This window comes from Lepisosteus oculatus, unplaced genomic scaffold, assembly GCF_040954835.1.
Source record: "Lepisosteus oculatus isolate fLepOcu1 unplaced genomic scaffold, fLepOcu1.hap2 HAP2_SCAFFOLD_40, whole genome shotgun sequence".
NCBI lineage: Eukaryota > Metazoa > Chordata > Actinopteri > Semionotiformes > Lepisosteidae > Lepisosteus > Lepisosteus oculatus.
The window spans coordinates 213,446-285,315 of record NW_027167934.1 but is presented as its reverse complement, the minus strand read 5'-3'; the positions used below and the strand labels follow the sequence as shown (position 1 = coordinate 285,315).

Below are 71,870 nucleotides of genomic sequence, written 5' to 3'. Positions count from 1 at the left end.
TAAAACAGGTCTACAGGTCTGAAACCTGCTCCACGGAAAACAGTTCTGTTGCGCTTTTGATCAAAGGGAGATTCTCTGTTCTTACTTTTTGATGACATAACACCCAAAGGGGCTTCTTTGGAGCTGGATTCCAACCATCATCCTAAAGTTTCTTGGCGGTATCCTTTACAGTCCTCTGTTCGGTCGACAAGGAACAGAAGGGGGCAGCTTTCCTCACACATACAGTGCAATGTACTGTAGTGTTCCCCTTCATTGAATTCGCAGTTCTGCATCAGACCTCTAACTCGTTTCCTTAGCTTGGATTTAAGCCACGAAGCAGGCTTCTACTGTATAAACGTCTAGAGGAATCACAAACTATTTGAGAGGCCATCATCCCAGGGGGAACTGACAAAGTCTATCCCTAAACACCTAGCGCAGTCTCTCGAGAGACTGTCAAAAATCGCTTTCTCCGTTTGTGCTGCAAGTAAGTGAAAACGCAGTCTCAACCCAGAGCCACTTGGCAGCAGCGGCACGTAAATACTGTTACTGCCACTGCTCGATACCGACGTTAGCCTACTATACCATGTTCAGCCACCGCTAGAAAATGTAAGGCTCTAGTACTGGAGCAAACAAAAGGAGGGCCAACGTCGAACGGGCACACGTAGAGAACATCGAGGATGGGATTTGAACCCATGCGTGCAGAACACAATGGATTAGCAGTCCATCGCCTTAACCACTCAGCCACCTCATCAATGAAACTGGGCTGTCCAGACATGGGTTGGCGCGCTCCAGATGATCTTTTTCTTTTTTTTCCCTCGTACTCGAGGGTCCATTTCCTGTTCCACATGCGATTTCAACATTTTCCTTGGGAGATGTCAAGCCAGCAAGCCACTGCTGTGGTTCAATGGCCAGTGTGGAGTTCAGTGGCCCTGTTGTACACAGAAAGCACATTGAGCTCCTTGGACATGAAAAGTTCCAGATAAAAGCCATTTGTCATCCTTTCTCTTGGTGTCGATGTTGCTATTGTATGTAAAGGTGGCAACTTGCTCAGCGAGCAGGCGGAGCACACACCGAATGCAGATGTGTCTGAGTGGTGTGTCCAAGTGGCTGCAAAAGGACAACACTCCCAGAGCGCCGTGGCTTAGTTGGTTAAAGTGCTTGTCTCTTAAACAGGAAATGCTGGGTCCGAATCCCAGTGGTGCCTTCTTTGTTCTGTCTTCTTGAACAGAACTGGTCCTTACAGACAACCGCCTACGGCTAGACTTAATTAAATGCAAGTATTCATTTCCTGTCTTTAACGCGACTTGTTTTTCTTAAAATGGATGAAACTTGCAAAACATGAAATACAAACATTGCTAATCAGCGCTAGCGGCTGGCAAAAAAAAAGAAGTCAGCAATGTTTTTTTTCTTTAACCTTAACCCTGCTAATGGAGAAGAGTTAAACGACCGAGTCTATGCAGCTTAAACGGTGCTCACGTCGGGTTCTTAGCTGAAAGGGTGGTAAATCTCGCACACCCCAGTCCTTAATCTTTTAAAAGGATACAAAATTGAACCTAGTCGCCACATCACATACATCCTGTTCAACGATAAAAAGGTGACATCTATACTCGATCCAGAGTAAATCCCACGTTGAGGGCATATTTTTTTCCACTTTACCATGAGTCGGGCTCAGCTGCACAGAGGCGAGAGCAGAGCAATAAGGTCACGGGGACAGGGGAGTCACACGTTGGCGGTTTAAACACGTGGAAGAAAACTGAGGGATCCACAGCATGTGGACCCTCCGTGCGCCATCAGTCCACACGCCGGACTCTGAGTCCTGCCATCCAAGTTAAGATCTCGGCGGAACCTGAGGCGCAGTTCCTTCTTAAAACGTAATCTGGTGAGCATTTCTAGAATCGTACTTGTATAGATGCAGCCTTTAATGTGTTGCTAGGTTAAAATTGATGACTTCTTGAACTTCAGTAGGCAACTGCCCTCTTGATTTCGGATTTAATTTCTTTATTACAGGGGCGCTTTTATGAAGACAGAGTCATGTTCAGGTACTTTGCTTGATGGAGGAAGCATATTTCGGACTCTGTGATCTGCTCACCTGGAAAGGTCTGCTGTACTACTACAAGAGAGAAGTAGAGTCTGGAAGAATGGACAATTTTATGATGCTTTGGAAGATAATGTTTTTTTTTCTTTGAAATCGAAATGAATCAGAATATCAGTGCAAAAGACAAACTCTTGGTTTGGTTTAAAGAGATATGGTTTTAAAACAGACAAAATGTAGAAAACAGGTGTTTCTCACTTTTGGAAAAGAATGGACCGGGGGTAATATTTTACTAGTTGCAGTGCTGATCTCACTGGGTTACAGTCCTGCACTGTCACACCAGGGCCAGTGGCGCAATGGATAACGCGTCTGACTACGGATCAGGAGATTGCAGGTTCGACTCCTGCCTGGCTTGGGTCGTTTTTAAACGCATCGGGCTACTCCCTAAGTAGTCTGTGCTACTTACTGCGTTGTAATCGTACCCAGTAAGAGATTTCCTTCATGTAAATGAACTGCACCTGACAGCTTTAGAAAAACACCTGGGCTCAGTATGGTGTTGAGAGCTTAGCGTTGCTGTTCTAATTAGCACGCACTGCATCGGCTATGAGCCCGAACTTTTCAATTATTCCGATCAGTAAGTCAACACGTAGTCCACATGAAAGGTAGAAATATTCTCTTGTCTGTCTCTTGTTTGTATAGAACTGAATGTCCCTGACAATGTACTGTTAGTTTTAATTGAAGAACGGCATTTGTGTTCAAATATACCAGACAAGTTTATGTAACTGCTCATGCGACACTCAGTTGTAATTAGTCAAGAAATAAAGTCGAACAACAGCTGCGGGTTTGATTCTGAACGTATCAGATTGCAGCGCCTTTTACTTCCATTGACAAATGATAGAGATTCGAAGAGAGATCCTTCAGACCAGCAAGCAAACCCACGGTTATTTCGGTTTTCTATCTAGGCAACGTTGGTGTCTGCAATAGCATACATGAAAGCGTGATGCAATTTCTGTGGCTACATTTGTTGCACGTCATGCACAGTAAGAGTGTTTCTAACACCAAATAAAAAGTCAACAATTAGCGATCACGCCTTCTCCTCAGTTAACCCACTGAAACCCTTGCTGTTAACAGTTCTTTACTGCGTGCTTTACCAGCACCTACATATCGTGTCGGTTCTTTCAGCTTTATTCATTAGGTTTTCAAAGGCATAAGTAGAGCACCAGAGGTGCGAACGCAAGATGTGTGGTTATCTGAAGAATTGCTTTCCATGGCAGCGGGTCCAAGTGATTTCGCGTTGTTATAGTACCAGGAAAGGAGAAGCGGCACTTCGCCTCTGCCGCGCAGGCACAAGGCGACGTGCGGCAGACGCCGGAGTCGGCAGGTTTCGAACCTGCGCGGGGAAGCCCCAACGCATTTCGAGCCCATCGCCTTAACCACTCGACCACGACAAAAGCGAGCCCGCCGCCGCATTCCTCCTATAATCAAACACGGACTGCGAGGTGGCTGCGGAAACCTTTTTAAAGTTGCTCTCCGTTAAAAAAAATACCTTTCACAAGATTCGTGCCGGCAGACAGACACGCCTCAGAGGGTTTAAGGCTGGCTTCACGTTCAAATGATAAAGTCCCCCAGTCCGGATGTCAAAATGCAACTTTGGCAGACAGAAAAAACATCAACAAACCAAAAATGTGGACAAGGATTTTACAAGCTGCACCACACTGCACTTTCAAAAGCATTTACATTCGTGTTAGACGCAGGAATTGCCTTTGATTTGCACGCTTACGAACGCCATGGAAAACGAAACAAAACTAAAGCCCTCAGCTCCTGCACTTGATTATAATCCCATTACGTGTCGAAGCAGGAATTTACGTCATCCTACCACTGCAACACGGGGAATAGAGGGAAATGTGCAAGGTAAACTCTGGAGCAGTCTCTGAAACGGCTCAAAGGAAACACGTGATTGATTCCATGTGCATCTGGGGTTCATTTCTTATTTACATTTAATTCAAGGGAAAGGCTTGGGTCAGTTTCAGACGGCCTCCAACAGCGAGATTCAAGCGCCCCACCTTCAGCCCAATCTGCGCCGCCAGAACGCCAACGGCTCCTCTGGTCTCCGGGGTGCGGTTGTGACCCCGTAACCTAAAGTGTTGGTGGCAGACAAATGGAGACTAACAGGTGATGTCCTAGGACATGACTACATTGTGACACTCGGTGGGGATGGTGACCATTGCTTGGAAAAGAGTGCGAGGCCCCTTTAGAAAAACATTTTGTTAACAGGCATTCTGCCTCAGCCTAAACACCTATAGCTTGCAAAGCGCATACTATTAGACAGGCACCTCTGCAAGACCTTAAGAGTCTCTTAAACTAGTGATAGTAAGGTGTTCCCAATGGGCGATGTTTGGCTTTCAAATCATCTCTCTGTGGAAGCGCCGAGATGCAGCTGTTTAAGGCTTAGAAGCAGCTGACTGTTTCACTACCTAGCTGATTACTGTCAGTCAGGGAGCTCAGAGGTGAAAAGCCTGTCTGAGAGACAATTCGCCGTCGATCAGTTCAATATGTTCCGTACCAGCTCGGCGCACCTGAGATCATCTTGGTAGCCGTGTAGCTCAGATGAGTGAGAGCGTGTGTGTGTGTACCACCGTGATTGGATGCCGGTCCTTCTCAGGTCACAGTAAACCTTCTGCTGCCTAACTTTCCTAATTTTGGGGATCCCTTTGAAAAAGCAAAGGAAAAAAAAACTGGCTCTTCATCAGCGTGATCGACCCAACCCAGTGTGTCCCAGTGGCCTAATGGATAAGGCACTGGCCTCTTAAGCCAGGGATTGTGGGTTCGAGTGCTCCTGTCCCATTTTGAGCATACAAATGTCCTTGTGATTTGCAAAGCTGCAACCCCACCTTACTCAGTGAGCGTCTCTGCTTTTCTCTCACATACAGTTGGGAGAAAAACTTTTGTAAACAGCCCTTCGGAATGATGTGGATTTCTGCATGAATGGCTCCTAACATGTGATCTTATCTTTATCTAAGTCATAATAATTAATAAAGAGAGTCTGATTTCACAAACAACACACGCCCAACATTTGACATTGCTGTTTCTTTATTGACCAAATGGTTTAAACAATCAAGGTCATTGATGGAAAAAGTACGTGAACCCTTATATTAAGGAGCTAGTGGAACCTCCTTTATGACAAAAACCTCAATAACCACTTTCTGTAGCGGCTGGTCAGAATAGGAGGTATTTTGGCCTATTCCTCTATGAAAAACTGTTTCAGTTCATGTATATTTTTGGGATGTCTTGCGCTGAACGGCCTGCTTCAGATCACGCCACAGTACTTCAATGGGATTGGGGTCAGGACTCTTACTTGGCCATCCCAAAATACGGAATTTCTTCTGTTTCAGCCACTCTGTTGTTGATGTACTCCTTTGTTTTTGTCATGCTGCATGACCCAGCGTCTTTCGAGTTTTAGATCACAGGCAGACACCCTGACATTCTGCTGTAGAATTTCCTGATACATCTTGGAATTCATCGGTCCCTCGATGATTGCAAGCCGTACAGCCTCCGCTATGCTCCCCAGGTGGGATGAGGTTTTGGAGTTGGTATGCAGTGTTTTGTTATCTCCAAACATAACGCTGTGCACATTTACCAACAAGTTCAACTTTTGTCACGTCTGTCCACAGAACATTGTTCCAGGAGTTGCTGTGGAACATCCATGTGGTCTTTAGCAAACTTGAGAGGGGCAGTGGTGGTTTTTTTGGGGGGGAGAGCAGTGGTTTCCTCCATGGTGACCTCGCATGATCACCACTCCTGTTCAGATTTCTTCTTATGGTGGACTCATGAACACAGACGTAAGACAAAGTCAACCACCTGTTCGCTAGATCCCATCCCCACTCAGCTAGTCAAAGATTCCCTCGAAGGACTGGCAGGACCTATAATTAGTATGATGAATGCATCGCTTGCGTCAGGCGTTGTACCTGATCAATTTAAGGTAGCGGTTGTTAGACCACTCCTTAAGAAGTCAAATTTGGATCCACAAGTTCTTAACAACTACAGGCCTGTCTCAAAGGTCCCATTTCAATCTAAAAGTCTTGGGAGAATAGTTGTTGCCCAACGTCAATCGTATCTGGATTCAAATAATATACTTGAGAAATTTCAGTCTGGTTTCTGAAACTGCATTAACAAGAGTCGTAAATGATATTCTCTTAGCTACTGATGCGGGGAATGCAACAGTGCTTGTGCTTCTAGATCTTAGAGCTGCCTTTGACACGGTTGACCTCTCTGTTTTGTTACACAGGCTTGAGTTTGAGGTTGGCTTATCTGGAACCGTCCTTCAGTGGTTTACTTCACATTTTACTCATCGTTTTCATTATGTTCAAATATCTAATAATTGTACTGCTTCATCAATGTCACCAGTTCAATTTGGGGTACCAGAAGATCAGTGCTGGGACCAATATTGCTCTCTCTCTCTACATGCTGCTGCTAGGTAGGATAATATGAAAAAATAATATGAACTTTCATTCATATGCTGATGACACTCAAATAAACATTTTGTTTACACCAAACGACAACTCTTCTATTATCAGTTTAGTTAAATGCATTAAGGAAGGAAATACTTGGATGTGTGAAAACTTTTTGTTACTCAACTCTGAGAAAAATGAGGATCTGTTGATCGGAGGCAACAATACTGATAGGACTACTATAACTTCAGCACTTAACTCAGAGGATTTAAACATTTGCCTCAAAGAGACAGCACGTAACCTAGGCGGCATATTAGACACAAGGCTCTAAGCAACTTGCATTGTTAAGTGCCTTGGGACAACCTTGTTGTGAAAGGCGCTATATAGAAATACATTGATTTGAATTGAATTGACAATGTAAAATGTTGTGTGTGTTGTTTGTTAAACAAGACTGTCTTTATTTATCAAAAAATAAAAGGAATTTGCTAGGAATGCAAACGTTAGGTTGCGCTTCTTCATGCTGCATCGTCGGCATGAGTGGAGCTTTTTAAACGTCTGTACTTACTGTGCCCCATAAGAAATCGTTTGTCCCCGTTCAAAAGAGATTGTGCGATGTCCTGCAGTGTTCGCAAAGCAAACCTTTGACAGTTTGAAAAGAGGAATTTATTCTGCTTCCTGTGCGTGCAGTAGTTACAAAGTTGAACGTCTTTACACGATTTGCTGCAGTTTTCAGTGGGCGGGCTTTGTCAGATGGCTTGGAAAAACGCACTGTGTTTCGGCTCGGGAAACATCATGAGAAGTGTCCTGCATGTTTTCTGTGTATAGCTGTCTTTTAACGCATACAGAATTCATTCGAAATCATTGATTTCTCCAATTAACAAGGGTCCCTTAAAGGATGAGTCAAAGTAACGTCTAATCGGATTAGTTTCCTTAGAGCTGGTTCAGAGTTTGCTCAAGAGTTTACCTTTCACAGATGCGCAAAGAAGAATGTTGGGGGTGCACGCTTCAAGGTGCCTTACAGCTGTAGGGAGTGATTCGAGACGATTCGTGGCGTGTGCTCGTTCCCATATACCGTACGCCCCGGGGTGCAGTGCTAGGATGATGTACAATACCGCTTGGGCACGTAACGGCGTTATATGCAAGTGCGGGACGTGAGGGTTTTCGTTTGTTCATTTTGTTTTGCTCTGCTTTGCTTTGTTTCGTGGTCAAGAGGCGTAAGGTAAGTCGTAATCCAGGGAGAACACTGGTGGCAAACAGTCCGAGGTGAGAGGCGAGGTCCAAAGTCGAAAAGGCAGAAGGGGAGTCCAATATCCAGAATAAACGAGGTAATGGAAAAAACACCAGGTAGAGCTCTCAAGGAGTAGACTCAATACCAGCGGGAAGCTGGTAAAAATAGCACTGCGTACCGCACGGTGGAGTGTGTGCAGGTGGGTAAACTCGTGCGGCGGCGTTTGTTAATAATCACCCACTGCTGGTGCTGATTAGATCGCTTAAGAGTTGGTCTTAACTGCCTGGCGGTCATGACAAGCTCCTCTTTAAGCTGTGGTTTAGTTTTGCATTCATGTGTTTCTAGAGCAGTTATTTATGGGGGTGGGTGGGTCTTTCACAGAGGCTCAGGACAAATCCCCTGCATGAAAGTCTACTGTGTGCGTTCAAACAGGTCAAGAGCCAGGCAGGAGGACAATGGACAGAAGAAGCAACGAACTAAAAATAAAAGAACGAATATGAAAAAGCCACCATCTTTTTCTTTTTGACATTTTCCGACTTTCATGCAAGCCAGGACAAAGTTGCTCGTAGCTACTTGTGGATTCAAATACTCTATCGAGTGCTTTGATGAGTTTTTGCAATTTGATTGTCGTCCTGTCAGCCTGTTTCTGTTTTTTTTTTCAATCTAGTGATGGAAAGTAAGAGGGAAATGATGGAGCAATCAATAACCGCTCCGGAAAAATGGCAGAAAGAAATGGCCCGTCACTAAGGACATTTGTGAAGCAGAGGAGTGACATCACCACAAAGGCGACTTATTCTGCTGATCGTTTTGGTGAATAATGATTGAGGCGCGTTAAGAGAAAGGTAGCTGCGTCAGCATGCTTAGGCTGCAAAGGATAAAGCAAAGGTTTACTCCATGCTGAAAAGAGAAGAAAAAAAGCACAACGTTTCGGCTGTGGAGCCTTCTGCACCATCTTCTTTAGCGATGGTGATGATGTTTACATTGGAAAAACTGAGACACGCATACGGGAGGGGCTTGAACCACCAACTGTTCAGTTAACAGCCAAATGCACTAACCGATTGCACCACAGAGTCTGACGGTCTTTTGTGCTCCCTACATTTGCAGGTTTATGGTCAAAGAAAACAATCGTTTGCGCTTCTTGTAGCCAGCAATATTTTTTCATTGACAACCAAGAAATGGATTTCATCTTTCACAAAATGTATGGATTTCTTCAAAAACAAGTTATTCCAGAAAGGAAATGAATTCTTGCATTAAACTGAACAAAGCTGTACATGTTTGTCTGAAATGATACATTTGGCACAACCAGACACGGAGAGAGGCACAGCTGGTATTCAGACCCAGGATCGCCTGCTTACTAGGCAGGCACTTTAAGCCACTAGGGAGCACCGCACTTTTACAGACACTTGGACACATCTGCGCTCGGTGTGCACTTAACATAATCTCTGAGCCCGTGCCTCTTTCCCGTTTAATAGCAGAACTGACGCCAAGAGAAATGATGAGAAATGGCATTTATCGGGCACTTTTCATGTCCAAGGAGCTCAATGCCCTTGACACCTCCCCAAGGCGACAGAGCTGTGCATTCTTTGGCGACAACATTTTTTCTTTTGTTTAATTTCTATACTTATTGATAGAATAAAAACGATATGTCATGTACTGTAAGGGAAATGTCTCTTTTCATGGGGAAAGCTAGCACCAGCAAATGTTGTGTTTAGAAGAAGTGATTTAACATGACACGTGACCTAATTTACCGGAGCAAAAGCTCACCCAGCAAGCCCTGCTTTACTTCTACAGGAGAGAAGTACTGTAGAGTCTGCAAGATGTTCAGCTGGGTAGCTACGTCAGCATGCCTCGGCTGCAAAGGAACAAGTAATAGGTTAATTGCATGCTGAAAAGAGAAGAACGGAAACACAGCGTTTCAGCTGTGAGGTCTTCTCACACCTGAAGAAGCCTCACACCTGTAAAAGGCTCCATGGTTTTCTTTCTTCTCTTTTCAACATGGAATACACCTATTGTCTGCAAGATGTGACAATTTCATGGTGTTTTGGAAGAAAACCTTTTTTCTTTGAATTCAAAATCAATCGGAATTTCAGCACGACACAATACTTTTTCTGTTTTAAGGAGATGATATTTTAAACCTGATAAAAATAGTAGGAAACACAAGTTTCTTGCTGTGAAAATTTAGATGGAGAAGTGTACTACTAGTAGCAGTGTAGAGCTCTCTGTGGTGGAGTGCAAGCGCATGTTCTATGGGCCAGTGGCGTAATGGATAACGCGCCTGACTTTGGATCAGAAGATTGTAGGTCTGAGTCCTGCCTGGCTCGTGAGGCTTTTAAACCTCTCAGGTTCCTCGGTAACAGGTTGCCGTCATGTATATGAACTATAGAAAAGCATTTGCCACAACCCGTAAATTAGCACGCAAGTGCGGGCTAGTTAACACAGAACTGTATGGAGATCATCTCCAGCTCCGAGCTCAATTGCAATGAAAAAAAATGCAGAACAGAACTGGAGAGCAGCTGAATTTGTGCTCAGTAGGGTGGGGAGGACTCAGCATTACTATTGTTCTAATTGGCATGAACTGCAGGGGATCTGAATCAGAACATGTCAGTTAGTTCGATCATTGCGTCAATATGTAGGCCACGTTAATACAGAATTATTACTTTGTCTGTCTCGTCTTTGTATATAGCTGAATGTCCCTGACAATTTCATGTTAGTTTTTAAGAACGACATTGGTGCTAATATATACATATATAGCATATAAGGAACACGTAAAAGTTTAGTCCATACTGAAAAGATAAGAAAATCGCCACAACGTTTCATCTTGGAATAAATCTTTACTTGTTGTTTTGCAGCCTACCCATTCTGACCTTACTCCTCCCTTGAAATTCCCTAACAGATAAGGGTACGTAACGGCTCATGCGATGCTCAGTTGCAATTTGTCCCAAAACAAACAAGAACAGCAGCTGAGGGTTTGAGTTTGAACATGCACTGTATTAAAGCAGCTTTTATTTCCATTGATAAATGCTAGATATTCCTACAGAGATTCTCCAGGTGAGTAAGCGATTCCTGTTTCTGTTTCTATTTCTGTTTCATATATATATACAGTATATATATATATGTTACATGTGTCTCTGCAATAGTATAAATGTGTTATACACTATCAGGGGCTGCTTTTTTGTGCACCTCATCTACAACAAGGGGTTTTTTTTTTCATTTATGTTTGTGGACCTTCACCATTTGAGGAAGTGAGTTAGATAAGAAAGTTACAGGTATGGTGAGCAATGACTGACAAAGGCACGTACTGCGTATTCCTTACAGAAGAGTAAGCAATTTGTTCTAAAAAACACTGGCTAAAGTCCAACATCGTTAGCAATCTTATTACTTAAATAGAATTAACATCAATAAACTGTAAGGTGCTGGTACATGCGAGTAGATTTGATCTTCTATTAAACAAAAATGCAATTACAGCTCTAAAAAGGTCAACCTAGACTTCTGTAACAGATCTGTTCAGGTCATCGCTGTTCCTCTGACCTTGTGAGTCTTTGGAATTTTAAAAGTGTATTTTGCTTGCCTTTCATGTGGTCTGTGTACAAGTCACTGTGGCATATGCGGTCCTACACAGCCTTGCTATAGACGTGACGAGCCTCCGCTATGTTGCAATGGAGAACAGGTTCAGTATGGAGCTGCCGAGAAAATTCAGCTGGAAAGCTCGTTGCAGAAAAGCATCGTTATCTGCGTCCAGCTGCAAAGCGTTACTCGTGGGTGCTGAAGAATCGATTTCCAAGGCAGTGGGTCTAGGCGATTTAGAGTGTTAAAGGTCCCAGCGAAAACAAAACAGCGCTGGTCCTTTTTCATGCACGCACGAGAGCAAATGCAAAGGACACCGTAGTCGGCAGGATTTGAACCTCGCAGGGAGACCCAAACAGATTTCAAGTTTGTTGCCTTAACCACTCGGCCACGATTACGGTAAATACGCCAGCTGTTGGCTTCTTGCTACAATCGAACAGGGAGTGCTAGGCGGCGGCGGTGGCGGCGGCAACTTTTTTCAAGTTCGCTCTCCGTTTAAGAAACCTTTTACGCCATACGTGTAAGCAGACACACACCTCAGAGTACTTAAGGGTGGCTTCAAGTTGGAATGATAAAGTCTCCCCGTTCGGACATGAAAATAGAACTTTCTTAGACAGAAAGAAATCAACAACGGAGACATGTGGACGACGATTTCAGTCACTGCACTTTGAATAGCATTTTTACTCGAGTTACAGGAGATGCACGAATGGCCCTTGACCTACGCTCTTACGAATGCCTTGGAACATTCAAAGAGAACAGCCCTCAAGTCCTGCGGTTTATTATAATGTTGTTGCGTGTCGAGGCAGTATTTGACTCCGTCCTACCGTTGAGACACGGGGCGTACTGTAAATGAACTGCACCTGACAGCTTTAGAAAAACACCTCGGCTCAGTACGGTGCTGAGAGCTCAGCGTTGCTGTTGTTCTAATTAGCACGCACTGCATCGGCTATGACCCGAACTTTTCAATTATTCCGATCAGTAAGTCAACACGTAGTCCACATGAAAGGTAGAAATATTCTCTTGTCTGTCTCTTGTTTTTATAGAACTGAATGTCCCTGACAATGTACTGTTAGTTTTAATTGAAGAACGGCATCTGTGTACAAATATACCAGACAAGTTTACGTAACTGCTCATGCAACACTCAGTTGTAATTAGTCAAGAAATAAAGTCGAACAACAGCTGCGAATTTGATTCTGAACGTATGAGATTGCAGCGCCTTTTGCTTCCATTGACAAATGATAGAGATTCGAAGAGAGATCCTTCAGACCAGCAAGCAAACCCACGGCTATTTCGGTTTTCTATCTAGGCAACGTTGGTGTCTGCAATAGCAGACATGAAAGCGTGATGCAATTTCTGTGGCTACATTTGTTGCACGTCATGCACAGTAAGAGTGTTTCTAACACCAAATAAAAAGTCAACAATTAGCGATCACGCCTTCTCCTCAGTTAACCCACTGAAACCCTTGCTGTTAACAGTTCTTTACTGCGTGCTTTACGAGCACCTACATATTGTGTCGGTTCTTTCAGCTTTATTCATTAGGTTTTCAAAGGCATAACCAGAGGTGCGAACACAAAGTGTGTGGTTACCTGAAGAATTGATTTCCATGGCAGCGGGGACAAGCGATTTAGCGTTTTTATAGCACGAGGAAAGGAATAGGGGCACTACGCCTTTTCAGCGCAGGCACAAAGCGACGTGCGGCAGACGCCGTAGTCGGCAGGATTCGAACCTGCGCGGGGAGTCCCCAATGGATTTCGAGTCCATCGCCTTAACCACTCGGCCACGACTACAGCGAGCTCGCCGCTGCCGCATTCCTCCTATAATCTAACACGGAGTGCGAGGTGGCTGCGGAAACTTTTTCAAAGTCGCTCTCCGTTAAAAAAAAAAAATACCTTTCACAAAATACGTGCCGGCAGACAGACACGCCTCAGAGGGTTTAAGGCTGGCTTCACGTTCAAATGATAAAGTCTCCCCGTCCAGAAGTCAAAATGCAACTTTGGCAGACAGAAAAAACATCAACAAACCACAAATTTGGACAAGGATTTTACAAGCTGCACCACATTGCACTTTCAAAAGCATTTACATTCGTGTTAGACGCAAGAATTGCCTTTGATTTGCGCGCTTACGAACGCCATGGAAAACGAAACAAAACTAAAGCCCTCAGCTCTTGCACTTGATTATAATGCCGTTACGTGTCGAAGCAGTAATTTACGTCATCCCACCACTGCAACACGGGGAATAGAGGGAAATGAGCACAAGGTGAGATATTTTTAATCTGTAAGGCTTCTGTAGTTTCTTTTTGAAATCATTGTTACAACATATTATGTAAAAGCATGTTGAAAAGAATCTACCTGCATTCCAGCGGCCCTGAGCAAGAGGCCGCTGTCCAGGAGGAAGAGATGCCAGAGGCTGCTCTAGAAACTGAAACAGAAGCGGATAAGGAAGGGGAAGATGTGAGCTCTGAAGAACTCTATCAGCAGTAAGACTTTTTATTTTTCAGATGTATCTATTTTTTACTAAAATTCTATTTGTCTTATAGGTATAAAATGTTTAAACCGGTGTTTTATATCCTTACAGGCCCTGAGTAGTTAAAAAGTATCAGCAGGCCGGAAGAGAGTGGCCCAAGCTGGACTCTATAGAAAGCACTCCCTGGATGCTCCTCTCCTGATTGGATTCAAACAGTACCTTACCAAGGATCTGGGAGTGGCAAATTATTCTCAGGAGGTATTTATTTTTTAAAGGCATTTAAAATTAAGCAATGGTATCTTCATTGTAAATGTTTTTGTTTCTTAGCTTAAAATTCACCCATGTGAAATGATGTCAGCCATAAACATCATGACTCTATATTTCCTACCTGAATCTATTCTACTTAAATTATTACATTATACACAATTTGAGTTAATTTTAAAAAGTAAAAGGTAATGAAAGGAATGCATTTTCATAAGAAAGATAATACCGATATGCATGTGATAATCTTCCTTATATCATGTAGTGCGTCATTTGGACACTTTGTGGGCTTGAAATACAAAGAAAATCATGTTCTATGGTACAAGATAAATACAAAACTTAAGCTTTTATTTTAATTAGATTTGTTTATAAAAGCATAAGCAATCATTTATTACATCACTTCTTGAATTAAATCTTTTGACAAGAGGTAAGACTTCTATTTTACATTTAAACCCATGTTTAGCTGTGTTTTTTAGATTTAACTGAACCAATTTCTGTGTGTGATAATGTCCTTGAATTCTGACAACATCACACTAAATTACATGATATAAAACAGCTAATGTTTCTAGAGATAAAGTTTCTGGGATGCTTCTAATTACTTTTTATTACCAGGGACAGTTTAATTCACCTTGTACAGTACTGAAAGACCAAGATGCTTTTTTTAAAAGTTATTTAACATTTTATAGAACTTTGTCTACTATGGCAACATGATGAGCTTGGTGAAACTTGGAAAAATACTGCTTGGCCACTTATCTTAATATAAAGATAGGATAAAGGTTTATCTTTTGCACCTACCTGACCCCCAGGGAAGGCCAATGCTTTCTAAGTTGATGGTTCCCTACAGTAGACTGTACCTTATCTTCAAAGGTAATGTATATTGACCCAAATCAGTTTTGGAATCCAATCTACTAACAAGATGAAGCACATCCTTTTTTCAGGATTTTAGCATCATACGTTTGGTATATTTACTCCCTAATGCTGAAAGAAATGATCATAGAACATTTGGACACTTTGTGGGCTTGAAATACAAAGCAAATCATGTTCTATGGTACAAGATAAATACAAAACTTAAGCTTTTATTTTAATTAGATTTGTTTATAAAGCATAAGCAATCATTTATTACATTAATATATGTGAAAATAACATTTTAGCATCATACGTTTAGTATATTTAGTCCCTAATGCTGAAAGAAATGATCATAGAACATGACATCTAACCTTACCTGTGGCGTCTTTAATCCCTATTGCTCAATGCACGGTGAAAGCATTGCATACATGTGTCTGACAATGAGGAATGGGCCCCTGAGACAGTCATTTGCATGTTTCACAAACGATCGTATATTACTAGAGATTCTGTTTGGGATTCAGATGTGCATTCGGACAGCAATCCCTTTCAAGAAATGATATGTTCTGGATGAGGTCAAAGGTGATGGAACACTGTATTTAGGATGTGTTTGCAGTGATTGTGTGTCTCCTGCTTCAACGCAGTGATATATAGATGTGCTCCTGTAATTTATTGGTACATGCCCAGGGAAGTAAGCAGTCTGAGGATTTATTTCCAGACGGCATAGAGCAGTGAAGCAGTGAAGTAGTGCAACACACTGGATCATTATATTATTAGAATCTATTCTACTTAAATTATTACATTATACACAATTCGAGTTCATTTTAAAAAGTAAAAGGTAATGAAAGGAATGCATTTTCATAAGAAAGATAATACCGATATGCATGTGATAATCTTCCTTATATCATGTAGTGCGTCATTTGGACACTTTGTGGGCTTGAAATACAAAGAAAATCATGTTCTATGGTACAAGATAAATACAAAACTTAAGCTTTTATTTTAATTAGGTTTGTTTATAAAGCATAAGCAATCATTTATTACATTAATATATGTGAAAATAACATTTTAGCATCATATTATTACATACAGGTCTCTAGCTTCAACACAGTGAGATATATATATGCTCAGTGATTTATTGGTACATGCCCAGGGCAATAATCAGAATGAGGATTTATTTTCAGACGGGCTATAGGTAGTGTTGTGAAATACTTCAACACACTGGATCGCAGATTTAGACCCCCTGCACTCTTACTCCTTAAAAACCAAAGAAATGAAGATATGTAGCAATCACATTGTAACAGGGGTGACAGTGACTTAATGCTTATACTAGTGGACTTCTGGTACCTTTAGGGTACGGTGTTCCCTGAAGGGATCTCAAACCCCGCATTTCAGATGCCTAGCTGTATCGCTGATGTGTTGCACCTCAGAATCACTTTTAAACCTTACCTCTGGTATCTTTAATCCCTATTGCTCAACGCATGGTGAAAGTATTGCATAAATGTGTCTGAAAATGAGCAATGGGCACCTGAGAGTCATTTTCCTGTTCCACATGCAATTTCAACATTTTCCTTGGGAGACATCAAGCCCGCAAGCCACTGCTGTGGTTCAGTGGCCAGTGTGGAGTTCAGTGGCCCTGTTGTACACAGAAAGCACATTGAGTTCCTTGGACATGAAAAGTTCCAGATAAAAGCCATTTCTCATCCTTTCTCTTGGTGTCGATGTTGCTATTGTATGTAAAGGTGGCAACTTGCTCAGCGAGCAGGCGGAGCACACACCGAATGCAGATGTGTCTGAGTGGTGTGTCCAAGTGGCTGCAAAAGGACAGCACTCCCGGGGCGCCGTGGCTTAGTTGGTTAAAGCGCCTGTCTAGTAAACAGGAGATCCTGGGTCCGAATACCAGAGGTGCCTTTTTTTGTTCTGTCTTCTTATTATTCCGATCAGTAAGTCAACACGTAGTCCACATGAAAGGTAGAAATATTCTCTTGTCTGTCTCTTGTTTGTATAGAACAATACAAAACTGTATTGACAATACAAAATACAAAACTGACAAATGATAGAGATTCGAAGAGAGATCCTTCAGACCAGCAAGCAAACCCACGGCTATTTCGGTTTTCTATCTAGGCAACGTTGGTGTCTGCAATAGCATACATGAAAGCGTGATGCAATTTCTGTGGCTACATTTGTTGCACGTCATGCACAGTAAGAGTGTTTCTAACACCAAATAAAAAGTCAACAATTAGCGATCACGCCTTCTCCTCAGTTAACCCACTGAAACCCTTGCTGTTAACAGTTCTTTACTGCGTGCTTTACCAGCACCTACATATCGTGTCGGTTCTTTCAGCTTTATTCATTAGGTTTTCAAAGGCATAAGCAGAGCACCAGAGGTGCGAAGGCAAAGTGTGTGGTTATCTGAAGAATTGATGTCCATGGCAGCGGGTCCAAGCGATTTCGCGTTGTTATAGTACCAGGAAAGGAGAAGCGGCACTTCGCCTCTGCCGCGCAGGCACAAGGCGACATGCGGCAGACGGCAGAGTCGGCAGGTTTCGAACCTGCGCGGGGAGTCCCCAACGCATTTCGAGCCCATCGCCTTAACCACTCGACCACGACAAAAGCGAGCCCGCCGCTGCTGCCGCCGCCGCATTCCTCCTATAATCAAACACGGACTGCGAGGTGGTTGCGGATACCTTTTTAAAGTTGCTCTCCGTTAAAAAAAAAATACCTTTCACAAGATACGTGCCGGCAGACAGACACGCCTCAGAGGGTTAGGCTGGCTTCACGTTCAAATGATAAAGTCCCCCAGTCCGGATGTCAAAATGCAACGTTGTCAGACAGAACAAACATCAACAAACCACAAATGTGGACAAGGATTTTACAAGCTGCACCACACTGCACTTTCAAAAGCATTTACGTTCGTGTTAGACGCAGGACTTGCCTTTGATTTGCGCGCTTACGAACGCCATGGAAAACGAAACAAAACTAAAGCCCTCAGCTTCTGCACGTGATTATAATGCCGTTACGTGTCGAAGCAGTAATTTACGTCATCCTACCACTGCAACACGGGGAATAGAGAGAAATGAGCACACGCTACGAATCGTCTCAATCACTCCCTAGAGTCGTAAGGCGCATTGAAGGGTGCACCCCCATCATTAATCGTTGCGCCTCTGTGAAAGGAAAGCTCTTGGGCAGTCTGTGAAACAGCTCGGATGAAACACTTGATTGCTTCCATGTGCATCTGGAGCCCACCCAGTGGGCAAAAGACGTATAATATACGTCTATTAAACGCATACCTTATACGTCTAAATGTGGTCTACAATTCGTCTAGAATGAAATTCTAATATACGTCTAAAGTTATACGTCAATTATACGTCTATGTTTAGACGTTCATTATACATAAATGGTTGGAGTTCTATTATACGGATAAATTTAGAGGACTATTATACATATATGGTTGGAGTTCCGGATAACTTTAGAGGTCTATTATACGGATAACTTTAGAGGACTATTATACGTATATGGTTAGAGTTCTATTATACGTATAACTTTAGAGGTCTATTATACGTATATGGTTAGAGGTCTATTATACGTATAACTTTAGAGGTCTATTATACGTATATGGTTAGAGGTCTGTTATACGTATATGGTTAGAGGTCTATTATACGGATAACTTTAGAGGTCTATTATACGTATATGGGTAGAGGTCTATTATACATCAAAGATAGATTTTATAGGTGTAGAAACAAGTAAACCAAGCCAATGATTAGATTTAGAAATGTATTCTGAAAATACACATTCACACCTGAAACATATGTATTTCAAATTATACATTGTATACAATCAATCAACAATCAACATATGGGCAATAATCATAAAAAACACAACTAGTCTTAAACTTCAGCTACAAATTCTGGTAACATGGCAATATACAGTATAGTAATGACAAACACAAAACTAATTACATTAACACACTAACTCAAAACCACATTTTGATTCAAATATACATTTTAAAATGTACAACTTCTATATTTCCAAGAAAATAAAATATTACAATGGAAGTTAAGATGATTTTTTTCCACTATTTGCAAACCCTGTCTAATTGTCCTAACAGTTAGAACCAAAAACCTATTATTTTCAGTGTCCAGATCTCCTGGCCCCCTGCCTTTCATATGCATTCTTCAAGTAACACATTGCATGCTCCTTTATTTCTTTTTCTGTTGATGTAGGGTGGGACTTCAGCACCGCAGCTAGGAGAAAATTATATAATATTACTTCCCAAATAAATGATGATTAATATCTTCTTTAGTATAATTTAAAAAGTGAACGGTTTACTAAGCTCAAAACTGAAATAAATGTATAAAATTTGGCTTGCATCATAGCAGTTGAGCAATAAAGTCTGTCCTAATTAAAGAGTACCCAAAGTTTGAAAGTACAACATAGAATAAGAATAGAGAAACGGCAAAACGATTTTGTGTCATCTTCCCCATTCACACTATTTTATGTGCCATTTTTTGCTTATTCACGTACTATTTTAATCAAAATAATATTAAGAAAGATCTGTATGTATTCAGATAGTATTATTATTGTTCATACTTACTCGTCAAAAGAGGATTGCTGAGATATTTGCGGATATACTTCTACGTTTGAAAAACGTGTCCAAAATTGTGACCAACGAATACTAGCAATGCATTGTGGTATATAACCGGAAAATATGCTGGGTTCGATATTTTCTCAACGTATGCGTTTATTAATGTTGTCGATATTATGGTTGAAATATAACATTGATAATACATCGCGGCTATGTGCCCCCTGCTATGAGCTGATGTGCAATTTTAACGCATGTAGTTAGTAAGGATCGGTCACTGTTGTATGGTATTATATATAATGACATTATGGAATAGGATGGGGACAGGCCTGGCATCACGGGGGGAGATGGGAATGTTGCCCCTTCAGTTTTGGGCAAAAAGATTTACCTAACTTAATTTGCGCCCTAAAAAAATAGTTGTACTTTGTCAATGGTCAGACAACACTAAATGACAGGAACAGTCACTCAGTCTGTTTGATGGGCAGGAGGGCTATCCGTCCAGGAACTGCACATATCAGTGTCGTTATTGAGTGTCAACATTACGATCCTGTTTGCTCAGGTGGACCGATTCCTTGCAGTAGTTTATCATTATACTTAAAATCGTTATATAACTAGGACTAGTTATAGCAGTCTGTGCTTTCTGTTGGTTTTACAACATTTTTTCTTAACGATTCAGAACGTCCATGTAGCTGCAAAAATGAACGCTTATGGTACTTTTCGCTCCAGGCAATACTCTCCAGTGAGAGTGACGAAAAATGTGAAACTGAACTTCATCGCAAATACCAGATTGCTAGTCGATATCTTCTATCATGAAGCACTAATCAATGGCATAGCTGCGAGATTTCATTTGGGTAGCTGCACCGTACAGCTCCGTTTCAACCGAAATATCACCCCCGCTCAGAATTTCAGAAGCCCCCCTACAGATTTTTCCCCGGGCACCGCGCACTGATGGGGGACGGGGTTTCCAGGAAATGGTATCAACTTTTCTCAAGAAAATAAAAATAGAAACTCTATAGGCACTCAAACATTTTACTGTTTTTTTTTCAGGCAGGTGGCAAGACCCCTCCGCAAAACCCTTGTATGCCAAGCTGTGGGCATTGATTCGTCGAATATACGTATATTCACGGCGAAAATACGGCTATACGTATATATACGTCGCCTCGACGTATAATCAACGTCGAATTGCAACCGTAAAATCGACGACATTAATCAACAATTAATAAATGCATATATAACGTCGAAAACACATCTAACACTAGGAGTATACGGCACTCTGCACAGTGTACGAAGTAAATTATTTTCGCAGTAATTAATTTACACGTGTATAATAAATATAGTAAATATTGTAACGCAACGGGGGCTCAGGCGGGCGCCCTTGCCGCATCTGGTCGGCCCAAAGTATAGGTGGCTCGAACCCGGGACTTCCGCGTCTCTCTGCAGCGACCTAGCCCCGTGAGCTAAAGAGAGATCTCTCTACAGCCCAGTAGCTGTGGTCCTGCTATCACAGGGAAGGGCGGTGACGTCACCCGCTCTGGTACGCCGGCTCTTACACAGTGCCTGTCGGCCGTAAGCGTTACAATATAATTAATTACTGCGAAAATAATTTACTTCGTACACTGTGCAGAGTGCCGTATACTCCTAGTGTTAGATGTGTTTTCGACGTTATATATGCGTTTATTAATGTTTATTTCACAGCGTCGTGCACCTTTTCATTGCTCTCGCTTTCAGAGCCTCCGCACGGCACACGACTCGACATCAGGAAGCACATTGAAGTGAAAGCAGGGAGCGCTGCGACATGCACTGTGCAGATCCCGCCACACTAAGAGGTATATAAGCGTCAAAGGCAAGTCATTCCGAGTTGGTCGTTTGTGTTTTCCGTTCAGACGCGAAATGCTGAAATGATCTCTCGTCTCCTCGGTTGTCATTTCTGCTCCGTAAAGGAATCACAGCACGAGTCGGCTTCCAGCACGGTGGGTCGGGACACAATGCCGGGGGTCGGAGAGCGATGTCTTCCTCGTTAGTATAGGACCTGTCACCTGTCCCCACCTGTCACGCGGGAGACCGGGGTACATCAGGACGCGCATTGAAGTGAAAGCAGGATGCGCTGCGACATGCACTGTGCAGATCCCGCCACACTAAGAGGTGAGTGGGTCTGTTCGATCACAGCGCTAGGCGAATCCCCAATCCCCTTTTGTGCGTGGCGACAGAAGAAGTCTGGTCTGTTTCCGCCCGGTTACGATCCGGGGACCTTTCGCGTGTGAGGCGAACGTGATAACCACTACACTACGGAAACTGTGGTCAGATGTTCCCAGCGGCCCAGCGCTGAGCTTCGCCAATGCGATTCAGCTGCTTCCATTGCCTTTATTGGGGTGCGCTGATGGACCGTGCTCTCTCTCCAGAGACCAGCACGCCTGTCATGGACGGAGCAGGAAAGACGGCGCCACATTCTACAGCCCTCTCCACGCAATCGACGAAATCAGGCTACTGAAGTGGAGAAAATCGCCTCTCCAGAAAGTGCAAATATCATCTTGGAGAGTATAAATCCTATTGCCGGAGGTCAGCCCTGTCTACCAGAGTGACCCTCCCACCTCCTGCAGCGATGGTCAGCTCGTCTCACACGCGAGAAGTTTCGGCTGGAAACAAGCGCCCCCTCTTCTCGCACGTTTTGCACGTTGAGTAGTTTTAATGCGGCTCCTTCGTACACAGTGCTGATCTTTTGGAAAGCAGGAGGCAAAATTGACACGTTCCTATACCGGGAGTCGAAACCGGGCCGCTTGGGTGAAAACCAGGAATCCTAACCGCTAGACCATATGGGAGTGCACAACCCTGCTGTTCCGGGCATCATGCAAGCAAACTACATAAATATGAGAAAACACGCAAGAGAGTTGTCACTCAGAGTGTCGAAGGGTCGATGTATACTGGGGCTCAGTTGAAATGCAACGTCAGGACTTTCCCGAATTATGTCACACGAAGAGAGCACAGCCGTTTCCGCCCTGCCACGTGTGTATTGATAACTCGCCGTGATCGTATAGTGGTCAGTACTTTGCGTTGTGGCCGCAACAACCCCGGTTCGAATCTGGGTCACGGCAGAATAGGGGCGTCTGCTTTTACTACTTGCACGAATGAAGGCAAAAAAAAGACAATTGATGTGAACGAACGGCGCTTTACAGAGGAGTACTGCCTGACTGGATCGTTGATGAACGACAGAGGCCACTCCGACCTCTTCTCGGGTTTCTTCAATGACTTACTAAGGATCTTCTTCACATTCGCCCATGCAGGGGAAGCCAGTTACACCAAAGCAAACGCAGGAAAGTGCAATTCAAGCAGAGACCAGGAGGGACTTGTTTACACCGAGAGTGGTCGGAGAATGGAACAATGCGCCCAGCCCTGTTGCTGGAGCCGATTCTTGATGAGATCTTGGGCTCACTAAGAAGCCCCCGCTGGATGCTAATCTTTCTGTTGTTCTTGCAGGTCCTGCGCTGCTTTTGAGCCGACAGAGCTCGTCCTGGTCTGTCGGCACAGCCCAATTGCAAATGATCAGCTCCGCGTACAGAAGGAACGTGCGTTTGGTACAAGAGTGCATGAAGGCACCGGAAATACATTGGGAACAAATGACCGGTCGCTCAATACCTCTGTGAAGTACAGGAGCGTGCAAAACGAGGCTGTTTCCGCCCGGTCTCGAACCGGGGACATTTCGCGTTTCAGGCGAACGTGATAGCCGCTACACTACGGAAACCTGCAGGGACAGCTGCTGGTGTCTCGCTTGCGTTTCGGGCTGAGAAAGGGAAGCGTCACTTTAGGCAGGGGGCGCTGGAGAGAGGAACAAAGGGCGCGATAAAACAAAACACCGAAACCCGGGATCTTTAGATCTTCAGTCTAACGCTCTCCCAGCTGAGCTATTTCGGCGGTGCACAGAGCCCACAGCCACCTGCTCCAGCCTTCCTGTGTTGCGGCATGAGCGCACCAAGAGTAGCGGGAGAGTGTTGCAGGAACGTCACTCAGAAGGAAAGCCACCCAGGTGCGCCCACTGAGCTCTGTCCAGCACATCTTCCTCGCATGGACTCCTGCCTGCGACGGGCAGGAAACAATTAGCAAGAACAGAACAACACCCCATGGGTGTCTCATGACCACACCTTAGGTTGTGACACGTGCAGGTGTGAGGGGTTGCCGGGCTACTTTGGAGCAGAGCTTGGGCGGAGGGGGGGCGGGAAAGCAGACAAAGAGGTGACACCTCAAGGTCTGTACGATCACAGCTCTCCGCAGCCCCAGGCTTCCGCTCGATAAGCTGCTGGACACACCCGCCCCTCCTCACACAGACCGTGGAAAAGCCCCCGAGTGGGAGGGCTCTCTCTTCCTCCCAGGAGCTCTTGGACACGACGCACAGACAGGGTGCGGGGAGCCGCCGCCTGCAAACACGGCTCCAGGCAGGACTCCACTCCGTAGGAGCCGCAGAGCAGAGGAGATGGGGGCAGCTTAGCTCCTGTGCAGAGACCTGAGCTGCTGTTGCTGCAGATGCTGTCTTTTCTGCACTCGGGGTAGGAGTGAATGTTGAGTTGCCCTTAGAAATGAAGCAGAGTACTTCAACGGCACGGGTGTGTGTGTGTGCGTGCGCCCTGGTGATTCTGGGAGACAGATCGAACCTGGGCTAAAAGAGAGGAGGCTTAGCCCTCTTCCATTTGCTACTTCAAAGTTGTACAACCCATTTGTATCCGCTAGGCGGCGTAGTCGTCGTGCACAAAGAACGCTTTGAAAAGCGTCCAAAGCAAGTCATTCCGAGTTGGTCGTTTGTGTTTTCCGTTCAGACGCGAAATGCTGAAATGATCTCTCGGCTCCTCGGTTGTCATTTCTGCTCCGTAAAGGAATCACAGCACGCGTCGCCTTCCAGCACGCTGGGTCGGGACACGATGCCGGGGGTCGAAGCATGCGATGTCTTCCTTGTTAGTATAGTGGCAAGTATCCCTGCCTGTCACGTGGGAGACCGGGGTTCGATTCCCCGACGGGGAGTAGCTTTTCTTTTACTTCCTTAGAGAAAGGACTGCCTTTCACTTCTCTGTTTTCTAACACAGCGTCGTGCACCTTTTCATTGCTCTCGCTTTCAGAGCCTCTGCACGGCACACGACTCGACATCAGGAAGCACATTGAAGTGAAAGCAGGGAGCGCTGCGACATGCACTGTGCAGATCCCGCCACACTAAGAGGTGAGTGGGTCTGTTCGATGCACAAAGAACGCTTTGATAAGCGTCAAAGGCAAATCATTCCGAGTTGGTCGTTTGTGTTTTCCGTTCAGACGCGAAATGCTGAAATGATCTCTCGGCTCCTCGGTTGTCATTTCTGGTCCGTAAAGGAATCACAGCACGAGTCGGCTTCCAGCACGGTGGGTCGGGACACGATGCCGGGGGTCGGAGAGAGCGATGTCTTCCTCGTTAGTATAGGACCTGTCACGTGGACCTGTCACCTGTCCCCACCTGTCACGCGGGAGACCGGGGTACATCAGGACGCGCATTGAAGTGAAAGCAGGATGCGCTGCGACATGCACTGCGCAGATCCCGCCACACTAGGAGGTGAGTGGGTCTGTTCGATCACAGCGCTAGGCGAATCCCAAATCCCCTTTTGTGCGGGCGAACATGATAACCACTACACTACGGAAACGGTGGTAAGACATGCCCAGCGGCCCAGTGCTGAGCTTCGCCAATGCGATTCAGCTGCTTCCAGTGCCTTTATTGGAGTGCGCTGATGGACCGTGCTCTCTCTCCAGAGACCAGCACGCCTGTCATGGACGGAGCAGGAAAGGCGGCGCCACATTCTACAGCCCTCTCCACGCAATCGACGAAATCGGGCTACTGACGTGGAGAAAATCACCTCTCCAGAAAGTGCAAATATCATCTTGGAGAGTATAAATCCTATTGCCGAAGGTCAGCGCTGTCTACCAGAGTAACCCTCCCACTTCCTGCAGCGATGGTCAGCTCGTCTCACACGCGAGAAGTTTCGGCTGGAAACAAGCGCCCCCTCTTCTCGCACGTTTTGCACGTTGGAGTACTTTTAATGCGGCTCCTTCGTACACGGTGCTGATCTTTTGGAAAGCAGGAGGCAAAACTGACACGTTCCCATACCGGGAGTCGAACCAGGGCCACGTGGGTGAAAACCAGGAATCCTAACCACTAGACCATATGGCAGCGAACAACCTGTGCTGTTCCCGGCATCATGCAAGCAAACTACATAAATATGAGAAAACGCAAGAGAGTTGTCACTCAGAGTGTCGAAGGGTCGATGTATACTGGGACTCAGTTGAAATGCAACGTCAGGACTTTTCCGAATTATGTCACACGAAGAGAGCACAGCCTTTTCCGCCCTGCCACGTGTGTATCGGTAACTCGCCGTGATCGTATAGTGGTCAGTACTTTGCGTTGTGGCCGCAACAACCCCGGTTCGAATCCGGGTCACAGCAGAATAGGGTCATCCGCTTTTACTACTTGCACGAATGAAGGCAAAAAAAAGCCAATCGATGTGAACGAACGGCGCTTTACAGAGGAGTACTGCCTGACTGGATCGTTGATGAACGACAGAGGCCACTCCGACCTCTTCTCGGGTTTCTTCAATGACTTACTAAGGATCTTCTTCACATTCGCCCATGCAGGGGAAGCCAGTTACACCAAAGCAAACGCAGGAAAGTGCAATTCAAGCAGAGACCAGGAGGGACTTGTTTACACCGAGAGTGGTCGGAGAATGGAACAATGCGCCCAGCCCTGTTGCTGGAGCCGATTCTTGATGAGATCTTGGGCTCACTAAGAAGCCCCCGCTGGATGCTAATCTTTCTGTTGTTCTTGCAGGTCCTGCGCTGCTTTTGAGCCGACAGAGCTCGTCCTGGTCTGTCGGCACAGCCCAATTGCAAATGATCAGCTCCGCGTACAGAAGGAACGTGCGTTTGGTACAAGAGTGCATGAAGGCACCGGAAATACATTGGGAACAAATGACCGGTCGCTCAATACCTCTGTGAAGTACAGGAGCGTGCAAAACGAGGCTGTTTCCACCCGGTCTCGAACCGGGGACATTTCGCGTGTCAGGCGAACGTGATAGCCGCTACACTACGGAAACCTGCAGGGACAGCTGCTGGTGTCTCGCTTGCGTTTCGGGCTGAGAAAGGGAAGCGTCACTTTAGGCAGGGGGCGCTGGAGAGAGGAACAAAGGGTGCGATGAAACAAAATGCAGAAACCCGGGATCGAGCCAGGGACCTTTAGAACATACTCTCACGAATCGTTAGAATACGTGCGTTTGATCATCAATTGCGTAACAACTACATTCGTTCGACTTGAGCCATCAAGCTCATAGTTTTCAAATCTTGAAAGCTGTCATTGAGCACATCATAGTGTGCAGTACGCCCCGTAACTTGCGCACTTCAACAGAAAGAAGAGCAGACAGCTCCATAAATATGCGAGGCGCAGAGAGTGCAAGGCGAGCCGCACACGTTTCGGTGGCTGAGAGAGGGCAGTTTTTGCTTCTGCATTTCCCAAGTAAGGACGCATGACAACAAGCGATCGCGGTGCTCATTTACGACATAGTGGTGATGAGTTTTCAGTACGTGTTCTTTTGAACGAGCAATGAGGTTGCTGCCTTGGACAGCTGACTGCACGCTCTCATTGTGCCACGTGATGAGTATTCACCAGGCTCGTTCAGTCATTAGTCACATTCCATCGTTTGCCATAACCAGATGCTGCAAGGTGATGTGGATATCAGTTCCCAGTCTTGTGGACGAGGACAAAAAGAGCACACAAGAGCTCATCCGCGAGTTGATCCCAGGACCTCCCACACCCTAAGCGAGAATCATACCCCTAAACCAATGAGCCACGGCAGCACTTTCCATTTTATTCTGTCAGCGAGCTTGAGGACGGGGAGAGGCGTCATTCACTCGTCCAGTCAGACCTTCATCAATAAGTCAAGAAAGCCGCAATTACACGACTGCCTTGCAGACGAAGGGCAGTGAACTGCACCCGGTAAGAGGGGAACAAGCGGCACTAGGCGACACTGAGGCATGAGCCCCAGTGAGGGGGGTTAGCTTGCATGGTACAGCGCTCGCTTTGCATGCGAGAGGTAGCGGGATCATTTCCCACGTCCTCCAGGTGTGTGCTTAGAGCTTGATGTGCCGAAAGGTGTCCTTTAGCCTGTGGTCACGCCTTGCATGGAGAGCGTCATGCAGCTGTCAATCATTTCGCAGCCACGCCCCCTCTTCATCTTCTCTCTGCCTTAAGCGTCTCCGCCACTCTCTCTTGACATTTCATGTCAGCATGTCAGAAGTCCGAGTGACGTTTTTAATGGCTGAGTGAGGGCACGATGCTGAAGCAGAGAGGCCACTTCAGCCAGAGAGACTTGTGCTAGGTGAGATCTGAAAAACGGACTCGCAACAGAAACAGACCAAAAAAGTATCGGTGAGATCAAAAGGCAAATGCAACATCCAGCAGAGGGCGTCTAAAGATTAGGGAACGGGCGACTGAAATCCATATGAGGCAAACTTTCCGGCTGTGTACTGCAGCTGGCCTCGTTGGCGTAGTTGGTAGCGTGTCAGTCTCTTCATCTGAAGGTCCTGAGTTTGATCCTCACACGGGGCAGGGCTGCTTCCTCTCTTGCTCTTTTCAAACACTTGCGGCAACTGTTCGCTCATACCAAGTCTGGAATGCGTGACCTTTACACGGGGGAGAAGCAACGCCGCATCCCTTTTCTAAAGAACATTCACATTCAGAAATAAGTCAAGAAATTTGACATTACTTTAGCTCGCGCTGCTGTCAGCCTGCCCATGTTGCCAAAGAAAGATTCACTCGGCGTCAACATGACAGAACAGCGATCACTTGAAAACACTGTTCCACACTCCGTAAGCAAGAACTTCAGTGTTTGCAGTCACCCGATATGCCGATAGTCAAAGGAGCACAAAACACGAAGCGTCAAAAGACAAGATGAGTTGATGGAAAGAGCGTTGAATTGATGAGCACAATAGTTCAGCTCGTACAATAGGCAACGAAGGTCCCGGCGTCATCATCGCACTTGAAAGGACTGCCTTGCAGACTAAGGGCAGTGGGAGGTTGCTGTTTTGAGATGGAGGCATTGGGATGGTGGGCCGAGATCTATTCTTCTTAAGGAATTCTTCATCGTGAAAGATCGGTCCACAGGTCATCCAAAGAACTTACACATTTTTGGGACTCAGGGAATCACGTGCTTCCGGAAGGGAGTGAACTGCTCAAACACATGACATGCCCCCTTGATCTCACATGCACAATTCTGCTGCAACATGCACAGCTACCGTCCAAATTTTTGGGACTCAGGGAATCACGTGCTTCCGGAAGGGAGTGAAGTGCTCAAACACATGACATGCCCCCTTGATCTCACATGCACAATTCTGCTGCAACATGCACAGCTACCGTCCACACCAGGCAGTGGGGCTTCAGCAGAATTTGCTACGCCACCTGCAATTACATATCCAGCTGCACACATATACATGGCCCCTCTGTCCTTTTCAGGATCTCAAAAAAAAGCATAGCGTGGTTTTCCTGCAACCTGATTGACCGCATCTCCCTCAGAATGTGCCCCGTTGCATTCATTGTCTTATGTTTGCTCAAACTGCATATGTGTGATTGCATATTTTTGGGTATTTTCATATGTCAATATTTAATTCACTGACATTCCTGTATGCTTGGAAGAAAGGTAGATTGGATTTGGCACAGGACGCCTGCCCATATTTGTTGATCATTGTTGGGCTGGAAAAACAATGATAAAAAGTGTATGAAAAAAGCTCTCTCCAATATTTCCCTTCTCTTCGCCATGGTTACACTGCCTGTTCTTTCCGTCTTTTGTCCTTCTACAAAGATTCCAGGGCTCTTTTTCCACCATAATATCAGAAGCCAAAAAATAACCATCTAATGTGTAAACAGCATTTGTAATGTTGGTAGCTGGAAGAGGTTAAGTATGTTTGCAAGACCTAGTTGATTACACCACAGACTTACTTTGTTGTTGTCAGTTTTTTTTTCTCTTTTAAAGGCTGTAGGTGGGGTGTGATGGACTGTACCACTATCATAGAAGATTTTTTCAGGACACATCGCAGTTCCATAGTAGAATTGATCAATAGTAAAATTCCATAGGACATTATTTACCAACATATTACCCAGTGTGAGACTCTGCCAGTAAACCTCAGAGCATTGAGTTCTCCACTGATAAAGATGGCTGTCTGAAGTCATGAAATCCACTGCTGGGATGCCTGAGAGCCAGTAATTGAATCTTGGCTGGAATTAGGCTTTCTATTAGTGTTGATCTTTGGGAATTATGTGGTAAAAAGGGAAAACTCCTTTACTTTAGTCACTTTGAATGTTCAAATGTACAGAACCTGCAAAACTAAGCAATGAAAAAAATCCATCACCACTCTCATGATAGCATAACTCATAGTCTCTGCTGTTGTGTAACAATACACACTTTCAATTTTCTTATCGCCTGTCTCCAGAGAGAATGTTGTTAGTGCTGATGACCTTGAATTAGACCTTGTTGACTCTGTAAAACAATCTTCCTCTGCTTAGATTTTCACTCAGATTGATTTTGTTCTCAGATTATTCCTGGCAGGACTGAGTTTCTAGGAAATGAAAAGTGAAAGAAAAAGTACAGAAGATCAGCCCTTGAATATACAACATTGTGCAGTGAGATTGTTAAATGTATTAGCTGCTATCCTGTGCTAGAGCCTATCGTGGTAAGCAGTGGATGACAGGATCTAGCACAGATACTAATGAAACACTGTTAATGAAAGATAAAACACTTGAGTCTTATTTTAGTTTTCCATTTCCCTTTCATTTGTGATGTACTGTACAACAGGCCACAGAACATGCACAAAAACAGATATGCACACATTCACACCAGGCAATGACAGTCTGCCCAGTCAGAATCTGAGCTGAGGTATCAGAATTCTGAATTCCCTGAATTCTGTCATGGATCATCCACAATAAGGGCAATATTTGAACACGAGGATCCCCAGGAGAGAGCCTAGTAACATAAATCTTGGAGCAAAAGCAGATGATTAACTTCATAGTTTGTGTGGTTGAGCCAAAGTTGAGCATGAGGATATGTGAGTCACCATTCTTAGAAATGGATCCAACTTCAGACAGGCGTCAAAAGTAAGAGTATACAGTGCTGGGGCAATGACACTTCAATGATCAGAAGGATAACAAGAGTTTTAATGCATTGAAATTGATTTTCTGGTGATGCACACTGTCATGGAACTATTAATTTTTTAAGGATCACTTACTGACGTCAGACAGCTGCCAATTCTCCAGACTGGAAGGATGAACAGTTTATCCCCCTAGGTACCATATTTCCATATTTCGAAGCATTGGAATAATACATGTCATACAGCAACATAAAAACAGGAAGACAAGTATCACAGCCCCTATAATCGGTGTTAGTAACTTAAAAGAAAAACATTCCCCCTGGCCCAAACAGTGATTCTAACCAGGAGAGAAAAGCCGGTGTATCTTTTATGCCTCTCTCTTTATTCACCTTGTCTTTTAGTTCTTTCAAATGCTGAATAGCGAGCGTAAGATTTCCGTAATCATAGTCATTAGCTGAAATATATGTACAACAGGAGTCTCCTACTAAAGCACAGACTCCTCCAGATGCTGCATTTTGAAGGTCCAGCACGAACCTGTTCTGAAGTGCCATTAATCGAACTCCCCTTAATTCTTGTTTGATAGCGTCTAAGCCTTCTAACGTGATATTAATAAAAGAGTACATTTCATAAAAAGTCGCATGGGTGAGGCTGTAGAATGAGGCATTAAAGCACATATATAACAAGATGCATTAAATTTCTTTAACTTTACAGTATGATTTATAAATTTATACCACAAATTACTCATATCCCCCTCATTATCAGTTTCATTCAGCCAGTTTGTATACAAAGAGGCTTCGTGTTTAGATTCTTCCTCTTTTGGGGTGGTGACAGGCTTCTACATAAAAAGGAAAAAGGCTGTGCACATCAGTCCCAAGCAGGTTATCCCCATCTGTCCTTGTGGAGACATCACTCCTGCGCTTTGCTCAGTTCGTTTGTGACCTTTTTACAGTGGGAAGCATGAATCCAGGGCACCATTTCTGTGACCTTCACAGCAGTGGCAGTGGTCAGCAGCACCTGGTACAGCCCCCTCCACCTGAGTGAACACCATTTCTTTTTCCTGAAGTCTTTCACCAGAATCCAGTCTCCTTATTCACTCATTAGTTCTTACAGCACAGGTAAATCCCTGTGGGCTGGAGCCCAGCATAATCTTAGGCTTTTTTGGTCAACATTGGTCAACAGATTGGTCAACAACTGGGTAATAACTCTTAGAAAAATCTACACATTGTTCCCCTGCCTCAGCTGTGACGTTTTGCAGAACAATTCTAGCTGACGTTGTAAAATTTCTCTTTGTTCTGTTCCTGCAAAACATCTTATTATGAACAAACAAACCACAATAATCATTTGCATCTAGGGGAATCACTCCCAAGGGTAACCCCCCTTAAAACTATATTGTTCTACCCATCAGGTTCTGCCACTAGATAAGAGAACCTTTCCCATGAAATCATTTTTTGACCTTCATGATCCTTTCAGGGCGTACAATTAGCACAGAAGCAGCAGCTTTAGTCCACATGTTTTTCAAACAGGATATTAACGATATGATCATAACGAATAATACCAGACCCACAAATATGTATTGAACCAGAGACCCTCTCCATGTTCCTAGCACAGACTGTAGCCATGCACCAATACCCCAATCATCTGGATTATAATTATGATATATATTTTTCTTCATCATAGATGTGCTTTGCTAAGTCCTAGCAACCTACAATACTACAATAAAGAATTAGCAAATTCAACAATCCATTCGTCCAGCTAAATTCGTCCCTCCAGGAAGTTTCATTGATTGGCCCGTGATGATATCAAACAGGCTGTTACACAGTTCTGTTTGATCCAGCCCGCATCCCATGGCGTTCCTTCAGTCTGATGTCTAGTCGATCTTTCAGAGATCTGTTCCTTCATTCCACTGTTCCAGCAGACTGAGGATGATCTCAGTCCATCTCACTCCGAACAATGCAGCCACAGCCTGACATACCTTCCCCGTGAAGTGTGTTCCTTGATCATAATACAAGGGGCAGGGCAGTGCCCACCGAGGGCTTATCTCTGTTATCAAGTGTTTGGTAGACACAGAGGCAGTGGCAGCAACCCACTGGGAAAACAGATTATAAGAGCCCAGGTTTCCCTTTACAATTTTCAATTTCCCAGGTTTGAAAGGTTCCTCAGGAGCAGGCCTTTTGAGCTGTTGCACCCGCACCTGAACTAAGTTGAGTTCCTTTGATAAACATTACATCCAGATACCACATAAGTGGTTACTGCTTCAAACCCGGTTCTCACCCAGTTTTGGGTAACCGGCACACCATTTGACTCCCACCTGGGTGTCCAACAGAGTGCATTTGTCGGGCTATAAAGGGCATTAGGCTGTGAGGGCATGCAGGGCGTCTGGTGTGCTGTCAGCTCCACACCCCATCATCCTGCAGCCCCATAATCTTTTCTAACAGCAGAGAATGTCCATTTCTCTGCTTCACAGAGGTCTCAGACTACTGTTCTACAAGTATTGCTCACCTGACAGTTGCATCTGCAAAGTTGTTCCCTCGAGTTACTGGAAACATTTCTTTATTATGTGATTTACACATTACCACAGCTACTTCAGTCAGTAGCTGCAAAGCTTCTAATAGTTCAGAGATAAACCCAGCATTCTTAACTGGAGTCCCTGCCGTGTTGAGAAAATCCCTATTCCTCCACCACCATCCAAAATTGTGGCATGCACCAAATGTATATATAGAGTCTATATACATATGCAGCCATTCAAAACAAGCGGGGTATGCTGCGGTATAACACGGTGGGAGTGTCGCAGTATACCGCATCATACCGGACGCAAATTAGATTATGTTAATAGTATCCGGAATCACCTTGTAAAATCGCCAGGTGGAGCTAATAAAGGTTAACCTCTCCTGTACAGCATTTGAGCTGTCACCAGAAAACGTCAGTTTTGAATCCTGATCACTGCTGAGGGACAATCTTTATTCAATTAAGAATTTAAGGTGTATACTCTTTAGACTTTTAAATTTAAACAGTGTATTACAGCATGTTAATCATTAAACATTAAAAAGGCGGTATATTTTATAAAAGCAAGATTGTTCTGTTGGACAAAAGTACACAACCTACCACCTTTATCATAAATATTTTAATTATGCAGGAATATTTTATGCATCAAAGTCTTTACTGAAGATATTACTAAGAGTATTAATAATGAATGACCTTGGACAAGCTGTAAGCTCAAAGTATTACCCTGGTCCACATTCTTTGTAACCGTCTTTGTAAACGAAAAGAGTTTATTTTTTCATTGACAAAAAGTAACACCACAGCATTTAGTTGATCCGATCACGCATTCATTTCCAATCATACAATGTAAATCTTGAGAATCTCCAATTCACCATGCCTTTCACATGCTCATAAACGATTTTAATTTAGGAATATAAACATATTAATGTATGTAAACTGTACTGTATATTGCTGGTCTTGGTAGTTTAAAGAAAAAAATACACACCAGTATTCCATTTCTCCCTAAACATTTTAAGCATCAAAGTCTTACATGTTGTTATTTGGGAAACATTTTTACGTGCTCCTTCTGACCATATTAGGATTATATACTTTGTGAAAAGTGATAGTATTTTAACCTTTTCTGTGAATTCGCTTGTTATCTAACAAATGCATACTTTTAGAATTTGATTAACAGGGAATATAATATGGAATTGCGTATCTAAACAACTTAATAATGATATAATTATATTAATGTACTGTCTGGCGGAATAAACTGAAGAGGTTAGTTAATGCGACACGGAATTATTAAGAATTATCACCTCTTTTTACACTTGAGAACAAATGAGAACATTCCACTCAGTGGGATGTTATCTCAAGCACCTGCTAATTCGTTTTACACCACTGGACGACAGGAGAATGTGACTGTACTGTATCTGTACAGAATGTATCTTTCAATCAATACAGTAATTGATTAAAATCGCAATCGTGTGTTTAATTAAATGCCTTTTTTGATTCACAATCTGAAAATGAAAACCGCGGTAAAGTCACCTTGAATTTAAAAAAACGATTTTGTCACGCCTGTAGCATTTTCACGAAACCTCCTAAAGTTATGAGAACACTTGCTTAAGTGTTAACTTTTGAGCTGACACAGTTTTGGAAAATGTTTCCTTCACGCTGCACTGTACAACATAGGCAGCCAAGAGTCTCCAAAACAAAACAGAATTGACAGATAGGAGAAAATTCCCACTCGTCCTGAAGTTCCCAAAATCCAGCACTGAGCGTAAACAAAGTGTCTAAGTAGCGTGGGAATGCTAACCCTAACCCTAGCTGGAGTTTGAGCAATCCAGCACTGAGCGTAAAAAGATGAGTCAAAGTAACGTCTAATCGGATTAGTTTCCTTAGAGCTGGTTCAGAGTTTGCTCAAGAGTTTACCCAGTGGGCATTGATTCGTCGAATATACGTATATTCACGGCGAAAATACGGCTATACGTATATATACGTCGCCTCGACGTATAATCAACGTCGAATTGCAACCGTAAAATCGACGACATAAATAAACGCATATATAACGTCGAAAACACATCTAACACAGTGCCTGAGGCTTTTTACTGTATGTATCGTGTGTGCCGCAACTAGGAGTATACGGCTCTCTGCACAGTGTACGAAGTAAATTATTTTCGCAGTAATTAATTTACACGTGTATAATAAATATAGTAAATATAATAAATTAATTACTGCAAAAATAATTTTCTTCGTAAATCCTTCAATCCAGATGATTGGGGCATTGGTGCATGGCTACAGTCTGTGCTAGGAACATGGAGAGGGTCTCTGGTTCAATACATATTTGTGGGTCTGGTATTATTCGTTATGATCATATCGTTAATATCCTGTTTGAAAAACATGTGGACTAAAGCTGCTGCTTCTGTGCTAATTGTACGCCCTGAAGGGATCATGAAGGTCAAAAAATGATTTCATGGGAAAGGTTCTCTTATCTAGTGGCAGAACCTGATGGGTAGAACAATATAGTTTTAAGGGGGGTTACCCTTGGGAGTGATTCCCCTAGATGCAAATGATTATTGTGGTTTGTTTGTTCATAATAAGATGTTTTGCAGGAACGGAACAAAGAGAAATTTTACAACTTCAGCTAGAATTGTTCTGCAAAATGTCACAGCTGAGGCAGGGGAACAATGTGTAGATTTTTCTAAGAGTTATTACCCAGTTGTTGACCGATCTGTTGACCAATGTTGACCAAAATAGCCTAGGATTATGCTGGGCTCCAGCCCACAGGGATTTACCTGTGCTGTAAGAACTAATGAGTGAATAAGGAGACTGGATTCTGGTGAAAGACTTCAGGAAAAAGAAATGGTGTTCACTCAGGTGGAGGGGGCTGTACCAGGTGCTGCTGACCACTGCCACTGCTGTGAAGGTCACAGAAATGGTGCCCTGGATTCATGCTTCCCACTGTAAAAAGGTCACAAACGAACTGAGCAAAGCGCAGGAGTGATGTCTCCACAAGGACAGATGGGGATAACCTGCTTGGGACTGATGTGCACAGCCTTTTTCCTTTTTATGTAGAAGCCTGTCACCACCCCAAAAGAGGAAGAATCTAAACACGAAGCCTCTTTGTATACAAACTGGCTGAATGAAACTGATAATGAGGGGGATATGAGTAATTTGTGGTATAAATTTATAAATCATACTGTAAAGTTAAAGAAATTTAATGCATCTTGTTATATATGTGCTTTAATGCCTCATTCTACAGCCTCACCCATGCGACTTTTTATGAAATGTACTCTTTTATTAATATCACGTTAGAAGGCTTAGACGCTATCAAACAAGAATTAAGGGGAGTTCGATTAATGGCACTTCAGAACAGGTTCGTGCTGGACCTTCAAAATGCAGCATCTGGAGGAGTCTGTGCTTTAGTAGGAGACTCCTGTTGTACATATATTTCAGCTAATGACTATGATTACGGAAATCTTACGCTCGCTATTCAGCATTTGAAAGAACTAAAAGACAAGGTGAATAAAGAGAGAGGCATAAAAGATACACCGGCTTTTCTCTCCTGGTTAGAATCACTGTTTGGGCCAGGGGGAATGTTTTTCTTTTAAGTTACTAACACCGATTATAGGGGCTGTGATACTTGTCTTCCTGTTTTTATGTTGCTGTATGACATGTATTATTCCAATGCTTCGAAATATGGAAATATGGTACCTAGGGGGATAAACTGTTCATCCTTCCAGTCTGGAGAATTGGCAGCTGTCTGACGTCAGTAAGTGATCCTTAAAAAATTAATAGTTCCATGACAGTGTGCATCACCAGAAAATCAATTTCAATGCATTAAAACTCTTGTTATCCTTCTGATCATTGAAGTGTCATTGCCCCAGCACTGTATACTCTTACTTTTGACGCCTGTCTGAAGTTGGATCCATTTCTAAGAATGGTGACTCACATATCCTCATGCTCAACTTTGGCTCAACCACACAAACTATGAAGTTAATCATCTGCTTTTGCTCCAAGATTTATGTTACTAGGCTCTCTCCTGGGGATCCTCGTGTTCAAATATTGCCCTTATTGTGGATGATCCATGACAGAATTCAGGGAATTCAGAATTCTGATACCTCAGCTCAGATTCTGACTGGGCAGACTGTCATTGCCTGGTGTGAATGTGTGCATATCTGTTTTTGTGCATGTTCTGTGGCCTGTTGTACAGTACATCACAAATGAAAGGGAAATGGAAAACTAAAATAAGACTCAAGTGTTTTATCTTTCATTAACAGTGTTTCATTAGTATCTGTGCTAGATCCTGTCATCCACTGCTTACCACGACAGGCTCTAGCACAGGATAGCAGCTAATACATTTAACAATCTCACTGCACAATGTTGTATATTCAAGGGCTGATCTTCTGTACTTTTTCTTTCACTTTTCATTTCCTAGAAACTCAGTCCTGCCAGGAATAATCTGAGAACAAAATCAATCTGAGTGAAAATCTAAGCAGAGGAAGATTGTTTTACAGAGTCAACAAGGTCTAATTCAAGGTCATCAGCACTAACAACATTCTCTCTGGAGACAGGCGATAAGAAAATTGAAAGTGTGTATTGTTACACAACAGCAGAGACTATGAGTTATGCTATCATGAGAGTGGTGATGGATTTTTTTCATTGCTTAGTTTTGCAGGTTCTGTACATTTGAACATTCAAAGTGACTAAAGTAAAGGAGTTTTCCCTTTTTACCACATAATTCCCAAAGATCAACACTAATAGAAAGCCTAATTCCAGCCAAGATTCAATTAATGTCTCTCAGGCATCCCAGCAGTGGATTTCATGACTTCAGACAGCCATCTTTATCAGTGGAGAACTCAATGCTCTGAGGTTTACTGGCAGAGTCTCACACTGGGTAATATGTTGGTAAATAATGTCCTATGGAATTCTACTATTGATAAATTCTACTATGGAACTGCGATGTGTCCTGAAAAAATCTTCTATGATAGTGGTACAGTCCATCACACCCCACCTACAGCCTTTAAAAGAGAAAAAAAAAATTCTGATATTATGGTGGAAAAAGAGGGGATTCAGTGGCTGACGAGATTGCTAAACAATATTGCAAAGGAAGAGAGAATTCCAGAAGAATGGACAAAAAGCAGTATGGTTACCATCTACAAGGAGAAAGGAGACCCAATGGAGTGTAAAAACTATAGAGGAATAAAACTTCTGGAACATGGATTGAAAATCCTGGAAAAAATTCTGGACAAGAGACTCAGGAAGATAATCAGGATCCACAACTCACAATTTGGATTCTCAGTGGGGAAAAGCACAACAGATGCCATTTTTGTGATGAGACAGTTACGGGAGAAGACACTAGAGAAAGGGAAAAAGCTGTATGTGGCCTTTCTGGACTTGGAGAAGGCATATGACCGTGTGCCCAGAGAGGTGGTTTATTGGTGCTTGAGGAAGAAAGGAGTACCAGAAAGCATGGTGAAGTTAGTTCAAGCAACCTATAGAGATGCAACTACGAAGATGATAACACAACAGGGAGAGACAAAAGAGTTTGAAATCACAGTTGGAGTACACCAAGGATCAGCACTAAGTCCTTTCCTTTTCATAAACATTATTGACACACTGACAGAGGAGGTAAGAACAGAAGTGCCTTGGGAACTCATCTTTGCTGATGATGTGGCACTGATGGCAGACTCAGAAGTAGAACTACAGGAGAAAGTGTTCAAATGGCAGAGGAGTCTGGAAAAAGGTGGACTGAAAATGAATGCAGAAAAATCTGAAATAATGGTAATGGAGAGAAGAGGAGATACTATGACCAATGTTGAGGAGACAAATGGAGGAAAACTGAAACAAGTTGATGACTTTAAATACCTTGGATCAAAACTGGTAAAGGGAGGAGAAACACTGGAGGCAGTAAAACAAAGAGTGAAAGCTGGATGGAACAAGTGGAGAGAGATAACTGGAATAATCTGTGACAGGAAAATTCCCAGAAAGTTAAAGTGCAAAATGTACAAGACTGTGATTAGACCTGTACTACTATATGGAGCTGAATGCTTGGCAGTTGGAAAGAGGGAAGAGAACTTGATGAGAAGAACTGAAATGAGGATGTTGAGATGGATTCTGCAGATTTCAATGAAGGATAAGATCAGAAATGAAGAAATCCGTAGACGATGTAGGGTGGTGAATGTGGTTGAGAAGATGCGAGAGGCGAGGTTACGGTGGTATGGACATATCATGAGGAGGGACGTTGAGGAAGTAACAAAGAGCGTAATGGAATTTGAGGTGGAAGGTAACAGAGGAAGAGGCAGGCCTAGAAAAAGATGGATAGATTGTGTGAGAAAAGATATGGAGGTATGTGAAGTGAGTGAGGAAGATGTGCTCGACAGAGACAAATGGAGAAGAGCAACCAAAGCAGCTGACCCCAGGACAGTCTGGGACTAAGGCTGTGAAAAAGAAGAAGAAGAAGATGGTGGAAAAAGAGCCCTGGAATCTTTGTAGAAGGACAAAAGACGGAAAGAACGGGCAGTGTAACCATGGCGAAGAGACGGGAAATATTGGAGAGAGCTTTTTTCATACACTTTTTATGACTGTTTTTGTGGCTGTTTTTCCAGCCCAACAATGATCAACAAATATGGGCAGGCGTCCTGTTCCAAATCCAATCTACCTTTCTTCCAAGCATACAGGAATGTCAGTGAATTAAATATTGACATATGAAAATACCCAAAAATATGCAATCACACATATGCAGTTTGAGCAAACATAAGACAATACCCAAGTACCACAAACTACCAGGCATCATTAGCAGTTCAGGTGGGGAGCTGTGTCAGCATGCGTAGGCTGCAAAGGAACAAGTAATAGGTCTATTCCATGCTTAAAAGAGAAGAAAGAAAACACAACATTTCAGCCGTGGAGCCCTCACACCTGAAGAAGGCTCCACGGCCGAAACGTTGTGTTTTCTTTCTTCTCTTTTCATCTAGTGTCATTAGCCAGTTCCTGTCAAAATAAAATAGAAATGGATAACATTCTAGAGAGAGTTTGAAATACCAAGGTACAATTTAAACCATATTTCTTCCACTACAACCACAATATTTTGGAGAGATCGCTGAGCCTAACTGTTTTGGCATGTCCGTTAGCCTCCATCCTGCTTCAGCAATGAATGCAACGGGGCACATTCTGAGGGAGATGCGGTCAATCGGGTTGCAGGAAAACCACGCTATGCTTTTTTTTGAGATCCTGAAAAGGACAGAGGGGCCATGTATATGTGTGCAGCTGGATATGTAATTGCAGGTAGCGTAGCAAGTTCTGCTGAAGCCCCACTGCCTGGTGTGGACGGTAGCTGTGCATGTTGCAGCAGAATTGTGCATGTGAGATCAAGGGGGCATGTCATGTGTTTGAGCACTTCACTCCCTTCCGGAAGCACGTGATTCCCTGAGTCCCAAAAATTTGTAAGTTCTTTGGATGACCTGTGGACCGATCTTTCACGATGAAGAATTCCTTAAGAAGAATAGATCTCGGCCCACCATCCCAATGCCTCCATCTCAAAACAGCAACCTCCCACTGCCCTTAGTCTGCAAGGCAGTCCTTTCAAGTGCGATGATGACGCCGGGACCTTCGTTGCCTATTGTACGAGCTGAACTTTTGTGCTCATCAATTCAACGCTCTTTCCATCAACTCATCTTGTCTTTTGACGCTTCGTGTTTTGTGCTCCTTTGACTATCGGCATATCGGGTGACTGCAAACACTGAAGTTCTTGCTTACGGAGTGTGGAACAGTGTTTTCAAGTGATTGCTGTTCTGTCATGTTGACGCCGAATGAATCTTTCTTTGGCAACATGGGCAGGCTGACAGCAGTGCGAGCTAAAGTAATGGCAAATTTCTTGACTTATTTCTGAATGTGAATGTTCTTTAGAAAAGGGATGCGGCGTTGCTTCTCCCCCGTGTAAAGGTCACGCATTCCAGACGTGGTTATGAGCGAACAGTTGCCGCAAGTGTTTGAAAAGAGCAAGAGAGGAAGCAGCCCTGCCCCGTGTGAGGATCAAACTCAGGACCTTCAGACGATGAGACTGACGCGCTACCAACTACGCCTACGAGGCCAGCTGCAGTACACAGCCGGAAAGTTTGCCTCATATGGATTTCAGTCGCCCGTTCCCTAATCTTTAGACGCCCTCTGCTGGATGTTGCATTTGCCTTTTGATCTCACCGATACTTTTTTGGTCTGTTTCTGTTGCGAGTCCGTTTTTCAGATCTCACCTAGCACAAGTCTCTCTGGCTGAAGTGGCCTCTCTGCTTCAGCATCGTGCCCTCACTCAGCCATTAAAAACGTCACTCGGACTTCTGACATGCTGACATGAAATGTCAAGAGAGAGTGGCGGAGACGCTTAAGGCAGAGAGAAGATGAAGAGGGGGCGTGGCTGCGAAATGATTGACAGCTGCATGACGCTCTCCATAGAAGGCGTGACCACAGGCTAAAGGACACCTTTCGGCACATCAAGCTCTAAGCACACACCTGGAGGACGTGGGAAATGATCCCGCTACCTCTCGCGTGCAAAGAGAGCGCTGTACCATGCAAGCTAACCCCCCTCACTGGGGCTCATGCCTCAGTGTCGCCTAGTGCCGCTTGTTCCCCTCTTACCGGGTGCAGTTCACTGCCCTTCGTCTGCAAGGCAGTCGTGTAATTGCGGCTTTCTTGACTTATTGATGAAGGTCTGACTGGACGAGCGAATGATGCCTCTCCCCCGTCCTCAAGCTCGTTGACAGAATAAAATGGCAAGTGCCGCCGTGGCTCATTGGTTTAGGGATATGATTCTCGCTTAGGGTGTGGGAGGTCCTGGGTTCAACTCGCGGATGAGCCCTTGTGTGCTCTTTTTGTCCTCGTCCACAAGACTGGGAACTGATATCCACATCACCTTGCAGCATCTGCTTATGGCAAACGATGGAATGTGACTAATGACTGAACGAGCCTGGTGAATACTCATCACGTGGCACAATGAGAGCGTGCAGTCAGCTGTCCAAGGCAGCAACCTCATTGCTCGTTCAAAAGAACACGTACTGAAAACTCATCACCACTATGTCGTAAATGAGCACCGCGATCGCTTGTTGTCAGGCGTCCTTACTTGGGAAATGCAGAAGCAAAAACTGCCCTCTCTCAGCCACCGAAACGTGTGCGGCTCGCCTTGCACTCTCTGCGCCTCGCATATTTATGGAGCTGTCTGCTCTTCTTTCTGTTGAAGTACGCAAGTTACGGGGCGTACTGCACACTATGATGTGCTCAATGACAGCTTTCAAGATTTGAAAACTATGAGCTTGATGGCTCAAGTCGAACGAATGTGGTTGTTATGCAATTGATGATCAAACGCACGTATTCTAACGATTCGTGAGAGTATGTTCTAAAGGTCCCTGGCTCGATCCCGGGTTTCGGCATTTTGTTTCATCGAGCCCTTTGTTCCTCTCTCCAGCGCCCCCTGCCTAAAGTGACGCTTCCCTTTCTCAGCCCGAAACGCAAATGAGACACCAGCAGCGGTCCCTGCAGGTTTCCGTAGTGTAGCGGCTATCACGTTCGCCTAACACGCAAAAGGTCCCCGGTTCGAGACCGGGCGGAAACAGCCTTGTTTTGCACGCTCCTGTACTTCACAGAGGTATTGAGCGACCGGTCATTTGTTCCCAATGTATTTCCGCTGCCTTAATGCACTCTTGTACCAAACGCACGTTCCTTCTGTATGCGGAGCCGATCATTTGCAATTGGGCTGTGCCGACAGATCAGGACGAGCTCTGTCGGCTCAAAAGCAGCGCAGGACCTGCAAGAACAACAGAAAGATTAGCATCCAGCGGGGGCTTCTTAGTGAGCCCAAGATCTCATCAAGAATCGGCTCCAGCAACAGGGCTGGGCGCATTGTTCCATTCTCCGACCACTCTCGGTGTAAACAAGTCCCTCCTGGTCTCTGCTTGAATTGCACTTTCCTGCGTTTGCTTTGGTGTAACTGGCTTCCCCTGCATGGGCGAATGTGAAGAATATCCTTAGTAAGTCATTGAAGAAACCCGAGAAGAGGTCGGAGTGGTCTCTGTCGTTCATCAACGATCCAGTCAGGCAGTACTCCTCTGTAAAGCACCGTTCGTTCACATCAATTGGCTTTTTTTTGCCTTCATTCGTGCAAGTAGTAAAAGCAGACGCCCCTATTCTGCCGTGACCCGGATTCGAACCAGGGTTGTTGCGGCCACAACGCAAAGTACTGACCACTATACGATCACGGCGAGTTACCGATACACACGTGGCAGGGCGGAAACGGCTGTGCTCTCTTCGTGTGACATAATTCGGGAAAGTCCTGACGTTGCATTTCAACTGAGCCCCAGTATACATCGACCCTTCGACACTCTGAGTGACAACTCTCTTGTGTGTTTTCTCATATTTATGTAGTTTGCTTGCATGATGCCCTGAACAGCAGGGTTGTGCACTCCCATATGGTCTAGCGGTTAGGATTCCTGGTTTTCACCCAGGCGGCCCGGGTTCGACTCCTGGTATGGGAACGTGTCAATTTTGCCTCCTGCTTTCCAAAAGATCAGCACTGTGTATGAAGGAGCCGCATTAAAACTACTCAACGTGCAAAACGTGCGAGAAGAGGGGGCGCTTGTTTCCAGCCGAAACTTCTCGCGTGTGAGACGAGCTGACCATCGCTGCAGGAGGTGGGAGGGTCACTCTGGTAGACAGGGCTGACCTTCGGCAATAGGATTTATACTCTCCAAGATGATATTTGCACTTTCTGGAGAGGCGATTTTCTCCACTTCAGTAGCCCGATTTCGTCGATTGCTTGGAGAGGGCTGTAGAATGTGACGCCGCCTTTCCTGCTCCGTCCATGACAGGCGTGCTGGTCTCTGGAGAGAGAGCACGGTCCATCAGCGCACTCCAATAAAGGCACTGGAAGCAGCTGAATCGCATTAGTGAAGCTCAGCGCTGGGCCGCTGGGCACATCTTACCACAGTTTCCGTAGTGTAGTGGTTATCACGTTCGCCTCACACGCGAAAGGTCCCCGGTTCGAATCCGGGCGGAAACAGACCAGACTTTTTCTGTCGCCACGCACAAAAGGGGATTGGGGATTCGCCTAGCGCTGTGATCGAACAGACCCACTCACCTCTTAGTGTGGCGGGATCTGCACAGTGCATGTCGCAGCGCATCCTGCTTTAACTTCAATGCGCGTCCTGATGTACCCCGGTCTCCCGCGTGACAGGTCCTATACTAACGAGGAAGACATCGCTCTCTCCGACCCCCGGCATTGCGTCCTGACCCACCGTGCTGGAAGCCGACGCGTGCTGTGATTCCTTTACGGACCAGAAATGACAACCGAGGAGCCGAGAGATCATTTCAGCATTTCGCGTCTGAACGGAAAACACAAACGACCAACTCGGAATGACTTGCCTTTGACGCTTATCAAAGCGTTCTTTGTGCATCGAACAGACCCACTCACCTCTTAGTGTGGCGGGATCTGCACAGTGCATGTCGCAGCGCTCCCTGCTTTCACTTCAATGTGCTTCCTGATGTCGAGTCGTGTGCCGTGCGGAGGCTCTGAAAGCGAGAGCAATGAAAAGGTGCACGACGCTGTGAAAGAAAACAGAGAAGTGAAAGGCAGTTCTTTCTCTAAGGAGGTAAAAGAAAAGCTACTCCCCGTCGGAGAAATCGAACCCCGGTCTCCTGCATGACAGGCGGGGATACTTGCCACTATACTAACGAGGAAGACAGCGCACGCTCCGACCCCCGGCATCGTGTCCCGACCCAGCGTGCTGGAAGGCGACGCGTGCTGTGATTCCATTACGGAGCAGAAATGACAACCGAGGAGCCGAGAGATCATTTCAGCTTTTCGCGTCTGAACGGAAAACACAAACGACCAACTCGGAATGACTTGCCTTTGACGCTTTTCAAAGCGTTCTTTGTGCACGACGACTGCGCCGCCTAGCAGATACAAATGGGTTGTACAACTTTGAAGTAGCAAATGGAAGAGGGCTAAGCCCCCTCTCTTTTAGCCCAGGTTCGATCTGTCTCCCAGACTCACCAGGCGCACGCACACACACACACCCGTGCCGTTGAAGTGCTCTGCTTCATTTCTAAGGGCAACTCAACATTCACTCCTACCCCGAGTGCAGAAAAGACAGCGTCTGCAGCAACAGCAGCTCAGGTCTCTGCCCATCTCCTCTTTTCTGCGGCTCCTGCGGAGTGGAGTCCTGCCTGGAGCTGTGTTTGCAGGCGGCGGCTCCCCGCGCCCTGTCTGTGCGTCGTGAAATTAATTAATAACGTTAATAAATTTATAAAGTAAATTTATAAAGTTATAAATTAGAAATTAATAACGATATAATTATATTCATGTACCGCAACACAAGAATAGTACACACTGTACATTGTCTGTCGATAATGTTTCTGTAGTGCTTTTTCAGCATTCAGCATGTGACTGTGCTGTTGGCGCTGTGGGTTAGGTTCCTGACTTCCATGTCACACGGTCTATGATTGAATCCCATAGAACTATGACTTCATTATTTAACAAACATTTCTTTGAAAAAATGAAACGTTTCCCTTGGTCAGAGATTAAAAAAAACCTCACTTTTTTGAGGTTTTACTGTGCAGAGTGAGGTTTTACCTCACTTTTTTTGAGCAGAAGGTTTACTGTGACCTGAGAAGGGCCGGCATCCAATCACGGTGGTACACACACACGCTCTCACTCATATGAGCTACACGGCTACCAAGATGATCTCGGGTGCGCCGAGCTGGTACGGAACATATTGAACTGATCGACGGCGAATTGTCTCTCAGACAGGCTTTTCACCTCTGAGCTCCCTGACTGACAGTGATCAGCTAGGTAGTGAAACAGTCACCTGCTTCTAAGCCTTAAACAGCTGCATCTCGGCGCTTCCACGGAGAGATGATTTGAAAGCCGAACATCGCCCATTGGGAACACCTTACTATCACTAGTTTAAGAGACTCTTAAGGTCTTGCAGAGGTGCCTGTCTAATAGCATGCGCTTTGCAAGCTATAGGTGTTTAGGCTGAGGCAGAATGCCTGTTAACAAAATGTTTTTCTAAAGGTGTGTCTAAGTGGCTGCAAAAGGACAACACTCCTGGGGCGCCGTGGCTCAGCTCCTGCACTTGATTATAATGCCGTTACATGTCGAAGCAGTAATTTACGTCATCCTACCACTGCAACACGGGGAATAGAGAGAAATGAGCACACGCTACGAATCGTCTCAATCACTCCCTAGAGTCGTAAGGCGCATTGAAGGGTGCACCCACATCATTAATCGTTGCGCCTCTGTGAAAGGAAAGCTCTTGGGCAGTCTTTGAAACAGCTCGGATGAAACACTTGATTGCTTCCATGTGCATCTGGAGCCCACTTCTTATTTTCACTTCACGCCGCCCAAAGCATTTCTAAAACAGGAGATTCGCGTTTGGGAATGCGCCCTGCCCTACAAATAAAACAGGTCTACGGGTCTGAAACCTGCTCCACAGAAAACAGCTCTGTTGCGCTTTTGATCAAAGGGAGATTCACTGTTCTTACTTTTTGATGACATAACACCCAAAGGGGCTTCTTTGGAGCTGGATTCCAACCAGCATCCTTAAGTTTCTTGGCGGTATCCTTTACAGTCCTCTGTTCGGTCGACAAGGGACTGAAGGGGGCAGCTTTCCTCACACATACAGTGCAATGTACTGTAGTGTTCCCCTTCATTGAATTCGCAGTTCTGCATCAGACCTCTAACTCGTTTCCTTAGCTTGGATTTAAGCCACGAAGCAGGCTTCTACTGTATAAACGTCTAGAGGAATCACAAACTATTTGAGAGGCCACCATCCCAGGGGGAACTGACAAAGTCTATCCCTAAACACCTAGCGCAGTCTCTCGAGAGACTGTCAAAAATCGCTTTCTCTGTTTGCGTTGCAAGTAAGTGAAAACGCGGTCTCAAACCAGAGCTACTTGGCAGCAGCGGCACGTAAATACCATTACTGTTACTGCTCGATACCGACGTTAGCCTACTATACCATGTTCAGCCACCGCTAGAAAATGTACAGCTCTAGAACCGGAGCAAACGACAGGATGGCCAATGCCAAACGGGCACACGTGTCAGATATGGAGAGCGACGAGGATGGGATTTGAACCCATGCGTGCAGAGCACAATGGATTAGCAGTCCATCGCCTTAACCACTCGGCCACCTCATCGACAGAAGTGGGCTGTCCGGACATGGGTTGGCGCGCTCCAGATGATCTTTTTCTTTTTTTTCCCTCGTACTCGAGGGTCATTTTCCTGTTCCACATGCGATTTCAACATTTTCCTTGGGAGATGTCAAGCCAGCAAGCCACTGCTGTGATTCAATGGCCAGTGTGGAGATCAGTGGCCCTGTTGTACACAGAAAGCACATCGAGCTCCTTGGACATGAAAAGTTCCAGATAAAAGCCATTTGTCACCCTTTCTCTTGGTGTTGATGTTGCTATTGTATGTAAAGGTGGCAACTTGCTCAGCGAGCAGGCGGAGCACACACCGAATGCAGATGTGTCTGAGTGGTGTGTCCAAGTGGCTGCAAAAGGACAGCGCTCCTGGGGCGCCGTGGCTTAGTTGCTTAAAGCGCCTGCCTAGTAAACAGGAGACCCTGGCTCTGAATCCCAGCGGTGCCTTTTTTGTTCTGTCTTTTCGAACAGAACTGGTCATTATGGACAACCGCCTACGGCTAGACTTAATTAAATGCAAGCATTCATTTCCTGTCTTGAACGACTTGTTTTTCTTAAAATGGATGCAACTTGCAAAACATGAAATACAAACCTTGCTAATCAGCGCTCGCGGCTGGCAAAAAAAAAAAAGAGGTCAGCAATGTTTTTTTCTTTAACCTTAACCCTGCTAATGGAGAAGAGTTAAACGACCGAGTCTATGCAGCTTAAACGGTCCGCACGTCGGGTTCTTAGCTGAAAGGGTGGTAAATCACACTCACCCCAATCCTTAATCTTTTAAAGAGGATACAAAATTGAACCTAGTCGCCACATCACATACATCCTGTTCAACGATAAATAGGTAACATCTGTAGTGTGCTCTCTGAAGGCACTAGTTCTGTAGGATTTGGGATTTACTGAGACAATTATTCATTGTAGCAGTAAATCACAAAGTTGATTCTTTTGATGGCTTTAGAATCCAACCATGCGACATAACTCAAACAACGCACACACACAGGTACTAATACACGAGGATACATTTATTAATACATAGAATATGCATGTAAACCTAACAGATCTTATCGAGAGGGTTATCAGAATACAAAAGGTATATATTCAGTCAGTTACAAAGAGTTACATATATCAAGAGGACATACGTTCAGTATATCATTCATTTAGACCGTTTCGTAAATGAACTTGGTTATAACTTCTACACTAGATACTCAAAACAAGTACATAACTCTTAGGAATTAAATTGATATCAACTGGTTGGGATAACAATTGAATTCTCGAGCTGTCATGCAGTGAAGTTGAATACTCATCCAATCTCTGGGGATTCAGATCTCCTGCGGGCACAAAGAAGCAGTTGCAGGCTTGTTGCTGTCTAATCCGCGCTCTCTGGCTCTATGCCAGGCTTTGCTGTTCAGCTTGCGACGGTGCTCTGGTGATGTTGACCTTGGGGTTGTAGACCACTTGGATGAGGCTCTCTCTTGGAATCTTGCAGACCTTTAGGCGCCAATGGATGACCATTGATCATGATAGCCAGGCTTAGCTAAGTGCATCCCCATTTGGGAGCTGTACCTTATCAAAAGAAAACATCTTTAAATCAGTCTGCATGAATAGCTTCTCTGTGACTGCACCACAGAGATGAAGAGGGAGATGGGGCCTCATTTGGGAAAGCACAGCAACACTTAATTCTGTCTTATTAATAAGCCTCGCCGCTACAGTACGTACAGTTATAATTCAATCTGAATTAAAAACTACATGTCCCAGTTACCATGGTGGTGCTTGTGATCATTGCGTTTAACCAACGAAACAGGGCGAAAAAATCAGTCACATGACTTTGTGGCTGAGTTTAGAAAGCTTAACGTATCAGCAAGACAGCAAAGACATTTTTCCAAGAAAGTTTAGCCTTTGTCACTAATGAAACCGCTAAATAAAGACATAAATATGGAAATTGACAATTAATTGACTTTTATATTTCTAAATATCACAACATGTTCGAATCCAAGTCATTTTTAATAACAATGGGTAAACTGGGTAAACTATCACAAAGCTTTAAAAAACTTAACATTTTTATTATCAACAAATTGTAAATACGATGTTTACATTGGCATTATTAATTTTTCACTTGAGTATATGGAGGATTGTGAGAGCAGACCCCCCCTCTTAGGCTACATTTTTAATAAGAAATGGAGGCTGTATGCGTTACAATATAAACATTTACTGTCAAACTTTAAATCAACAGTTGATTTAAAGACAATCTGTCAAAGTGCAATGAAACACAATATTGTTGTTGTTGTTGTTGTTATTGTTGTTTTTATCCTGTAAAGCGTTTTGAGAAGCCACATTTAAAGGCGCTATATAAAGGCGCTGATTCTTATGGAATGTGTTTACTTTCTTCTTTTTTTTCAGCATAGAATAAACCTGTTACAGTACTTGATTCTTATGGATGCCCGGTTCCGCCGGGGATTCAAAATAAAACATGGAATCACGTGTCTAAGGAAATAGCATTATAACTATATCCATGTACAAACAGTAGCATGTTACATTATTAATTTGGGTGTCTCCTCTTGCCAGAAAGCGCTAAATTGCATTTTGAGTGCGGTTTTTGACTTTTTTTAAATTACAACCCATACATAAGCTGATACTGTTTAGACTTTTAATTATTTTAAACTGTATTACAGCAGCACAATGTGCTTTTTCACGAAACCTAGAGTACTGAAATGTCTTGCGTTGTACAGCTTTTCAGCTAAATATATTTATCGCTTACACCTGACACTTGATGTGCCCGACAAAAACCAGTTGAACAGCTCTGTTGGAGGTTTGCAGATCAGATCAGATTCCCTTCCCCCCACAGAAAGACAGACTTATTAGTCGCTATTCACTGCGACAGCAGCTCCAATTTCAGGCGTAAGCGATAGATCCCAGTTTAGCCGATCTTGTTACAGCATGTTCCAGTTTACTCTTATTAACCATATTAATTTTAAGTGCTTAATGCCATTTTTTGACCACGCACGAATATTCTTATGTCCATACCTTTGCAAGGGAATCAGTGTGAATTGTAATACTAATTAAATAACCGCGGGCACTTTCCACCCCCTCTGACAGCAGGAACATAACCCATTCTCAGCTCAGCAGCTCATTACAATATAGGGTGTTCAAATCTTTTGCTGCCTCAAAAAGCTTTAGAGAACTTAACATTTCTATTATCAACAAATTGTAAATACCACGTTTACATTGGCATTACTAATTTTTCACTTGAGTGTATGGAGGATTGTCAGCTGTCACTGAGAGCAGTTAATTAACTGTATTTTTTGATTCACAATCAGACAAATGCAACATAAATTGTTATCTTTGTCTTCTAAGTATATTAATAAACTTTCAGCATAGCTTTCTCCTAGTTTAGATTAATTTTTCTTGGGATTTTGGGATCAAACGTGGAAAGATTAGATTAGTAATCGTTTTTATTTTTTAAATACATTTTAGAAAAGTGTAATCTATACTTAAAAGCTGTATAAAAGCTGTATAAAAGACACTCGATATTAATGGAGTTTAGTTGATACTTTTTAAACTTTTAATTATTTTAAATTGTATTACAGCATTGTACACATGCTTAAAAGAGAAGAAAACGCAAGCCTTCTTCAGGTGTGAGGGCATTCTGCTCAGAATGAAACACTAAAATGTAATGTAGGCTCTGAATGGGTTCAATTATGATTTGGGCTTGATTAAGGTCGCTGCCTTTCATCCAAAATCCTGCTTGAATCCTTCTAAACTAAAAATTAGACATGAGCAGGGGCTCTGGTGAAATTTCTCTTTTTTTAATTTCTCTTTTTTTCTTGGAAAAATATCTTACCCGCTGCAATCCGGGCACAGAAGGATTAAAAGAAGCCAGACAGGCAGGGGGAAGAGTGAGTTCTAGATAAAGAGGTATCCAGGTAACAGTGAAGGTAACAGCCGCAGACGTGGCCTACTTAGCCCGCCAGGGTTACCCTACTCTCCCGGAGGAGGCCCACCGGGAAATAGCGCTCCAGGCGTTCCTGGCCCCGGCGCCGACTGAGGTGCAGTGCCACGTGATGCTGGCCGCACTGGTCCCCTTGGAGCAGGCCCTGGCTCTGGCTGAGCAGACTGATGCCGTATTCGAGGAAACCGGTGGGCGCCAACGGAGGGGCGCACGGGGAATCAGATGGGGAGGAGGAGACGCCCAGCGCGACGATGCTGGGGGAGCGATGACGGCTGGTCATCTGCCACTGCTGTGGGGAGAGGGGACACATCGCAGGCAACATGAAATTGTCAGGGACATTCAGCTATATACAAAGAAGAGACAGACAAAGTAATAATTCTATATTAACGTGGCCTACATATTGACGCAATGATCAAACTAACTGACATGTTCTGATTCAGATCCCCTGCAGTTCATAATAATTAGAACAATAGCAATACTGAGTCCTCCCCACCCTACTGAGCACAAATTCAGCTGCTCTCCAGTTCTGTTCTGCATGTTTTTTCATTGCAATTGAGCTCGGAGCTGGAGATGATCTCCATACAGTTCTGTGTTAACTAGCCAGCACTTGCGTGCTAATTTACGGGTTGTGGCAAATGCTTTTTTATAGTTCATATACATGACGGCAACCTGTTACCGAGGAACCTGAGAGGTTTAAAAGCCTCACGAGCCAGGCAGGACTCCAACCTACAATCTTCTGATTCGAAGTCAAACGTGTTATCCATTACGACACTGGCCCATGGAACATGCGCTTGCACTCTACCACAGAGAACAGAAAAAGTGTTGATGTGTCGTGCTGAAATTCCGATTGATTTTGAATTCAAAGAAAAAAGGTTTTCTTCCAAAACACCATGAAATTGTCACATCTTGCAGACAATAGGTGTATTCCATGTTGAAAAGAGAAGAAAGAAAACCATGGAGCCTTTTACAGGTGTGAGGCTTCTTCAGGTGTGAGAAGACCTCACAGTCGAAATGCTGTGTTTCCGTTCTTCTCTTTTCAGCATGCAATAAACCTATTACTTGATCCTTTGCAGCCGAGGCATGCTGAAGTAGCTACCCAGCTGAACATCTAGCAGACTCTACAGTACTTCTCTCCTGTAGAAGTAAAGCAGGGCTTGCTGGGTGAGCTTTTGCTCCGGTAAATTAGGTCACGTGTCATGTTAAATCACTTCTTCTAAACACAACATTTGCTGGTGCTAGCTTTCCCCATGAAAAGAGACATTTCCCTTACAGTACATGACATATCGTTTTTATTCTATCAATAAGTATAGAAATTAAACAAAAGAAAAAATGGTGTCGCCAAAGAATGCACAGCTCTGTCGCCTTGGGGAGGTGTCAAGGGCATTGAGCTCCTTGGACATGAAAAGTGCCCGATAAATGCCATTTCTCATCATTTCTCTTGGCGTCAGTTCTGCTATTAAATGGGACGGAGGCAACGGGCTCAGAGAGCAGGTTAAGTGCACACCGAATGCAGATGTGTCTAAGTGTCTGTAAAAGCGCGGTGCTCCGCTGGTGCTGTTCCCTAGTGGCTTAAAGTGCCCGCCTAGTAAGCAGGCGATCCTGGGTCTGAATACCAGCGGTGCCTCTCTCCGTGTCTTGTTGTGCCGAATGTCTCATTTCAGACAAATATGTACAGCTTGGTTCAGTTTAATGCAAGAATTCATTTCCTTTCTGGAATAACTTGTTTTTGAAGAAATCCATACAGCTTGTGAAAGATGAAATCCATTTCTTGGTTGTCAGTGGAAAAAGATTGCCGGCTGCAAGAAGCGCAAGTGATTGTTTTCTTTGACCATAAACCTGCAAATGTAGAGAGCACAAACGGCCGTCAGTCTCTGTGGCGCAATCGGTTAGCGCGTTCGGCTGTTAACCGAAAGGTTGGTGGTTCAAGCCCACCCAGGGACGCATGTCTCAGTTTTTCCAATGTAAACATCATCACCGCTAAAGAAGATGGTGCAGAAGGCTCCACAGTCGAAACATTGTGCTTCTTTTCTTCTCTTTTCAGCATGGAGTAAACCTTTGCTTGATCCTTTGCAGCCTACGCATGCTGACACAGCTACCTTTCTCTTAACGCGCCTCAATCATTATTCACCAAAACCATCAGCAGAATGTGTCGCCTTTGTGGTGATGTCACTCCTCTGCTTCACAAATGTCCTTAGTGACGGACCATTCCTTTCTGCCATTTTTCCGGAGCGGTTATTGATTGCTCCATCATTTCCCTCATACTTTCCATCCCTAGATTGAAAAAAAAAACAGAAACAGGCTGACAGGACGACAATCAAATTGCAAAAACTCATCAAAGCACTCGATAGAGTATTTGAATCCACAAGTAGCTACGAGCAACTTTGTCCTGGCTTGCATGAAAGTCGGAAAATGTCAAAAAGAAAAAGATGGTGGCTTTTTCATATTTGTTCTTTTATTTTTAGTTCGTTGGCTCTTCTGTCCATTGTCCTCCTGCCTGGCTCTTGACCTGTGACTGTCTGAACGCACACGTTAGACTTTCAGGCGGGGGATTTGTCCTGAGCCTCTGTGAAAGACCCACCCACCCCCATAAATAACTGCTCTAGAAAAACATGATTGCAAAACTAAACCACAGCTTAAAGAGGAGCTTGTCATGACCGCCAGGCAGTTAAGACCAACTCTTAAGCGATCTAATCAGCACCAGCAGTGGGTGATTATTAACAAACGCTGCCGCACGAGTTAACCCACCTGCACACACTCCACCGTGCGGTACACAGTGCTATTTTTACCATCTTTACCTGCTTCCCGCTGCTCGGTATTGAGTCTATTCCTTGAGAGCTCTACCTGGCATTTTTTCCATTACCTCGTTTATTCTGGATATTGGACTCCCCTTCTGCCTTTTTGACTTTGGACCTCGCCTCTCACCTCGGACTGTTTGCCACCAATGTTCTCCCTGGATTACGACTTACCTTACGCCTCTTGACCACGAAACAAAGCAAAGCAGAGCAAAACAAAACGAACAAACGAAAACCCTCACGTCCCGCACTTGCATATAACGCCGTTACGTGCCCAAGCGGTATTGTACGTCATCCTAGCACTGCACCCCGGGGCGTACGGTATATGGGAACGAGCACACGCCACGAATCGTCTCGAATCACTCCCTACAGCTGTAAGGCGCCTTGAAGCGTGCACCCCCAACATTCTTCTTTGCGCATGTGTGAAAGGTAAACTCTTGAGCAGACTCTGAACCAGCTCTAAGGAAACTAATCCAATTAGACGTTACTTTGACTCATCTTTTTACGCTCAGTGCTGGATTGCTCAAACTCCAGCTAGGGTTAGGGTTAGCATTCCCACGCTACTTAGACACTTTGTTTACGCTCAGTGCTGGATTTTGGGAACTTCAGGATGAGTGGGAATTTTCTCCTATCTGTCAATTCTGTTTTGTTTTGGAGACTCTTGGCTGCCTATGTTGTACAGTGCAGCGTGAAGGAAACATTTTCCAAAACTGTGTCAGCTCAAAAGTTGTAAGAAAACCTCTCCAGCTGCTTTAACTCTCTTCATTTTTGTCATTTAATGTGACACTCGATGTATAACTGGAGCCTCACATATGCAAATGGTGAGGCTCCAGTTCGACACCCAGTTCGACACCACTTTACAGTATATGACAAAAGCATGGCAGACTGTGCCGGACCGGCAGATAACTTCCGCTTATTTTTACCATATTAAACATTGGAAATCCTCCCACTTGTATTTGTGACACTTGATTTTGGCTCCACCTAAGACACTCTTAAATCTTCAAACACTTTTCTCTTCTCCCGCAACACTCTTGTCTGTCGGCACCATGTGGCAGCGTTGCATGACAACCCCTCTCACCACGGAAAGGAACCTAACAGCTTTGGTAAGAGAGGAGAAAAGGACCTGGCCAGTACGGGGCTCGAACCCGTGACCTTGGCGTTATTAGCACCACGCTCGAACCAACTGAGCTAACCGGCCTGTGCTCCTCTCTGTGCTGCAAAAAATCGAACTCAGGGAATTTCTTTTGTCCTCCTTTGAATAGAAAGCCGTGTAATTCAGTGTACGGGCTTTCTCGTGCAGTTTCATGGTTCTTGTAACCCAAATCCTACACTGGCCTGAAGTGCCCCCCCATTTCACAGCATTTTTCAGCTGATTTAAAATGTACCTAAAGGAGAAGCATTATTGAAGACCATCAATTACCAAGAGCTTTTGTCAAAGGTTTTGGTGGTCATTTTGAATGACCACAGAGCGCTGTGACCTCGGTTTTACATCTCATCCAAAAGACAGCGCCCTTTTACAACACAGCATCTCCGTCACTATACTGGGGCATTGGGACCCGCACAGACCTCAGGGTGAGCGCCCCACCGCCGGCACCATTAACACCGCTTCCAGCTGGAAGCTTTGTTTTCCCCTGTAGCTCACCCTCATCCGGGTACTGACCTGGCTCACACCTGCTTAGCTTCAGTGGGTTTTTTGAGTTGCGAGTTGCAAGGGGATGCAAGTGATGGAGCCGCTCGCTGCAAAAGCCACTGCATTGGCCGGGAATCAAACCCGAGCCTCCCGCGTGGCAGGCGAGAATTCTACCACTGAACCACCAATGCTCAGTGCCTGGGCCTTCAAAAAAGACGCTTTTTTGGTGCTCTGTGCAAAACGCGTCGACATCTGGTTCCAGCTGCAAAATGCCATTCGCGGACGCTGAAGAACTTATTTCCAAGGCAGCGGGTACAAGCGATTGGGCGTTTTAAAACCACCAGGAACAGCAAAGAGGCGCGCTTCTTTGCTTGCGCCGAAACACACCGACTGGAGGCGGATAACGTAGTCGGCAGGATTCGAACCTGCGCGGGGAGACCCCAATGGATTTCTAGTCCATCGCCTTAACCACTCGGCCACGACTACAGAAAGCCCCACTGCCGCTGCGTTCTTGCTACAATCTTACCTGGATCGCGAGGCGCCGGCGGAAGCCTATTTCAAAGTCGTTCTCCGTTTCAAAAAAACATTTCCAAAATACAAGCCTTGCAGACAGACACGCCTCAGAGGACTTAAGGGTGGCTTCATGTCGGAATGATAAAGTCTCCCCGTCCGGACATGAAAATGCCACTTTGTTACACACAAAAAAAGAATCAACAACAGAGAAATGCCCACAAGCATTTGAAAAGCCGCACCACGTCGCACTTGAAATAGCTCTTACATTAGTGGTAGACGCAGGAATCGCCTTTTTATTTACGCTCTTACCAACGCGATGGAAAGCAAAACAAAGCAAAGCAGAGCAAAACAAAACGAACAAACGAAAACCCTCACGTCCCGCACTTGCGTATAACGCCGTTACTTGCCCAAGCGGTATTATACGTCATCCTAGCACTGCACCCCGTGGTGTACGGTATATGGGAACGAGCACACGCCACGAATCGTCTCGAATCACTCCCTACAGCTGTAAGGCGCCTTGAAGCGTGCACCGCCAACTTTCTTCTTTGCGCATCTGTGAAAGGTAAACTCTTGAGCAAACTCTAAACCAGCTCTAAGGAAACGAATCCGATTAGACGTTACTTTGACTCATCCTTTAAGGGACCTTTGTTAATTGGAGAAATCAATGATTTCGAATGAATTCTGTATGCGTTAAAAGACAGCTATACACAGAAAACATGCAGGACACTGCTCATGATGTTTCCCGAGCCGAAACACAGTGCGTTTTTCCAAGCCATCTGACAAAGCCCGCCCACTGAAAACTGCAGCAGATCGTGTAAAGACGTTCAACTTTGTAACTACTGCACGCACAGGAAGCAGAATAAATTCCTCTTTTCAAACTGTCAAAGGTTTGCTTTGCGAACGCTGCAGGACATCGCACAATCTCTTTTGAACGGGGACAAACGATTTCTTATGAAGCGCACTAAGTACAGACGTTTAAAAAGCTCCACTCATGCCGACCATGCAGCATGAAGAAGCGCAACCTAACGTTTGCATTCCTAGCACTGTTGCAACCTAGCACTGTTGCATTCCGCGCATCAGTAGCTAAGAGAATATCATTTAAGGCTCTTGTTAATGCTGTTTCAGAAACCAGACTGAAATTTCTCAAGTATATTATTTGAATCCAGATACGATTGACGTTGGGCAACAACTATTCTCTCAAAACTTTTAGATTGAAATGGGACCTTTGAGACAGGCCTGTAGTTGTTAAGAACTTGTGGATCCAAATTTGACTTCTTAAGGAGCGGTCTAACAACCGCTACCTTAAATTGATCAGGTACAACGCCTGACGCAAGCGATGCATTCATCATACTAATTATAGGTCCTGCCAGTCCTTCGAGGGAATCTTTGACTAGCTGAGTGGGTATGGGATCTAGCGAACAGGTGGTTGACTTTGTCTTACGTCTGTGTCCATGAGTCCACCATAAGAAGAAATCTGAACAGAAATCTGAGTGGTGATCATGCGAGGTCACCACGGAGGAAACCACTGCTCTCCCCCCAAAAAAAACCACCACTGCCCCTCTCAAGTTTGCTAAAGACCACATGGATGTTCCACAGCAACTCCTGGAACAATGTTCTGTGGACAGACGTGACAAAAGTTGAACTTGTTGGTAAATGTGCACAGCGTTATGTTTGGAGATAACAAAACACTGCATACCAACTCCAAAACCTTATCCCACCTGGGAAGCATGGCGGAGGCTGTACGGCTTGCAATCATCGAGGGACCGATGAATTCCAAGATGTATCAGGAAATTCTACAGCAGAATGTCAGGGTGTCTGCCTGTGATCTAAAACTCGAAAGACGCTGGGTCATGCAGCATGACAAAAACAAAGGAGTACATCAACAACAGAGTGGCTGAAACAGAAGAAATTCCATATTTTGGGATGGCCAAGTAAGAGTCCTGACCCCAATCGCATTGAAGTGCTGTGGCGTGATCTGAAGCAGGCCGTTCAGCGCAAGACATCCCAAAAATATACATGAACTGAAACAGTTTTGCATAGAGGAATAGGCCAAAATACTTCCTAACCGCTGCTCAGGTCTGACCAGCCGCTACAGAAAGTGGGGATTGAGGTTTTTGTCATAAAGGAGGTTCCACTAGCTCCTTAATATAAGGGTTCACATACTTTTTCCATCAATGACCTTGATTGTTTAAACCATTTGGTCAATAAAGAAACAGCAATGTCAAATGTTGGGCGTGTGTTGTTTGTGAAATCAGACTCTCTTTATTAATTATTATGACTTAGATAAAGATAAGATCACATGTTAGGAGCCATTCATGCAGAAATCCACATCATTCCGAAGGGCTGTTTACAAAAGTTTTTCTCCCAACTGTATGTGAGAGAAAAGCAGAGACGCTCACTAAGTAAGGTGGGGTTGTAGCTTTGCAAATCACAAGGACATTTGTACGCTCAAAATGGGACAGGAGCACCCCAGATGGGACTCAAACCCACAATCGCTGTTTTAGGAGGCCAGTGTCTTAGCCATTAGGCCACTGGGGCACACTGGGGAGGGTCAATCACGCTGATGAGAGACAGATTTTTTTTCCTTTGCTTTTTCAAAGGGATCCCCAAAATTAGTGAAGTTAGGCAGCAGAAGGTTTACTGTGACCTGAGAAGGACCGGCATCCAATCACGGTGGTACACACACACACGCTCTCACTCATCTGAGCTACACGGCTACCAAGATGATCTCAGGTGCGCCGAGCTGGTACGGAACATATTGAACTGATCGACGACGAATTGTCTCTCAGACAGGCTTTTCACCTCTGAGCTCCCTGACTGACAGTGATCAGCTAGGTAGTGAAACAGTCAGCTGCTTCTAAGCCTTAAACAGCTGCATCTCGGCGCTTCCACGGAGAGATGATTTGAAAGCCGAACATCGCCTATTGGGAACACCTTTCTATCACTAGTTTAAGAGACTCTTAAGGTCTTGCAGAGGTGCCTGTCTAATAGCATGTGCTTTGCAAGCTATAGGTGTTTAGGCTGAGGCAGAATGCCTGTTAACAAAATGTTTTTCTAAAGGGGCCTCGCACTCTTTTCCAAGCAATGGTCACCATCCCCACCGAGTGTCACAATGTAGTCATGTCCTAGGACATCACCTGTTAGTCTCCATTTGTCTGCCACCAACACTTTAGGTTACGGAGTCACAACCGCACCCAGGAGACCAGAGGAGCCATTGGCGTTCTGGCGGCGCAGATTGGGCTGAAGGTGGGACGCTTGAATCTCGCTGTTGGAGGCCGTCTGAAACTGACCCAAGCCTTTCCCTTGAATTAAATGTAAATAAGAAATGAACCCCAGATGCACATGGAATCAATCACGTGTTTCCTTTGAGCCGTTTCAGAGACTGCTCCAGAGTTTACCTTGCACAGATGCGCAAAGATTAATGATGGGGGTGCACGCTTCCAGGCGTCTTACAACTGTAGGGACTGTTTAGAGACAATTCGTAGATTGTTCTCATTTCCCTCTATTCCCCGTGTTGCAGTGGTAGGATGACGTAAATTCCTGCTTCGACACGTAACGGCATTATAATCAAGTGCAGGAGCTGAGGGCTTTAGTTTTGTTTCGTTTTCCATGGCGTTCGTAAGCGCGCAAATCAAAGGCAATTCCTGCGTCTAACACGAATGTAAATGCTTTGGAAAGTGCAGTGTGGTGCAGCTTGTAAAATCCTTTTCCACATTTGTGGTTTGTTGATGTTTTTTCTGTCTGCCAAAGTTGCATTTTGACATCCGGACTGGGGGACTTCATCATTTGAACGTGAAGCCAGCCTTAAACCCTCTGAGGCATGTCTGTCTGCCGGCACGAATCTTGTGAAAGGTATTTTTTTTTTTAACGGAGAGCGACTTTAAAAAGGTTTCCGCAGCGACTTCGCACTCCGTGTTAGATTATAGGAGGAATGCGGCGGCAGCGAGCTCGCTTTTGTCATGGCCGAGTGGTTAAGGTGATGGACTCGAAATGCGTTGGGGCTTCCCCGCGCAGATTCGGAACTTGCCGACTCCGGCGTCTGCCGCACGTCGCCTTGTGCCTGCGCGGCAAAGGCAAAGTGCCGCTTCTCCTTTCCCGGTACTATAAAAATGCTAAATCGCTTGGACCCGCTGCCATGGAAAGCAGTTCTTCAGATTACCACACATTCTGCGTTCGCACCTCTGGTGCTCTACTTATGCCTTTGAAAACCTAATGAATAAAGCTGAAAGAACCGACACGATATGTAGGTGCTCGTAAAGCACGCATTAAAGAACTGTTAACAGCAAGGGTTTCAGTGGGTTAACTGAGGAGAAGGCGTGATCGCTAATTGTTGACTTTTTATTTGGTGTTAGAAACACTCTTACTGTGCATGACGTGCAACAAATGTAGCCACAGAAATTGCATCACGCTTTCATGTATGCTATCGCAGACACCAACGCTGCCTAGATAGAAAACCGAAATAGCCGTGGGTTTGCTTGTTGGTCTGAAGGATCTCTCTTCGAATCTCTATCATTTGTCAATGGCAGTAAAAGGCGCTGCAATCTCATACGTTCAGAATCAAACCCGCAGCTGTTGTTCGACTTTATTTCTTGACTAATTACAACTGAGTGTCGCATGAGCAGTTACGTAAACTTGTCTGGTATATTTGAACACAAATGCCGTTCTTCAATTAAAACTAACAGTACATTGTCAGGGACATTCAGTTCTATACAAACAAGAGACAGACAAGAGAATATTTCTACCTTTCATGTGGACTACGTGTTGACTTACTGATCGGAATAATTGAAAAGTTCGGGTTCATAGCCGATGCAGTGCGTGCTAATTAGAACAACAGCAACGCTGAGCTCTCAGCACCGTACTGAGCCCAGGTGTTTTTCTAAAGCTGTCAGGTGCAGTTCATTTACATGAAGGAAATCTCTTACTGGGTACGATTACAATACAGTAAGTAGCACAGGCTACTTAGGGAGTAGCCTGATGCGTTTAAAAACGACCCGAGCCAGGCAGAAGTCGAACCTACAATCTCCTGATCCGTAGTCAGACGTGTTATCCATTGCACCACTGACCCTGGTGCAACACTGCAGGACTGCAACCCGGTGAGCTCAGCACTGCAACTAGTAAAATACCCCCGGTCCATTCTTTTCCAAAAGTGAGAAACACCTGTTTTCTACATTTTGTCTGTTTTAAAACCATATCTCTTTAAACCAAACCAAGAGTTTGTCTTTTGCTCTGATATTCTGATTCATTTCGATTTCAAAGAAAAAAAAAACTACCTTCCAAAGCATCATAAAATTGTCCCTTCTTCCAGACTCTACTTCTCTCTTGTAGTAGTACAGCAGACCTTTCCAGGTGAGCAGATCACAGAGTCCGAAATGAGCTTCCTCCATCAAGCAAAGTACCTGAACATGACTCTGTCATCATAAAAGCGCCCCTGTAATAAAGAAATTCAATCTGAAATCAAGAGGGCAGTTGCCTACTGAAATACAAGAAGTCATCAATTTTAACCTAGCAACACATTAAAGGCTGCATCTATACAAGTACGATTCTAGAAATGCTCACCAGATTACGTTTTAAGAAGGAACTGCGCTTCAGGTTCTGCCGAGATCTTAACTCGGATGGCAGGATTCAGAGTCCGGAGTGCGGACTGATTGCGCACGGAGGGTCCATATACTGTGGATCCCTCAGTGATCTTCCGCGTATTCAAACCGCCAGCGTGTGACTCCCCTGTCCCCGTGACCTCATTGCTCTGCTCTCTCCTCTGTGCAGCCGAGCCCGATTCACGGTAAAGTGAAAAAAAAATATGCCCTCAACGTGAGATTTACTCTGGAGCGAGGATAGATGTTACCTTTTTATCATTGAACAGGATGTATGTGATGTGGCGACTAGGTTCAATTTTGTATCCTCTTTAAAAGATTAAGGACTGGGGTGAGCGTGATTTACCACCCTTTCAGCTAAGAACCCGACGTGCGCACCGTTTAAGCTGCATAGACTCGGTCGTTTAACTCTTCTCCATTAGCAGGGTTAAGGTTAAAGAAAAAAAACATTGCTGACTTCTTTTTTTTTTGCCAGCTGCTAGCGCTGATTAGCAAGGTTTGTATTTCATGTTTTGCAAGTTGCATCCATTTTAAGAAAAACAAGTCGTGTTAAAGACAGGAAATGAATACTTGCATTTAATTAAGTCTAGCCATAGGCGGTTATCCACTGGGATTCAGACCCAGGGTCTCCTGTTTACTAGACAGGCACTTTAACCAACTAAGCCACAGCGCCCCGGGAGTGCTGTCCTTTTGCAGCCACTTGGACACACCACTCAGACACATCTGCATTCGGTGTGTGCCCCGCCTGCTCGCTGAGCAAGTTGCCACCTTTACATACAATAGCAACATCGACACCAAGAGAAAGGATGACAAATGGCTTTTATCTGGAACTTTTCATGTCCAAGGAGCTCAATGTGCTTTCTGTGTACAACAGGGCCACTGAACTCCACGCTGGCCACTGAACCACAGCAGTGGCTTGCTGGCTTGACATCTCCCAAGGAAAATGTTGAAATCGCATGTGGAACAGGAAAATGACCCTCGAGTACGAGGGAAAAAAAAGAAAAAGATCATCTGGAGCGCGCCAACCCAGTTGGGACAGCCCAGTTTTGTTGACGAGGTGGCCGAGTGGTTAAGGCGATGGATTGCTAGTCCATTGTGCTTTGCACGCATGGGTTCAAATCCCATCCTTGTTGGTTTCCATGTCTGTTTCCATTCTGTTTTTGATCCCTATTGCTCAATGCACAGTGAAAGCATTGCATACATGTGTCTGACAATGAGAAATGGGCCCCTGAGACAGTCATTTGCCTGTTTCACAAATGATCGTATTTTACTAGAGATTCTGTTTTGGATTCAGATGTGCATTCGGACAGCAATCCCTTTCAAGAAATGATACGTTCTGGATGAGGTCAAAGGTGCATCATTTGGACACTTTGTGGGCTTGAAATACAAAGAAAATCATGTTCTATGGTACAAGATAAAAACAAAACTTAAGCTTTTATTATAATTAGATTTGTTTATAAAGCATAAGCAATCATTTATTACATTAATATATGTAAAAATAACATTTTAGCATCATACGTTTAGTATATTTAGTCCCTAATGCTGAAAGAAATGATCATAGAACATGACTTCTAACCTTACCTGCTGTGTTTTTGATCCCTATTGCTCAATGCACAGTGAAAGCATTGCATACATGTGTCTGACAATGAGAAATGGGCCCCTGAGACAGTCATTTGCCTGTTTCACAAATGATCGTATTTTACTAGAGATTCTGTTTGGGATTCAGATGTGCATTCGGACAGCAATCCCTTTCAAGAAATGATACGTTCTGGATGAGGTCAAAGGTGCTGGAACACTGTATTTAGGATGTGTTTGCAGTTATTCTGTGTTTCTAGCTTCAACCCAGTGATATATATATATATGCTCACTGATTTTTTGGTACATGCCCAGGGCAATAATCATTATGAGGATTTATTTCCATATGTGCTAGAGGTAGTGTTGTGAAATTCTTCAACACACTGGATCGCAGGTTTAAACCTGCACTCTTACTCCTTAAATACCAACAAATGCAGATATGTGGCAATCATATTGTAGCGGACACTCATTTGCCTGTTTCACAAATGATCATATTTTACTAGAGATTCTGTTTGGGATACGGATGTGCATTCTGACAACAATCTCTTTCAAAAAATGATTTTACCTTATCGCAGCTTTGCCCCTCTTGCCTCTTTGGAAAATATCTCCATCTTGTGGTCGTTGTTGGTAATGTTTAGACAATATCTCCATCTTGTGGTCGTTGTTGGTAATGTCTAGACAATATCTCCATCATGTGGTCGTTGTTGGTAATGTCTTCTTATGCCCTTTTTTATTTCAATTCTTTATTAGTTGATTCTAGAATCTCTACAATAGAGCTGAAAATATCAGTTTTGTAGCAGACAATATGACATTAGTTATAGTCCAATTAAGACTTTATTACCCTGTTTGTAACATAACAAATTAAAATTGATTAAAACTAAGTTTGGAACACCAGGGAACATAAAAAATGATTTTTAGGAAAACCATGAGGTTCTCTGTGTCCGATGCCTGCAAGGGGAGAAAGCTAGAATCCTTTGCTTTTTCAAAATTTGAAAATAAACATCATATAACAACAGCTTTCATTCCTAGGAGTGAAAAATAACCATTTTTGAAGACATATTAGTTTCTAAAACACTACAATAAAGTTAAAAACATCCGTTTTATATTACTTTTAGTATTTTTAGTGAAATTAGTCATTTATTGCACTATTTTTAATATAATCTCTAATTAAAAGTGAATAGAATTAAGTTTGGAGCAACAAGGAACACAAAAAAAAAAGATTTTAAGGAAAAAAATGATGTCTTCTGTGCCAGGTGCCTGCAAGGGGAGAAAGCTAGAATCCTACCCAGGCTCCTGGAGTTCTGTCCTGGCTAAAGGAGGGTGAATCCATCCCCTTCAAAGCTCCATGAAAAAATGATCATTTAAAATTTGAAAAAAAAAAACATCATATAACAACAGTTTTCATTCATAGGAGTGAAAAACAACCATTTTTGAAGACATATTAGTTTCTAAAACACTACAATAAAGTTGAAAACATCCGTTTTATATTACATTAATTTTTGTGAAATTAGTCATTTATTGCACTATTTTTAATAAAATCTCTAATTAAAAGTGATTAAAATTAAGTTTGGAACAACAAGGAACACACAAAAAAAAGATTTTAAGGAAAAAAATATTGTCTTCTGTGCCACGTGCCTGCAAGGGGAGAAAGCTAGAATCCTACCCAGGCTCCTGGAGCTCTGTCCTGGCTAAAGGAGGGTGAATCCATCCCATTCAAAGCTCCATGAAAAAATGATATTTTTAAATTTGAAAAAAAAAAAACATTATAGAACAACATCTCTTGGTCCACAGAGTGCAAAAATCCAACTTTGAAGAAAATCCATTGACTGATCCCCGAATCCTGAAGTTTCTTCGCATGATATCGGGCTTGCAACCACTTTCTGGAAAATTTTCAGCTCCATTGTAGAGATACTAGAATCAACTAATAGAGAATTAAAATAAAAAAGGGCATAAGAAGACATTACCAACAACGACCACAAGATGGAGATGTTGTCTAGACATTACCAACAAAGACCACAAGATGGAGATATTGTCTAGACATTACCAACAACGACCACAAGATGGAGATATTTTCCAAAGAGGCAAGAAGGGCAAAGCTGCGATAAGGTAAAATCATTTTTTGAAAGAGATTGTTGTCAGAATGCACATCCGTATCCCAAACAGAATCTCTAGTAAAATATGATCATTTGTGAAACAGGCAAATGAGTGTCCGCTACAATATGATTGCTACATATCTGCATTTGTTGGTATTTAAGGAGTAAGAGTGCAGGGGGTTTAAACCTGCGATCCAGTGTGTTGAAGAATTTCACAACACTACCTCTAGCACATATGGAAATAAATCCTCATAATGATTATTGCCCTGGGCATGTACCAAAAAATCAGTGAGCATATACATATATCGCTGTGTTGAAGCTAGAGACACAGAATAAGTGCAAACACATCCTAAATACAGTGTTCCTGCACCTTGACCTCATCCAGAATGTATCGTTTTTTGAAAGCGATTGCTGTCAGAATGCACAACTGAATCCCAAACAGAATCTCTAGTCAAATATGATCATTTGTGAAACAGGCAAATGAGTCTCTCAGGTGCCCATTGCTCATTTTCAGACACATTTATGCAATACTTTCACCATGCGTTGAGCAATAGGGATTAAAGATACCAGAGGTAAGGTTTAAAAGTGATTCTGAGGTGCAACACATCAGCGAAACAGCTAGGCATCTGAAATGCGGGGTTTGAGAGCCCTTCAGGGAACACCGTACCCTAAAGGTACCAGAAGTCCACTAGTATAAGCATTAAGTCACTGTCAGCCCTGTTGCAATGTAATTGCTACATATCTTCATTTCTTTGGTTTTTAAGGAGTAAGAGTGCAGGGGGTCTAAATCTGCGATCCAGTGTGTTGAAGTATTTCACAACACTACCTGTAGCCCGTCTGGAAATAAATCCTCATTCTGATTATTGACCTGGGCATGTACCAATAAATCACTGAGTATATATATATATCACTGTGTTGAAGCTAGAGACCTGTATGTAATAATATGATGCTAAAATGTTATTTTCACATGTAAGAAAACCGGCTCAGGGACGCCAAATATGTAATGTTGCCATAGCAAAATTAAATGTAGGGGGTCTCTGAAGGCACCAGTTCTGTAGGGTTTGGGCATTTACTGAGACAATTATTAATTGTAGCAGTAAATCACAAAGTTGATTCTTTTGATAGCTTTAGAATCCAACCATGTGACATAACTCAAACAACGCGCACACACAGGTACTAATACACGAGGATACATTTATTAATACATAAAATATGCATGTAAACCTAACAGATCTTATCAAGAGGGTTATCAGACTACAAAAGATATATATTCAGTCAGTTACGAAGTGTTACACATATCAAGAGGACATACGTTCAGTATATCATTCATTAAGACCGTTTCGTTAATGAACTTGGTTATAACTTCTACATTAGATACTCAAACAAGTACATAACTCTTAGGAATTAAATTGATATCAACTGGTTGGGATAACAATTGAATTCTCGAGCTGTAATGCATTGAAGTTGAATACTCATCCAATCTTTGGGGATTCAGATCTTCCTGCGGGCACAAAGAAACAGTTGCAGGCTGTTGCTGTCCAATCCGCGCTCTCTGGCTCCGTGCCAGGCTGTGCTGTGCGGCTTGCGACGCTGCACTGCTGATGCTCACTGTGGGCTTTAACTAGCAAAGTTTGTGCACAGGAGAAAAGATGACTGTGGGTCCCAGCAAGTCAGGAAGAGGACCGGTTCGTTTCTGATGAAGAGCTAGTTCTGAATAGTGATTCAGCTGTCCACAGTTCCGACCTGTTCACAAGGCCTGCTGCTGGTGCTAACCTCGGGTGGATCCTCTGGTTATTCTCTGGCAACCTCCGCTCTAGACTCTTAGAACAAAGGAAAGTTCTGGCACTCGTACACACTGGCCGTTCCGTGGTTGTCCGGGCTGAGTCTCAGGATGGTCAGGAGGCGCGCTGCGAGAATGTCCTGCCCTTGGGAGCCTTCTGCTCCTGGGCCGTCCTGCCCTGGAATTCTCCTTTGAATTCCCTTTTGAATTGTCCACAGAATCCTCTGAATCCTCCCTTCTGAATCTTACTGAATCTCACAGGCTCTCTGTGTTGCCTGTTTTTACCTGGAGGAACTTCAGCTCATTGATTGGCTGAAAGTTCCATGGGCATCAGAGTCCCACGTGGGTTACTCGGCCCTACCAGTCCCTGATTGATTGATCAAGGTGAGATATGAGTCACTTAGTCCTGACACTTAGTAATGCAGTCCAGATGTCCAACTGGCACTCCCTAGACAGATAGGCGCCAATGGATGACCATTGATCATGATAGCCAGGCTTAGCTATGTGCATCCCCCTTTGGGAGCTGTCCTAGGACCTTAAATCACCCTGCAGAACAGTTTCTCTGTGGCTGCACCACAGAGATGAACAGAGAAATGGGGCCTCATTTGGGAAGGCTCAGAACACTTAATTCTGCCTTATTAATAAGCCTCGCCGCTACATATCCCCCCTTTTTGAAGGTCATGAGGTCCTGAGGCGTTGTTGCCTTCAAAACAAAACAGAGTTAAGTGATGTCCCTTGCCATTAGAACATTAATCTTAAATGTCCACATTACTCCTCGAGAATTCATACCGGAACCAGCGTTGGATACAAACAGGATGAATAACATCTGGAGTATGTATAAACACGGTAGGAGACATTATCTAAGTCTAGGAATTACACATCAGGAAGTTCACTGTCAATATCTGATACCTCTGTAGTACATATTTGGGGAGAAATCACTTCCTTTCTTTTGACATGCTACCTTTGACTCATTCATGCTACCCAGATTACATTTTGATGCAAGAGTACAGCATTCAGAGTACACTGTCAGTCATGATCCAGCTTCCCAGCAGCAGTGTTACAATAACAACAGTTCCTGTTCCCAGCCCCGCGATAAACCACAACACCTGTGTTGGGTATCTGCTTGGGTGGTTTGGAGGTTTGTTCCATTAAAGCAAACTAACTACCTGTACCTCTTCAGGGCTTACTGTTTCTTGGATTTCTATCCAATTCAATAGTGTGGCACCTGAAGGCATCCATGACCTCAAGTTTGGTCTTATGTTGTCTGGTTCCAGACCGTACAGTGTTAAGTTACCATGCTGTACTATGGCCTCCTCGGGAACTTGCAGGAAAACTGTTTGATTAGGTAGCTGCATTGTGGTAGCTGTATCATGCCTGTCACAAGTCATAGTGTCAGTTAAATGTGGTGTGCTGACCAGCCATTTACTTCCTACCTGCTCTTCATGGGGTTCATTAACCTCCCTCTGCTCGTTAGTAGCTTTACACCCTTCATTGGTGAATCGTTTAGACACAGCCAATGGATAGCTTTGGTGGCCATACCCATCTCAAGATTTGGAACCAAATTCAATCTTGGATTGCCTTCTGGGTGAGCTATGAGCGATGGGGTTAATGTCACATACTCCTCTACTGAGAAGAGTGGAATCAAGTGGGTTGGGAATCGTGCCGTGGTTAGACTAGCTACAGTGGCACTAAGCTCCCTTAATAGGTCTTGTGTCAACATTCTGGCCTGTTGCACACAAGCATAAACCCACTGTATAACACCAACAATCATGTCCACTGGTTGGGGAATAAGGTTTAACCCTGTTGCATAGGAAATTGCCTGTAGGGTTTTCCCTAAGCTTTCCAACTTTTGCTGCTGTCGATACAGTCTGTCACTACCCTCCGGCATCTCTGACCCCTGCCTTCTTGGGGCAGTCAGGGTGAGAGTGCCAGTAGCACACAAACCTACCAGAAAAAAGCAAACGTGCAACAGTGGCGGCAGCAATCAGTCCTCCCAAAAGTCTTTTCGGGTGGCTGATCCCAGTCATCTCCTTCTGAGTGACTGTCGCCTTTCTAAGCTGGCGCAGCGTGTACATGGTGTCTTTCTCAGTATGCCCTGTGGCATCTTGGGCACCAACATCCTGGAAATATGGGGAGATCTGACGCAGCTGCTGATGCTGCTCCTCCTTTTCCAGGGCATCTGCTTTTTCGATTTGTTCATGCCTGTGCTCTAGGAACCCTGCAGGGGGTGGTGCAGCGGTAGAGCATGCCTGACCCTCGGCTGAGTGGTCATCTGGAGCACCTGAGTGATCTGGGATTGTTACCCCATTCTCACTGTTCAGGTCCACCCTGCACACTTCCTGATTGAGGAATCCCTCTATCGGCATGTTTACAATCGTTCGCTGGGCGTGGGTGTAGGACACCTGCTCGCTCCCCCCTTCCCTTGCTAGGGGTTCAGGGAGCTGCCCCAGCACTGGGATAGCTAGTTCACTGTCTTTGAACTTACTATCACTCACCAGGCCCATGTCAGTGCAGGCGGGGATTCTGACACCCCTCTTTGCGATGTCCTGCACTGGCAGGCGGGTGACTTGACCATCCAGCTCCAGTCTGGCTGAACCACTGTTGGTCAGACTCAGACTGACAGACTGAGCTGGTGGCTGTAAGAAAACCGGCTCGGCTTTCATTCCCTGTCCCTTCTGGGGGACTGGGTGTGTTGGCAACCCTGCCGTTGAGGCAGGAACAATCAGGTCAGTCTCACTCACTACCTGGTAGTTGTGAGAAATAATGTTACCTGACTGCAGGTTCCCTGGGTCACAGCAGAGGGAATCGGCATCTGGGATCAGGTGTGTCCACAGCGCAGTAGTCTCAGCGTCCAGCTGGACCTCCTGTCTAACCTGTGAATGTTGCACCAGGGGCACCTGGCGGTGGCCCTGTGACAGCTGCTCAAGCAGATCCTTACTAATAGAGGACCTCTCAGGGCTAAGGGTTAGGGCTACATCACCAACCTGCTCTCCTGCCATCTGGATCCCTTCCACCACTGCAGGGTGGTGTTCCTGACCCCTCTTGGGTGCCAGGGTGCACAGGGAAAGCTCCTTTTCATCGCCAGGTGGGGAGATCTGCTCCTCTTTAGGGATGTAAAAGGTGTGTGCTTTACCTGGTGGATCAGGCGGCTGCTTGGAGCACCGCTCCTGTGGCATGGAGGCTGTTGGGACCTTGGCCGGGACACGACTTCCCTGTATATCCGGGGAACAAGGAAATATTTTTATTTCTTGTCCAGAGGGAACAGAAGGAATCTCCACATAGGCTTCTGTGTTTGGTGGGCACTGTGTGAGCACAGTCTGCCTCTTGGCCCCCCTTTCCTTCTGTACAGAAGGCTTAGGAGCCTTGACCTCTTTCCACACTTTGCCTTTCTGGTGATCCACCAAAGGTTCCTCTCTGAGTCGCATGCCCTTTTCTTTTTCAACCCGTTTGAGCTTGCCGTGTGACATCAAACACCTTTCAACCTCAGTGTCAATCAGTGTCTCACAGTGTAAGACATCTCCCATGGCAGCCTTGAGGTAAAAGCTTCTTGCTTTTCCTCTGTGTTTTACTGCCTGCTCTGTGACTTCAGGGGTGGAGTCAGCACTCACTTGGGAGTGGCTGAATTCATCCAGGCAGGAACCCTTCTGCTCAATCAGATAGACTGAGGGAGGGAGAGGGGGCGGGTCTCCGCCTCCTCCAGTGGAGAGTATCAGCTCATTCACGCTTCCGGCAGCCTTGGGGAGCGGTTGTCCCTGTCCTAATAAAGCTTGTTCAAGCCTGGCCAGGCGGGTGGCTACTGAATCCTTTTGTTCAGCTTTATCTAGCCCTTTCCCTCCCCCGGTGTTCTCATGGCACTTAGGACGCTGGGTGTGGTCCTGTGTGCATGCTTTGGAACGGGGCTTAGCCAGCTCAGGAGCCTGTGCTCCTTCGAGCAGGGGGGAATTAACCCTGCTGGCTCTGACGGCAAACACAGTCACTTTAACAGCTTTTTGCTCAGAGCGACTTTGGACATCATACTCCCAGGCTTTCTGCACGAATCTCTTAATATCAGTCATTTTCATGGTCTGTGCATCTGTATGCATTAAGATCATCTTTCTGACTGACGGGTGGAGATTCGCAATGAATAAACCCTTGAAATGTGTGTTCTCTTCGCAACCCTCATCATTTCGCCCTGCAAAATAAGTTCGTCTAAGTCTCTCGTAATATTCGCGAGGGGACTCTGCTCTCTTGTGCTTAATGTTAAGAGCGGCGGCTATCGCAGCAGTCGGGTCAATAAACGCACTGTATTCTTCGATAAGTGCTTGACAAAGCTGCTCAAAATCATTACAGACTTCTTTCATCTGCCTAGCCATCCACTCATGTACAGCTCTGCTGGTAGTTTTCCTGACCAGAAACACTTTCTCCTGTTCTGTGGCGTTTGGCAGATACTGCAGGGTATACCTGAGGTCCTGAATATAACTCTCGATATTATTCTTTGACACTGCGGGGTCAAATCTCTCTATGTCCTTCGCTAGCTCTCTCAGAGAATGGAGATTTATCCTTCTAGCTTCTCCGCTGACGGAGATATGGAAGAGATCGTGGTCAGACCTGTCGCTGCTAGAGAGAGTGCTTAATAGCGACTCGAATTCAGACCTTTTAGCAACCATCGTTAAACTTAAAGAGTATTACGTTTAAGTACGAAATCACAGTTTTACCACAGAAAACCACAAGATCAAGTATGCAATCAACCCGGTAGATCGCAAAAGATCACAAAACAATCAAGCA

At 44.4% G+C, this 71,870-nt stretch overlaps 12 non-coding genes across 12 annotated transcripts; 5 read left to right on the top strand and 7 right to left on the bottom strand.

Moving 5' to 3' along the window:
* Positions 1–2,353: 2,353 nt before the first annotated feature.
* trnar-acg (transfer RNA arginine (anticodon ACG)) lies at positions 2,354–2,426 on the top strand. The gene has a single exon. It is a non-coding gene; the product is annotated as a tRNA-Arg (tRNA).
* Positions 2,427–12,956: 10,530 nt separating this feature from the next.
* Positions 12,957–13,038, bottom strand: trnas-cga (transfer RNA serine (anticodon CGA)). The gene has a single exon. It is a non-coding gene; the product is annotated as a tRNA-Ser (tRNA).
* Positions 13,039–23,060: 10,022 nt separating this feature from the next.
* Positions 23,061–23,133, bottom strand: trnaf-gaa (transfer RNA phenylalanine (anticodon GAA)). The gene has a single exon. It is a non-coding gene; the product is annotated as a tRNA-Phe (tRNA).
* Positions 23,134–26,415: 3,282 nt separating this feature from the next.
* On the bottom strand, positions 26,416–26,488 carry trnav-gac (transfer RNA valine (anticodon GAC)). The gene has a single exon. It is a non-coding gene; the product is annotated as a tRNA-Val (tRNA).
* Positions 26,489–42,530: 16,042 nt separating this feature from the next.
* On the top strand, positions 42,531–42,603 carry trnav-aac (transfer RNA valine (anticodon AAC)). The gene has a single exon. It is a non-coding gene; the product is annotated as a tRNA-Val (tRNA).
* Positions 42,604–43,177: 574 nt separating this feature from the next.
* On the bottom strand, positions 43,178–43,249 carry trnah-gug (transfer RNA histidin (anticodon GUG)). The gene has a single exon. It is a non-coding gene; the product is annotated as a tRNA-His (tRNA).
* A 201-nt stretch (positions 43,250–43,450) lies between these two features.
* trnae-uuc (transfer RNA glutamic acid (anticodon UUC)) lies at positions 43,451–43,522 on the top strand. Its single transcript has one exon. It is a non-coding gene; the product is annotated as a tRNA-Glu (tRNA).
* A 451-nt stretch (positions 43,523–43,973) lies between these two features.
* On the top strand, positions 43,974–44,046 carry trnav-cac (transfer RNA valine (anticodon CAC)). The gene has a single exon. It is a non-coding gene; the product is annotated as a tRNA-Val (tRNA).
* Positions 44,047–47,104: 3,058 nt separating this feature from the next.
* Positions 47,105–47,186, bottom strand: trnas-gcu (transfer RNA serine (anticodon GCU)). Its single transcript has one exon. It is a non-coding gene; the product is annotated as a tRNA-Ser (tRNA).
* Positions 47,187–52,999: 5,813 nt separating this feature from the next.
* On the top strand, positions 53,000–53,073 carry trnan-guu (transfer RNA asparagine (anticodon GUU)). The gene has a single exon. It is a non-coding gene; the product is annotated as a tRNA-Asn (tRNA).
* A 1,975-nt stretch (positions 53,074–55,048) lies between these two features.
* trnai-aau (transfer RNA isoleucine (anticodon AAU)) lies at positions 55,049–55,122 on the bottom strand. Its single transcript has one exon. It is a non-coding gene; the product is annotated as a tRNA-Ile (tRNA).
* Positions 55,123–55,958: 836 nt separating this feature from the next.
* Positions 55,959–56,040, bottom strand: trnas-aga (transfer RNA serine (anticodon AGA)). Its single transcript has one exon. It is a non-coding gene; the product is annotated as a tRNA-Ser (tRNA).
* Positions 56,041–71,870: the final 15,830 nt, after the last annotated feature.